The sequence below is a fragment of the Paramisgurnus dabryanus genome, chromosome 23, assembly GCF_030506205.2.
Source record: "Paramisgurnus dabryanus chromosome 23, PD_genome_1.1, whole genome shotgun sequence".
NCBI lineage: Eukaryota > Metazoa > Chordata > Actinopteri > Cypriniformes > Cobitidae > Paramisgurnus > Paramisgurnus dabryanus.
Window position 1 is genome coordinate 864,095 of NC_133359.1, and position 72,089 is coordinate 936,183.

A 72,089-nucleotide genomic window follows, 5' to 3' on the forward strand; every position below is an offset into this window, starting at 1 on the left:
AGCTTTGTTCCTGAAGCACTGAATCCTGCAGTATGTTTAAGTTAAAAGTGGATGGTGACTTAAAGAACTCCTAAAAGACAAATGACATCACGTCATTCCTAAAATTCATTTAGTCTGCAGTGAAATCTTGAAAAGTTATGTGATTTCTCTGTTTGTGAGGAACAGAAGTTATTTATTACCACACATCATGACTTTTATATCTAATCTGTGATTTTGTGTATTCAGAGATGACTTGTGAAGATTTGGCATCATTGGTTGTCTTACTGATAAAGTTTTAATATTCTAAATTGAGCTATAAAATGATGGTGCATAACAATCGTTCATGATCTGGATTAATATTCATGACTTATGAAACATTAAAGGGTTTTAAATGACATGAGATGTTTCCTCATTACATGCATGTTTATTTATGTTAAATGAGTTCTTTAGACTGTGATGTTATTTGCTTCGGTCTTTAGTGCCTGCAGGTGTAATTGTGTGATGCTAATGCAAGACGTCTTGTGTTGCGGTCAATGTTATTTCCTCTTTAGCAGCTGCCTGCCAGAAGATTCACTGGTTACCAGGATCACTGAATCACTATCTGACACACTTGTAGTAAACAGTTTTGTAGTTAGTGAATAAAGAATCATCATTTAATGACTGTGTGGACTTCTGACATGATGAATTTATCACAACCAACATCTAACACACAGCTATGGATTAACATTACTGGTTTAAAAAGTCATCTCAGAGTCATCAGATGTGTGGACCAGGAATGTGCATCATAAGAGTTAAAGCATCAACGATGAAATCACCTTACTGACTTATGGTACAGTACACACAGGTAACTAGTTTAATGGCATCATTTTCACCTAGCGCACTCAATGAAGTGCACAAGCAAGATTTTGTTTTCCACTTTATGAAATAATCTGGCATAAGCTTTCCTTCTCTCTCTCTCTCTCTCTGCTGGTATCTGCTGTGAGCTCCTCCTCTTGTGATGAAGCTCTGCTGTTCTTCAAGATTCACTCATTCTGCTTGATTTCATGATGGAGAGCTCTTATATTCTGCTCTTCTGGATCGGTTCTCTGCTGCCAGGTTAGTTTGTGTCACTTTTATCTCTTAAGTGTGTGTGTGACTTTATGAAAGTGTGTTTGTCAGGTGTGTGCTGCTCATTTATTGTGTGTATATTTGACACTAATACACAGATGTGATGCATATGGTCAGACACCTTCATCAAACAGACAGTCAGACTAAATGATCCAGAAGATGATTTTATTTCTGTCTGGTACATTTGCTCCTGGTTCACAGCTGTGGTTGATAAAGTTACTCAAGATTCACAGAAGGGAATCCAGGTGAAGTTTAATGAGGTGGATGTTGTGACTGAATCACACTGGAGCAGGTTACAGAGTACAGCGTAATGAATCTAAATGTCTTGGGTTTGAATGAACTATCTTAAATAAATGTATGCTTCTGGAGAATCTGTGTGGGATTTATGAGCACTGCCTTCATATAGATCTCACCTGAAAGTTCATTTAATTTTTGACATTGCAATAAATATATGAAATTACTGCTCTCAAACACTTATATGTATTTTCATAGTTAGTAGATATTGACAGACAGTTAGGATTGATTCAGATTCAGATACAGATGTGTCCTCACAGTAATGCATTACAGATGTGATGTTGTGTGTCATTAATTTGCCTTCATGTGAGGGGTGATGGAGTTTCTTTCTAATATATGTAGGCAACACGATAACAGTTTAACTTTCTCCTGCTGTTCTCGTCTGGACCTGAATGTATAGATGAAGACAATACAGATATTTGCATTTCATTATGGATTTCTTTGATTTGTATATTGTATAATGTGCTTTTGTAAATCATTAATATGAATCACAAACCTTGAGTATTATTTCTTGGATTTTGGTCACAGTCCTGACGTTCAGCGTGTGATTTGTTGATGTGTTGTGTTTGCATTTATCATCCAGTAGAAGGCGTAGATTCATTACACAGCTTGAGTGACAGGAGATCATAAATGTCTTCCTTTCAATGAAATGAAATGAAATGTTTTCAAATGGAAAATGCATTCTTGTCTTCATCGCGAATGCTTTCCATTAATGATTTGATGCCTGTGCTAAAGTTTTTGGGTTATTTGTGAGTGTTTCTCTGGATAAAGGACACAGTTCTTGTTTGATGAATAAAATCACAACGCTTTTAAAGAAGAGTAAGATTAGATTTTGTTGTAATGTGCGGCAGCTGTAAAATCTGAATGTGGAGGATGATGTTGAGTTGGATATTTTTGTGTTACCGTGACAACACTTGGAGCGGGTTGTGATTGGCCGATTGAACAGGAAGTATCTACTGGTTTATCCAGATTTCATGAGTAAAGACAGATTTTAACCTACTTTCAGTTTAATCAAAACCACTGAAGGTTTTCTGTTTTTAACTGCAGTCTGGTGTGAGGTCTAGAGTTCACTTTCTCTTTACTTTCATGTCTGGATTAAAAAATATTGCAGGTATTTTATACAAATATCTCAGAAGGAAAGTTTTTGTAAAGTTGTTTAGTTCATTCCTGTCTGCTGTCATCATTGAGCTCTGAGCCAGAATCGATCCATTCGTTTTAGATCAATTTTGTGTTTACGGTGTGTTTGAATCATTGCCATACAGTTGTTTGTGGTCTGAACAGTAAATCCAATGTTTACTATGATGATCCAAAGCACATCCATGTGTGGTTTTGAAATCCAGTTTGAATCAGATTTTTGGAGTCTCTTGGTTTGAACACTCAGATCAGATTTCTAATCGTTTTATTTCATTTGTTGCTTTATGTAAAGTGTTTCAAATAAGCCACTTATAGTCAACATGTCAGTCAGGATAAATGGGTAATAGTAAATGTTTTCTGGGGCATGTAGGGTTAGGGTTAATGTAAAGGTTTTCTTTATTTTACAATTGTATTGGTGAGAACCGTTATTTGCTAATGTATAACATCACATTCTGGCTAATAAGCATAAAGACACAAGGAAAAATCTGATCAGGAAAAGTAAACAAAGTTTCCAGATGTACAAGACAAAATAAATTTCTCCAAAACAAATTCACATCAAACATCAGACTGCATATGAGAAATAATGTCTTCATTATTTGCGTTTATAGATGTGATCAGATTGTAGTCTGACTTTATTTCTATGAGAAACTTAAAGGAAATGATGATGGGCTTGAGTTGTTTTTCTTATTTCCTGTCAGAGGAAACGTTTCCTGAGGAAATTAAACTTGAAAGGTGATGTGACACAGTTTCTGTGATCCTATATTACTTCCTCTCATCCAAGTGACCTTTCCTGATAAATATTTTAATGAAATCCAGAAGCTGCTGCCGTTGAGATTGAGAGGAAAGTGGAACAGGACACAGAATTGCCTTTGATATTTTCTTATTATCATGAATGTTTTCTTCAGTTCTCTTATCGTCTGAGATGAATTGTGACTTCGGTAGACCTCATACTGATGAAAGTCTTTTACATTTTCTAACATTTAAATCTTTTGTTAATGATCCATTCATGCAAACGCTGCTATTTCAATGTATTCGTGCCAAATGTGATTGTTAAAGGTTTCCATCAAAATGTCAAGTAAATCTTTTTGAAATTGGTGTGTTGAACTTGTGACAGTGTTTGGTTTTTATAACTGCAGACTAGTTCAGTTTGTTGTCATCTAGTTTACTACAAATACAACTCTGAATGTCTTTCAGATTAACTGTGTTCCTGTCAGATTTAAGATTCAGATTAATTCAGTTTTGTTTGTAATATGTCTGTCTATGGACTGTCTGAATAAATTGAATCAAATCTTTATGTTGTTTTGTTTTAGGGCCTCAGACGTGCTTTAATATCGACACACGACATGCACGAATCATCCAGGGTTCAAAGGAGGCTCAGTTTGGATACACGGTTCAACAGCATGAAGCCGGAGGCCAGAAATGGTGAGCTGATTTGATCTAAAACATCTTTTCTGTATTCTCAAATAAGTGAATGTGGACCTGAAAAAACCCTGAGATTATGTTATTGCTCAGATGTTGCTCTTGCATTCCTCATATAACGGTCATATCTCACAGATTTCTCAGCGAAGTTTCATTGAGGTTTGCTTAAAAAAATTTACTCATCACCATGTCATCTTTCCAGGGCTTAAAAATGAAAAAAATTATCAATCGTTTCACTCCGAGCAGAATCGATATTTTAACGTTTCCGTTTTTGCGTTCCTCATTGAACATTTACGTTCCGAAAACGGTTTACTTAGAAAAAATACCGGTTAATAACGTTATTTTAATTCAGGCTATACTTTAACAAATGAATGCATACAGACTAATTTTCACACAAAAATAATAACATAACACATGATATAACTAAACTTCAACATTTCATTAATTGTTAAAACCACAAAAGAAATACCTGCATTCATTTTAAGTATAAACAGGTGAAAAAAACGACCCGTTTTCAACCATGTCTTTTACTGGTTGAAACCGCAGCATACTCTGCTGGATGTTTACGTTAAATGTGCCTCTGTAAGTTACCTCAGTGATTCCCGGCTACTGTACTTCTCCCCCACATCCTTTAATATTGCAGACAGATTTGTTAAGACAGCTTGTCGTAAGAAAAATAATAACGAAAAGGAATTTCTTGGTGGCGACCCATCTAAAAAGTTATTGACAGTGGTTTAAGTCCCCTGGCTTTTTTGAGTTACAGTTTGCATCTTCATATTTCAAAGCAAGTTTTAACTTAAACATACCTCTGAACATTTGATGGGTAGCTTTGTGGTTATTTAAGACAAATGCTATCGGGCCGGAGACTCGATGACTGCTGCGCGGCCATTTCACTCACGCTATGTGTCTGTCAAAGTCACTCACGCTTGATGCGTCAAAGTTACATGTTGTACTGTTCAAATCATGATTGGTCACTGATAAGTACAATATTAAAGAAAACGATAAAATAACGTTATTAACCGGTTAATGGTAATTTTAAATAAACGTTTCTGTTCAGAACGATTAAAATTGATTTTGTTTTCGTTTTCGTTTTTGTTCCTGTTAAAATTTTGTTCGTTTCCGGTTTTCGTTTTCGTTCCTTGAACCGGTTCAGAGCCCTGCATCTTTCTTTGTTCAGTCGAGAAGAAATTATGTTTTTTGAGCAAAACATTCCAGGCTTGTTCTGATTTTAATGGACTTTAATGGACCCCAACACTTAACAGTTTTAATGCAGTTTCAACGGAGTTTCAAAGGACTCCCAAACGAGACATAAGGGTCTTATCTAGTGAAATGATTGTCATTTTTGACAAGAAAAATATGCACTTTTAAACCATAACTTCTCGTCTATCTCCGGTCTTGTGACGCTCCAGCACGACCTCACGTAATACATCATCACGTCAAGAGGTCACGGATGACATATGCGAAACTACGCCCCAGTGTTTACAAGTGTGTTGAAAGAGGAGCGTTCAGACTTGTTGTATGTGGAATGATTGTTATTAATGTCTTTGTGTCAGTTTAGTGTTTAAAATGGTCCGCATATGCGTGTTTCATATATGTAACACGTGACCTTTCTACGTCACTATGCAATTACGTGAGGTTGCGCTGGTGCGTCACAGGACCGGATAGACGAGAAGTTGTTGTTTAAAAGTGTATATTTTTGATTTTTCTTCTCAAAAATGGCAATTGTTTCGCTAGATAAGACCCTTATGCCTCGTTTGGGATCGTTTAGAGTCCCTTGAAACTCTGTTGAAACTGCATTAAAACTGTTACGTGTTGGGGTCCATTAAAGTCCATTAAAATCAGAAAAAGCCTGGAATGTTTTCCTTAGAAAAACATAATTTCTTCTCAACTGAACAAAGAAATACATCAACATTTTGGATGACATGGTGATGAGTAAATTATCTGGATTTTTTTTTTTAAGAAAATTGACTAATCCTTTAAGATGTTTGTCCTCTTGAAAAACATGAGTCACATGAGTTAAGAGCCGTGATATGAATGTGGCCAGTAAAGCTCAGATCATCAGTATTTATATTGTGATTTCATTGGAGAATTTCGTTTTAAGATGTTGAGATTTCTTTTACTTTAATAGAGATGTTTATCTAAATAAAACCTAAACCTACCCCAAACCCCAACCCTAACCATAACCAAACCTTAAAATCAGAGGGACATGATAAGTAAAAAAACAATGGTCTAGAAACAGCTAAACCTGGTTGTAAGCTTAAACTTAAAACTATAATCTTATTTCTGAAATCTGATTGGTTGATTGAAATGTTGTCCTAGGGTCAACATAATGTTGGCCTGAGGACATCAACCACTTGGCAAAATCAGGAGAGCCGACACTTAAGATATTAGTGAGCACTTTCTCTCAAGAGAAACATCTGAGAAGCATTTTCATTTCATTTTTATCACAGTGTAAGAGAAAAGTTTGAGATTTCATTTGTGATTTTTCAAATCATTGAGCAGGATAAAAAGCAGATCTTGAGTAGCTGTTTGAATATTTGTATATATCGTCAGTGTTTTTCCAGATGAAACGTAATCGCACAGACACACACACACATTCAGCCGTCTGCTGGCAGAGATAACGTCTCAGATTTGATCCCAACAGCACAAAGACATTTCGCTCTCCAACAATAAATCAAACATCAACTCCTGTTAGTTTTAGCAGAGATTTATGGGTAATAAAACATAAGATCTGTTTATTTCTCATCTGACGTGTACCTGCAGATCTCTCACACAGTTATGTATGGTGAAGAATGTTAAACGTTAACATCTGACGTTCAGTTGAGCAAACAATGCCCTGCCACTTTACTGTAACCCATGAAAATCTTTACTGTAAATCTAATAAACTAATCTTAACCGTTAGCCTGTCAGTGTTTACGGGCTTTTAAAACCCAGGCTATTGTTTTGGAGTCATAAAACTCCAGACACAAAAGAATAAACATCATTAACTTCACCACAAATCCGGACGTCAGCTTCCTGTTGTTTAATCCTGAGGTTTGATAAATAAGTCACGGTCACACAGAAATCTTTGATGTCCACAGGTAAATAAGTGGAAAGTATTTGTACTCGTCTGCGAGTGTTTGTTCTGGAATGTGTTTTGTGTTTTTGCTTGTAATTCCCAAACCCCCTTCTGTGCATCTCATCTCAGACACGAGGAATAAAGACGCACGCGTCCTTCTGGAATGAGATTTACTACTGTGCAGGAAGGAATTTTGTTTTGGTTTTTCTTTTCATTTGTTGAATGTTCCTTAAGTCCTGAGGAAGTTAGGATTCATCTGTGTACACTATACTCTTACAAAGTTGTGAAACACCACATTCTTAAAAAAGCTTTTTTAATCCGAAGATGTTTAAATGTTTAAAATTACTTTTGTAGACAAAAACATATTCATTCCTTTTAACTAAATTTTTATTTAAAAAAATATTTTTATAATGAATGACTTGAATAATGAAGAAAAATAAGAACTCAAAATAGATCTTTGAACTTTCGAATGGTGTACATATGAGATTTACAAAGCATCCATCCAAAGCCACACTGTAAAAAAATGTCTGTATAAATTACAGTATTACTGGGAATCACTGGCAACTAGCTGCCAGTAACTTACTGTAGATTTTACATTTATGTTATTTACGGGCAACAGTTTGTTCAAAGTTAAATGAACATGAAACATTTTTAGTCTTTATCTTCTACAGTAAGTTACTGGCAAGGCAACCAGCCAATTTTTTACAGTGTAGAAATGACAGCTGTTAACTTACTGTAGATATAAATTGATGTTATTTACTGGCAATAACAATTTTATCAAAGTTAAATGAACATTAAATATACAATAACAGCATCATGCAAAGCATTCTGGGAAACAAAATCTGAAGGAAAAAACAGAAATAGGTTGTTAAGGATTTCTGGTTCCCAGAATGCTTTGCATGAATATTTTATTTTATAGTTTTCTTCGGCAAAGAAAAAGACTTGTTTATGTTTAATGTTCATTTAACTTTGAATAAACTGTTGCCGGTAAATATCATCAAATTTAAATCTACAGTAAGTTACTGCCAAACAGCTGCATAACTACAGCAATGTTTTTACAGTGTATGTTTGGGAGGAATGTTTATTAATAGTTCATAAACTGTTTATTGTTGTTGTAGTTAATGGAGAGTTTTTTTAACTCTTGCCAGTAAGGCTCTTATTTGAACTTTATAATATAATTGAATAGATTTAGGGTTACAGCACTGAAAGTAAATACAGTAAGATTTGTTAGCCGATACTATAGAGAATGAACTTGATACTTGGCCTTACTTTTTTCTCTCAAATACTCAAAATCTTTATTCTTTTGTGCACGTGATGAAATCTGATCTGTTTAGAGAGCGGTGTAATATCTGGGAACACTAAAACACATTTCTCAAAATCCAATAATAGTTTGATTTCAAAACAAATTTGTACAAATTCAGTTTCTCAAATGTGCTTTTTGTTCAGACAGCTGATTGGATTTGAGTCTGAGACGTTTAGTTGCCAGCACAGAGCCACCGATACTCACAGAAGAGTTCACAGATGACTTTCAACTGAGGATTCTCATATATCTGTGCAGTTTTGTTTTGTTCATAAGTTAAATGTAAAAAGTACGTTAACCGTTTAAAGCAATGCATGATATTACTGTAGCTTCACTTGCTAGCAGATGTGTTTTAATGTGCTTACATAAATAAAAATAAAACCTGAAAACTATTTTAAACTGACAGGTTTATCTATCAGCAAAGCTGTTTACTCTGCCATACTTCTAACGCCTTGTTTGCCGCTCATATTAATCAAAACCAATATGACTGAAGATTCACTTTGTTCTGAATGCTCTGTCATGTTGTGTTAACATCAGCTTAGAGAAATGACGTTCTTCAAATAATTGTCTGAGGATAGACTAAACCTTCTCTACGGGTAACGGTGCAATCCAACAGTGAGGTGCATTGTGAGAACTGAACACAGAAAATAAATAAAAAACAACAAGTGTCCAAAACCCTTTAAAAGCCCACCTTAGCAGTCTGGTGACCCGCCAGGACCAGCAACCATCCTTAAACCGCTTCAAGCTGTTTTTCTTAAAAGGTTTTGTATGTCATGACTGTGAAGTGATTGGCAGATGCGTGAAGAGAGGAATGTCAACATTGATATGAATGAATTTCACAGGCCAATCTCTGGGATGTGGTTTGTGTTTGGATCTGATTGTGAAAATCTTAAATGTTCTTCAGAAGCTGGAAAAATCTTTATGCTGTTGGGCTCGTGATGTTTTTCTTCTATCAGGGAGTAAAGGAACTTCAATTGGAGTCTCGGAACGCTGCTGGAATGTTGAACTTGTTTGTGTTTTTTATCAAATAATTGTCTGGATTTATTTACCTTAAACAGTAATTGTAATGTTTTCCTTATCACTTAACTAATGTGTAAATGATACATTTGGCAGTTAAAGTAGTTTAATTAAACAAGCATAAGAAATAATCTGTGAATTATTTGAATATTTTCTTGATTTGTATTTCAGGCTCTTAGTTGGTGCTCCATTTGAGAACACCAGTAAACAGCAGACGGGTGATGTCTACAGATGTCCACTAGATAACAAACCTCTGACCAACTGCACACGACTGAATCTGGGTAAACATTACCGTATATTATCATTGGTCAGATTGCAGTACTGAAAAAGCCAATACTGTTTGTGCTGCGTCATCACTCCAATTACGGTATCATAATAAACGCTATATCATATTATCGGTCCAACTGCAGCATCAAACTTATTATTGCGTTATTTTGTCGCTCTGAATGTGGTATCAATCTGATTATTGCAGTATTTCATTGGCCTGCCATACAGTATTATGGCGCTTATTGCAATATTGTACTGACTGTTGTGCTTTGTCGTCAGCCTGTCTGCGGTTTCGATGCTGTGCTGCGTCATCACTCTCACTATTGCGTAATTTTGTTGGCATAGATGCCAACATAACAAACTCTTATTGCGGTATCATACTGGCTGCTGTGCTGCATCATCATACTGGTCACTGTATTATATTATTGGTCCAATTACTATATTAGATGGTGTTAATTTTTGCGATTGTATAATGTTTTTTGTTTTTGATTGTTTCAAAGGAGAGATTTCCATGAAGAATGTGTCTGAGCGTAAAGATGGAATGAGGTTAGGAATGACTCTTACATCCAATCCCAAAGACAACAGCTTTGTGGTAAGTGTGTTACTTTTAGTCAAAGCACATCATCATTATCTACTGTAATTTAGACAGACTATATACAGACGATATCCAAATTGAGCTAAATAGTATATTTATGGACGGTAATATTGTCATTTTATGTTGAAATTACAGATACAGTTAGGGCAGACCATAAATCAAGCTATTATCATTATAAATGAAGACATATTTTTGAGGGATTGGATTGTGATGTATTTCAGGTGTGTGGTCCGCTGTGGTCTCATGAATGTGGAAGTTCATATTACAGCACAGGTGTCTGCTCCAGAGTCAACAGCACATTTAACTTCACTTACAGCATCGCTCCAGCATTTCAAAGTAATGAAATATTACATTTATCTCACCAGACTGTGGTAAATCATACCAAACCTTCTGAATAAACTCTTTCTTATACAAAACCCTGCTATATCAACTGATATATAAATGAATACACAAACAGACATTGTCATTGGTATATATTTACATGTAATGTGATGTTGGTATTTACAGTTGTAATATTTTTCCGCAGGATGTGAAACTTACATGGACATAGTGATTGTGTTAGATGGATCAAACTCTATCTACCCCTGGTATGAGGTTCAAGATTTCCTCATAAATGTCCTACAGAAGTTCTGCATTGGTCAAGGACAGATCCAGGTGTGTCTGAAGATTCAGTATAAGCGACTTTAACTTTTCCCCCCAAGTGTTTTTAAAAAAAGTTGCCAGCCAGCGCCAGCCATTTTAATGATTCTCACAACAGTTTAATGCTTTCCAGAAAATGTTCTTCTTTAAATAAACATACAATATATCAATGAAAAAACAGACCTCTGCTTAAAAAAAAAAGAAATTCATCCAACCTTCATTTGTTCTCTTTTAAAATATCTTAAATATGGGTAGGTTTCTTCAAAAATACAAAATTTTGAGCAAAAGGCTGAGGTAACGGCATTTTTGTTAAAGATCAGATTTAAAGCGATGATCAAAGCATACACAGAGTTTAAACAGTTTTACCAGAGGGGTTTCTTCAGTGTTTTATAAGTTGGGTAAACTTAAAGCAGAAATATGGATTGCCAGAAAAGGGAAGCATTTTCTCTTAATTGACGAGTTAACTCATCAATGGCAGGGAAAGAGTTAAATCTCAATTATTAATCTCAATAAATATTGTATGAAAAATATGATACAGTTTATTTTTTATTTTATTACACGCCTTATTGGAATGCTTGATTCTGATTGTCCAGTTGCATCATTTGCAGGTTTGTTATTCCCAGTTATACCATGAGTCTGTTATATTCTGATGGTTGATAAATGTTCCACAGGTATGCATTATTTTTCGATAAACGCACACCTTATCTGTCATTTGTCTTAAAATAACCACTAGTGCAATGTTTGTGTTAACCGTGGTATAAGTGGAATAATTGACTCCTTTGAATGGTTTGAAAATAATGCACACTCGCGGTGTAACTCTGCTTTGCGTTGTGCCACATAACCCCCTTGGGGTGCACATTATTTTCTAATAATTCAACGACCGTTGTAAATTATCCTTACATAACAACTGCTTAAAACTAATAACTCACAGTAACCCGGATACTACAAATCATTTTGACATACAGTTTATTATTACACAAAGATTCATTATTATATTTACAAATGATTAAACTAAATCATGTGTTCCTGACATTTGAACGTCTTGTCAAAAAAGATGGTCTGCATTCCTTAAAAATGAGCTAATAAAATATTTAAAAACAATATGTAATGTTCCTTTCCTTAATAATGAGGTAAATATCCATGTAATACGCAGGATAATGTACAGTCAGCAGGTTGTTATTGTGAAATAAGATTTATTTCTGTGATACCTGCTGCCTATACATACAGTAAAGTTTAATGCATTTGTAAATAATTTACCAATAATGTTACAGTTAAAAGCAAGTCAAAGTTTTTCTATCTATTCTCAGGTGGGAATCGTTCAATACGGAGAGCGAGTCGTCCATGAGTTTCATCTGGGTGAATTACGTACGGTCGATGAAGTCGTAGCCGCTGCTAAAAACATCGAGCAGCGAGGTGGAGAAGAAACTCGTACGGCTCTCGGGATCAACGTGGCTCGGTACGGATCAGTTATAATAGATCTTCTTCTCTTAGTTTAACTCCTCATGTTTTATTTGAATTAAGTTTTAATGTAAAGCAATTTAGTCAGTAGTTGTTGTTCATAGATGTACTACATATTGTAAATAAATCTAAAAATATCAGAAACATTGGGTTGGCTGACGTGTTTAAAGGGCGGGACTTTAAAAAGATTGACATTATTGTGCTAATCCAAAATATCACTTTTAACGTTTGTTTAACCCACAAAAGAAGCATTACAGTATAGAGTTTGTGTGTTTAAAACAGAACTAAAGCATTTCAACACGGAGGTCGTCCAGATGCTAAGAAAGTCATCATTGTGATCACAGACGGTGAGTCGCACGACAGCCCAGACTTAAAGGACGCGGTGGAGAAAAGTGAGAAAGACAACATCACCCTGTATGGTATTGCCGTGAGTTCACTTCACTTCTTTCCAATCACACAATCTTCCAGATGTTCTCCACATCAGATTCTTGAGTTGTGTTTAGACGGGTTCACACCTGATGATAGTTTCTCAGGTCGCTGTCTCACGGTTTGGATATTTGAATGCGTTTCCAGGTTCTTGGCTACTATAATCGGAGAGGGATCAATCCTGAGGCGTTTCTGAAAGAAATCAAATTCATAGCCACAGATCCTGAGGAACATTTCTTTAGCGTGACAGATGAATCTGCTCTTAAAGATATCGTCGATGCTCTGGGAGAGAAAATCTTCAGTTTGGAGGGTATGATGTGAAATCATTCACGACACTTGACTTTGGTATAATATTTTCGAATCCATTAAAACTGATATGCTGCATTAATCTTTTTGTCAAGTTCAGGAATCTTTGATGGAGTCATTCACCATGAATAAAAGAGTATTGTTTGGCTTTGTGCAGGTATCATCCAGAATGAGACAGCTTATGGTTTGCAGATGTCTCAGGCTGGATTCTCCTCACATATCGTGGAGGTAAGTGAAGAACGGATAAATGTAAATATTGACCACATGGCTAATGTGTGGAGAATTATATTAAACACTCAGCGACGTGTGTGAAATGTTGTTATTTTGCTCTTTCTGCTCATGTTTTAAACTCTTCCATTAGCACAGAGCACAAACTACACCATCACAGTCAAAATAAAGATTTAAAGTATGGTTTGTTTACTGCCTGAGGGGATGTTCAATTGTGCTCGGCACAAACGTTAAATTCTTGCTTATGTGTAAAAGTTCAGAGTCTCTCTGGAGGGAAGAGAAAATAAAGCTCTCAGTCTGAGTGATGTTGTACAGGTGAGGAGTATGAAGATCTGGAGCAGCGTATCCCAAGAAAAATAACATTTTATTCATAACTTTCTCTGTTGTATCCCTGGAGAGACTTTGACAGTGGCAATCTGAGAGGAAAGATTTTATCTTGGAAAGTTTCGTTCTGGACTTCAGCAGGGGAACCTGCTCCAGAAAACACATATGGTTTTATTGATTCAAGCTTTTCCAATGACGGACCTGCACACACACACACACACGCACGCACGCACGCACGCACGCACGCACACACACACACACACACACACACACACACACACACATTCTGGTTTCCATGTTTTATGGGGACATTCCATAGACGTAATGCATTTTATACCATACAAACTGTATATTCTATTCCCCTTACCTGCCCCATTCCCTAACCCCAACCATCACAGAAACCTTTCTGCTACCTTAGATTTTCAATAAACATCATCTTGTTTGATTTATAAGCTTGTTTTCTCATGGGGACATCAAAATGTCCCCACAAGGTCACAAAAACACTGGTATTCATATCTTTGTGGGGACAATTGGTCCCCACAACGTGATAATTACCAGGTACACACACACACACACACACACACACACACACACACACACACACACACACACACACACACACACACACACACACACATCCTTATATGTGCACTTGTACATGTGACAGCTTTGTCATGGAGACTTTTGTCCTCTTTCTGTTTATGGCAGTAAATTATTTAAAGGAATGAGTAAGTTTTGTTTTATAGAGTTCACTGTAATTTTAAAAACAGATTAAAGTTAACCAGATGAAAACAGACATTTTAAAAACAGTTTATTAGTCTGAGCTTGACATTGTAAACTATTTTATATAACTTTAGTTTTGTAACGACTAAAGAGGTGCCAGATTTTTGAGATCATTAAGCCTGGATAGACTGCTGTACTGAAGTACTGAACTGAATCTGAATTAAACCTAAAGTGAACTCAAGAGCACCAAAGAACTGAACTGATCTGATCTGAAGTAAACTGAACTGAACCGAAGTGAAGTGAACTGAATTGAACAAAACTGAACTGAATCTGAACTAAACCTGAAGTGAACTCAAGTGAACCGAAGTGAAGTGAACTGATATATCATTGCAAGTGGTTTTCAGTGAAGACAGCTCAAACGTGCATTTTAGTTAAGTCATAGAATTAAACCTTATCTGTGAAACTGTTTGCTTTAGGAATAGCAATGTGTTTAAATGCAGGAAATGCATCAAGTCAGTTTAGTTTAAATGCACTGTATGTCGCTTCACCTGTGAATTATCTTATCAATAATGTATACTTCACTAATCTAATGTGGATTTATTTAAACCATACAGCTTTCTAGGGTTTATATAGTTTTTGATGACGATGAAAAGGATTATAATAAGGGACTAAAATATGATCCTGTGTACTTCTGAATACAAATGAGCTGATGATGTTCTGGAAAATGCTCCGTGTGGTGACACTAATATAGTTGCTTGCACTGCAGTTTTAAGTTAACTGCACACAGTTTAATATTTAATGTTTGTTCATGGCTTTGTCTTAGCAAGCACAACTCATAAAGTGAATGGAACAGTTTGCACAGAGACTTTATTGTGCTGTGGAAGTCATTCAAGAGTCCACGTCGACATCGCATGAGAAGGAAGATTTTGGCACACAGTGTTTCAGATGACGCCTGTGCTCGACTGAATGCAAGAATCAGAGTTTCTCCATCTCCAAATATCAATATTTCTTTGGAGCAGATGACAGGTTCGGTACGAGTCAGGGATTAATGTTGTGACTTGTTGAGGAGTTGTCTTCTCAGTCTGATGATAAACACTCTCATTAAATGACACTGAAGCAATCAGCCAAATGGTTACTATAGCAACCACATCCTTCTGATAACCATACAGGAAACCCTAGCACCCTAGCAACCACATGTTGACACCATGACAACCACTTGAAATCCCTGTGATGCACTTGTGGTGGTGTTTGTTAGTCTTGGACATTGAGTTGAGTTGTGATGTAAGCGCTGTAGTTTGGTGTTGTTGGTCAGCAGTTGTTTGAGGTTCAGATGTGGTGCAGAGTTTTGCCAGGAGCGCTGTGAGCTACAAACACTCTTTATACATCGCCTTTGATTAATTTATGGATAACTAACCATGCTACATTAAAACATGACCAACAATTAGTTGTGTGTAAACATCATTTGTCCATATTGGATGTAGTTAATGAATTGATTTTAAATACTTGAGTTGCGAGTGTTTTATTATCAATGTCTGCAGGATGGGATTCTGTTCGGTGCTGTCGGGGCGTATGACTGGAACGGAGCTGTTCTGAAAGAGACCCGTCATGGTAAAGTCATCCCACCCAAATCATCTTATCTGAAAGAGTTCCCAGAGGAACTGAAGAACCACGGCGCTTATCTGGGTAAGAAAATCACTCCACCGTCAGTAACAAATATAATTCTGTAGATCATGACATCATCTCCTTTTGTCCTTATTTTTATCTCAAAAACTGTCCGAACTGCCTTTTCTCAGCAGAATGAGAGATTTATTTCTGCTGTTATGTGATGTTTTTAAGGGTACATGGTGTCCTCTGTGGTTTCGGCTCAAGACGGGGAGCTGTACGTCGCCGGTGCTCCTCGATTCAATCACACAGGGAAAGTTGTGATCTTCACCCTGAACAACAGAGGAAACCTGACGATGCTTTACTCTCTACACGGACAACAGGTTAACACTTCTTTATCTCTCAGATCATCAGTATTAAAGGTTAGATTTGGATAGTGAAGATGCTCATATAGTGAAGATGGGATCTGAGTCTTGGGAAGATGCCCGACTGCCTGTCTGGATAGATATCTGATTATCTCTTTATCATTTCATAAAGATCTGTTAGAAAGATACTGTACACAGATGTCTCTTAAACATAAATAAGTTGACAGCTAACAGTGACTGTACTGAGGAATACTGATATGAATATCTGGATGTTTCTGGAGGAATTCAAACAGCTAATTTCCTGAAGTCCATTTAAACGAAACCATCAGGTTTTCTCTGAATGATTTCTCAGTCTGTCTGTCTGTCTGTATTTTGTGCTACTTTCTCTCACTGAGACAGACAGTGATGTTTTATTGTGAAGGGATTAGATTAATGCAGAACGTGTGTGCGTGTGTGTGTGCGTGCGTGCGTGTGTGTGTGTGTTTGGCTGCTGTGTAAAGGTCTAGACTCAGATGGCAGACGTCTCTAAAACCCATCTGCATCTCATCTTTATGCGTGTGTGACCCGCAATAAATGCACGCAGACATTTTTTTTATTTTTCCAGGTGAATGAATCGTGGTATTCACTTAACCATTGACCTGTTATGCACCAGACTGTGTGTGTGTGTTTGTGTGTGCGTGTGCATGTGTGTGATTCATTAATACAGGAATGTTATAAAGCGTTTCTCCTCTTCTCTAAAGTTTGTAAGCGTCCGAGTGAAATGTAAGTTCAGAAAGCTGAGGTAACGGAAGAAGTTTCCTCACTAAACTCTCTGATCCAATAACACAGAGTCTGCTGAAGTGTTTCTCTGGTTGGTGTGAAAGAGTTTCAGGCGTTTTGGCTGCATGTGACACAGCAATAAAAATGTCTTTCACATAAATCAAACATTCATTATTTCTGTGAATTCATCATTTGTGTTGTGTGTTGAGTAAATCTCATTGATATATCAGCTGGTGATGTGTTTTGTAGATCGGGTCGTATTATGGCAGTGAGTTGGCACCTGTTGATCTGAATGATGACGGTCTGACGGATCTTCTCCTGGTCAGCGCTCCCATGTACTTTAACAGAGGATGGGAGACGGGTCGTGTCTACATCTACACCATTAACTCAGAGGTCAGGACAGATCAGACTCATCTAAAACACTTTTCTCACGCTGTGTTCCTCTTGATCATTTTCTCTCATTTCAACAGGGACATTTTATCACAGCTGGCACTCTTGGTCCATCCGAACAGACTCAGGATTCTCGATTTGGTGCGGCCATGTCGACTCTACCGGACCTGAATGGAGACGGCTTCAGTGAGCTGGTGGTGGGCGCGCCGCTGGAGGAAAACCACAAGGGGGCGATCTATCTGTTCTATGGCAAACAAAACAACATCCATCCCATACACAAACAGGTTAAAGACGGCACTGTTGTTAAATAAACATTATATGTTAATAACAATATTTATATATAATATACATATATAACGATTCTGCGAAGAATTTGCGCATCTCAAATGAGCCTTTTATATACTATTGGTCCTTTATGCTGATTGGTCAATCAGTCCCTCCAGAAAAACGTGATTATGCGATCGCATGATTTAACGCATAATCAGCCAAAGTCTGCATATTTATGCAGAGGCAACATTTTTTCAAATACGCCGCACTTTCGCAGCATAAATTGTAGATTTCCATGTGCAAAATATTCATGGCTTGCATCATTTCATAATCTCCGCATTTTCATAATAAAATCACATATATCTTAGTAGAAATATGAAAAATGTTGCATTTACTTCAGACATGTCCCCTGTTGCCATGGGAATGTTATGAAGTGATGTGATTATGTGAAGTGAACATCATTGAAAAGCTGCAAACAGTTTTTGCAAGTTCTCGCAATTTCTTCGCATAAAATTGCATAAATATCCCACAAATTCCATCGCATTTTTTTAAGAAAATGTGCCGCTGGATCAAGGATTTTTGCCCGCAACAATCACAAAAAATTTGTGTTTTTCCAGAAGGACTGGTCAATTAACATTACATCATACTAAAACGCATGATATAGCTGTGATGTAAATTTACCTCATCACGAACTATTTACCTCAGTTTACATGCAATAATATATTTCATTTATAAATAGTTTTTGTAAATAAATATTTGTATTCTATATTGTATAACTCAGTTGTTTATGTATTTAGTCTTGTTAAAGTATTGTTTGTATGTGTCACAGAGAATATCTGCTAGTGATATCTCATCGGATCTGCAGTATTTTGGTCGTAGTGTTCATGGTGCGATGGATTTAAACAGCGATGGTCTCATTGATCTGTCTGTGGGCTCTTTAGGGGCCGCAGTTCTGCTTTGGTGAGTTTACAAATAATTCATAATTCACATAGAAAGTATTTACTAAAACATTTAATCATATTTTACAGAAATATACAACGGCCCGTTTAATTATAAGAAAATAATGCACACTCAGGGTGGTTATGGGGCACGATGCAAAAGCGTAGTGCCGTCACACCACGGGTGTGCATTATTTTCAAATAATTCAAAGGACTGGAGTCATTTATTCCAATTAAACCATGGTTACCAAAAATATTGCTATTAAATATTTCTAAAACATTTTAAAGGTCAGATGTGCAGTTATAGAAAATTAATCAACACCCATGGAACATTTCTCAACCAATCAGAATACAGCATTCAACAGACCCGTAGTATAACATAAATGAATGCAGGAGTTAACAATAAGCATTGACATTTTAATGTTGATATCTAAATCATACTAACACATTTCAACATTCAGAGGTGGTTTTCCAGGGAGGGTTTCTAGTCCCAGACTACAATGCATGTTTGAGTTGTCTTCATTTTAAAGCACCTTGCACTGACACATCTTGAGCAACATATGAACATCTTAAAATGAACACCAGTATTGTTTTTGGTAAGATATGTTTGTAAAAACTTCTTAAATGTCCTAATATAACTAAGGTTTTGTCCTGGATTAATCTTAACCTGGGAAACTGACCATTAAAATTCATTTGAATGCAAGTTAAATTAACTATGATCAGTAAATGTTATTTGAATATAAACTGATGAATGCTTTATATTATTTGAATGATTTATATGTTGTTGGTAAATATATTGTTGTAATTTTTAAGTACATTAAACTTATAAGCATTATAAAGTGTGAATAAGATCTCATGTAATTCTCATGTGTTTCTCGTTGTGTTTTTGATCAGGTCTCGTAGTGTTGTTCGTGTGGGGATCAGTGTGAACTTTGAACCATCAAAGGTTAACGTGTTTAATAAAGACTGTATCAGAGGCGGACGTGAGGTCTCCTGCATGCTGGCCACAGTTTGTCTCAACATCACGGCACGAACACCAATGTCACATCCAAAAACAGTCGGTAATATCAGGATGATGAAAGGCCATCTGTCTTTAATTCATCATCTTTAATAGTACCAAACCTGTTTAACTTCAGTAAAGAGAGTCAGTGTTTAGTGTATAAGTGCTTTCATTGATTTCTGTATGGTAATTATAATGCATGAGTATTTTTATGATGTTTAAATCCTCTGTGTGTGTGTGTTCAGCCCTGAGATCCAGCTGTGGGTTTGAGGAGAACAGATATTTCCCTCGAGCTGTGTTTGATGATACAGACCTGCAGTCCAGAGACATCACAACACAACCGGACACACAATACTGTCAACAAGTCTTCTTCCACGTACATGTGAGTTTATAAACTTTGATAAACAATGATTCATCAGGTTTCATTAGTTCACATTTCAACTAAAATACATGACAAAATATCAAAACAAGTGTCATTTATAAAAAAAGACAGAAGAACAAATACTTGTCAAGCTAATACCAAAAGACATTTGTTGGGTTTAAAATGATGAAACAAGGAGGTAAAATGTTATACAGTTGGTCATATATGTTTTTGAAAGTCACTGCAGATTTCATTGTGTATGTTATTGATATTGTGTAAATAATTAAATGTGTTTGTGTTTGTACAGGAGGTGACAGATTACACACAACCACTGATCTTTACTGTAAATGTTGAGCTGATAAACATACAAGAGGGTCCGGTGCTCGATGATGGCTGGCCCACCAGTCTGACATCACATGTGAGACACACAAACACAAAATCTTATTACTTATTGAACCCAGTCTCACAGAGTTGCGTATAAATAGCACAAAGTTTAAAAATCGTGCAATACATACTCCAAATTCCACATTGGCATGCATATGATAGGTGAGTCCTTCCCATTCACTTAAATGGCGCATCTTTTTTTGCCGTTTTATTTATTGGTTTCTCATTTTTTTACCATTTTCGCTTGAGTTTAGGGTTAGAACAACTTTTTGTTATATAAAAAAAGACATCCTGACCCAAACCCCAATTCAAACTCAAACTCTAAGCGACCATGGCTTAAATAAAGAAACCTGTATATTAAATAACCTTCTTAAACAAATCTGAAATAGACCCAAGCAAAAATGGTTTAAAAAACAGAAAAAAATTGAGAAACAAATACATAAAACGACAAAAAAATGTAAGTGAATGGGAAGGACTGGTGTATCAATGGAATTTGGCGTATGTATTGCACGATTTACACACTTTGTGCTATTTATACTCATCTACACGTATTCTTCCATAGACCACTGACTCTCTCTCTCTCTAGCTTCCATTCTGGAATGGTTGTGATGATGATGATCGCTGTCTTCCAAATCTCATCCTACAAAGCAGCTCTGATTTATTAGATCATAGGTTTGTCCTCATATACACGCACATGCACGCTCACACACGCACGCACACACACGCACAAAACTCTCTTTCTTTCTGTGTGTCTCAGGCAGTTCTGTGGTCATGATGAGAGGTCTGGGTGGCCGCTGTGTCTCCATCAGACGATGAGAGAGATGAATGAGAGATTGATAGAAGCCAGCAGGAGGAGAGTTCTGGTGGAGGCACATTTAGAAAACAGAGGAGAGAACGCATACAACACACTTCTACATGTCACACATTCATCAAACCTCATCTTCTCCAGTCTGGTGGTGAAGGTCTGAATCTCTCATCCATAACACAAATATAGACGAATTCAAACACTAAAGAGGAACTCTATTATTAGTATTTGGGAGTCAAAGTGAGATTGTGTTTGTCTTTCAGGCATCTTCAGATATTGACATCGAGTGTCAGAAGTTTGACAGTCTAAACACTTATCGTATCTGTAACATCAGTGCTCCCTTCATGAGGTCAAACGCTCAGGTGAGACTCAAACTCATCAACAGAGAACCTTTACAAAAATATAAATAGAAAGTAATATTAGCTAGTGGTGCGTTTTGGAAACAACGTCATTTGGAAAAAATGTCAGATGTTAAAAGTTAAGTCGGAGCTGAAAACAGAGCGTTGGGATTGTGACGTATCAGACAGACCTTGACCCAAGTCAACGAGTGGAAAATCACGGATGAAGTGAAATCCCATAATTCTCTTCATGTGCAGAGTTTTGTTTATGGCATTGAGAAGGAGATGAATATAAACGTCTCTGTTCATTCTTCACATACCAACCGTCTCATCTCATCTCATCTGTCCTTCACCTTATTGAGTTTCTCTCTGTGTCTGTGCTTGTTTTTAGACTCTTCTTTCCTGCTGTCAATGAGAGATAAACAATCTGTTTTATTTAGAGAAAATATACTAAATATTTTGTGTGTGTAATTGACGTGATTGTTTTGTCTTTCAGGTGTATTTTCGTCTTGAGTTTGAGTTCAGCAGGACGCTTTTCTTGAATTATATTCAGATCACATTAAGGGTCTCCAGGTGAGATCATCACTTCACTTCTCAACTGTATTATTGTTGATGAATATTTCACTCATCCTGTATATTGATCTGGATCATGCTGAAGATCTGTTTAATGTGTTTGTGTGTGTGTGGTTATAGTGAAGGTGATGAGATCTCTCCAGAGGACAACATCAATGACATCTATCATACCCTAAAATATGAAGCAGATATTCTCTTCACACGGTACCTCAAGAATATTACATCTTTCACTTATAGACACAATGCAAAAAATGTGTCTTTTGTTCAGTACAAATATCTAAACTTTTTTATATCAAGATGTATTTTCTAAGCAAAATTATCTCTAAGAAAATAAATCTTTAAGTTTTTCAACAAAAAACTTAACATTTAAGTGAATTTCTGCTTAAAACAAGCAAAATAATTAAATAAATATTTTAAGTTATTTTCTTAAACACTTAATTCAACAAGAATTCAAGATTTTTTTTACCTTTGCTTGTTTTAATTTGCTTAAATCTTATGTTTGTTTGTTTTTTGTCTAGAAACTAGATTTACTTTCTTAGGTAATTTTGCTCATCAAGAAAATGCATCTTGATTAAGAATTTTTAGATATTTGTACTAAAAACAAGACAAAAATATTAAAAAAGTCATTTTTTGCAGTGCAGTGCATATTGATATTTAAAATGACTGCTTTAATGCAGTGGCATCCGGTGACTTCATTTTCAAGGGAGCACGATACGAACCTCATCACAACATGTATGTAGTCCATCATGTGGGTGGCTCGTCATGTCAAAATATGTGGTTGGCGAAAGTGTGGCGTATTTGAAAAAATGTGGCCCCTGCATAAATATCCGGACTTTGGCTGATTATGCGTTAAATCATGCAATCGCATAATCACGTTTTTCTGGAGGGACCACAGTTTAGTGTTAAGTTGGTGTCTTGCAAAGATTTTGTGAACTTGAGCGTCTCTTTTATCATAAACCCTTTCCGTGCGTGTGCAGCAGAAATGTATTTTAACATGACGCATGATGCACATGGTTCATGATGATGCAACAAACACATTTTGATTTCGCCCTCCTCAGAAGAGAAGTCACCAGTTGTCGCCACTGCTGTATATTAGATTGAAAGAAGATTGATGTTTTTTCTCATTAGAGATTCCAGTCCATCCCGTTTTGAGATTAAACCCGGTCTTGCTGAGAGTTTTCCGATCGGAATGGGTCCAGGTTTCAATCTGTCCTATCAGGTGTGCAAGACTTGATAAATATTCTTCAGAGTTTAATATTTCATACACCGTCTTTCAATAAAGTAAAGATTTTCTTTGGCTACTTAAAACACATTTATTTTAGAAATGATCTCCGTCCAAACTCCTGAGTTTTTCTTTTGCAGATTCAGAATCTTGGTTTGTTTCCCATATCTGATCTTCTCCTCACACTTAATGTCTTTGCTGTGATGAGAAATCCTGAATCTCTCCTGCACATCTCAGATCTAGACATTGATCAGGTGGATTAAAACTTCATTATTATCTAATCTATATACAGCTTTTATTTCAATCATTTATTTCTGTAGTTTTAATCATGGTACTGGTATAAGAATAGTTTGTGGTATTCCTTTAATTACCTTGAAAATACTACAGTACACAAACCAGATACTGCAGTATGATTTTACAGTACCATGGTATCACTAGAGTAAAGTAATGGTGTTTTAGTAAGAGATATTAGTGATGTGTGATGTGAGTTTTCTCTTCTCAGATGTTTGGATCTCATTGTAATGTTCCACGTGTTATCACTGCTGGCTCTTCTTCTCATGAGGATCACTCGCTCAAACCACACATGGTAAACGTTGGGTTTTACTCTTCACTCTCTGATGGATTAATTACATCCATGTGTTGGGAAAGTCAATAACAGAATGTACCGGTGCTTCTGAAAATACCTCAGACCTGCTGCTTTAGTGTTTGCTTTAAGATTACACAAGCAATGATTGAGGTCGAAGATGAAACTTCATCTCTGGAATGGAAATAAAAAAGATGTTTGTTTTTCATTTTTAGCTCTGGAGTGACGATTACAGTTTCCTTTCTGGCATCTTCTGTTTCCAAATGTGATGTGATGAGGTTTGGTGTGTTTGTGTTCGCAGAACTCATCGTCCTTCATCACTGATGAATTATTTGCTCAGTGCAGAATTAATCTGTATCCTCAGAGAGATGTGACCGTCACTGCGGCCGGATTCCTCAATATTCATACCATCTCAGATGTGAGTTTCTCTTTCAGGACACTTCTCAGATTTGACTCGACGCTCTTATGTCCAGTGTTGGGTTGAGAGTGTTGGAGATAGTTAACCTGGTTAGAGCTGACCCGATTAACTGTTCTTGGAAACACACTTTATAAGCATCTTAAACAGGTGTGCTATAGATTTTTTTTAGATTTGTCATGATTGTTTTGGTTCTTCAGATGAAGTTTAAAAAGCTGGAGTTGATAATAACAGCAGCGGTGGAGCTGAGCTCGTCCAGTCCGATGTTTCTTCATGAGGAACGACCTGTGAGACATGTGAGTATCTTCAGATCATCAGTGAAGTCAGCTGACGCTCAGTCCTGTACATTATGTGTATTATAATAAAAAGGCAAAATGATTTTCATCAATGATTAGACAAACGTTATAATAGCTTCTGAAAATCAATGTAACGCTGCCCTCTTCTGACTGACAAACAGAATCATGAAACCTTTCAACATGTCTTCAAATATAACCCAACATTAAAACTAAAATCATCATCTTTGGTATAAGTATGCAATAAGCTACGAGACGCTGCGCAACTCTTTTAGTTGTGACTTATATATGGTACAGCACAGCCTCGGGTCCCTTATCGCTTTTATAAAATAATTATTACACAATACAAATATTAAAGCAAGAAAATATCAACACACTGCAAAATATATATATATAGTTATTATTAGTATTTTGTCTTGTTTTTAGTACAAATATCTAATATTTCATAAATCAAGATGCATTTTCTTGATGAGCAAAATGACCTAAGAAAAATAAGTAAAAAAAAAATCTGCCTATGCAGTAAGAATTTTTTTCTTGAATTAAGTGTTTTTGAATTATATATATATATATATAAGATATGAGATATATAGGTCAAAATCACTAAACTGTAATATTTTTTTGCTAAAAAATGTAATACATTTTTTAGATCATTTTGCGTTAAAATATGTAAATAAGAAAGTCATTTTTATGCAGTGCACAACTTTAAACCACTGGAGGTTTTCCTTCTAAAATATAATCCCTAGCCAGCTGTTTCACATGTTTACACTGATAATGGTGCTGTGCATTGTTGGTTATCATAAATAAACCACAGCTATTGACCAATCAGAATCAAGGACTGAAACTAACATTTTCAAAACAAAACTAATAAGATTTAAACCAAACTGAAACCTAAACGTTGAACTTGTTGTGTATTTTTTGTTGTATGTTTGTATATCTGATCTTTATTTGTGTGAGTTTGTGTATCAGATCTCATTAGTATTTGATTTTAGCCTTTGGATTTGTGATTCTGTAGATAATTCTGGAGATCAGAAAGGAAGAAGAGTTCAGAATTCCCATCTGGGTGATCATTGGAAGCTCTCTGGGTGGACTGCAGCTCCTCGCCCTGCTGATTCTGGCACTCTGGAAGGTCGGGAACATTTTCCAGGGATAAAATTATGAAAAACATTCAGTGTCATCAAATTAAATACTTTATTTATTATAAAATAGCCACTATATGCAGAACCACATATTTCTAAGTGTTAAATTCTGTGTTGATTAGGTCATTTAATTAAATAGCCAACAGTTTAGCTGATTTTAGAAAGATTTCATTTTTTTAGTTAGTAGAACCAAGTATGCAAATGAAAGAAAATGTACACAATAAACACATAAAAATCATTTGTTTAAGGTCAGATTTAATAGGACCCATCTAACATTAAACTCAAACACTTTTTCTCCACAGCTTGGATTTTTCCACCGGCAGAAGAGAAAGAGAGACGAACAGGTGACCAATGAGAAGAGTGCAGAGGATTGATAATGTCATAGCAACCGCATCATGACCTCCTCTATAGCCAATCACTCAGGGACTCTCTAGAGACCAGCGGCAATCAACCAATCAGCTGCTCTCATGCACTGCCACGCCCTCCTGCACTCTGACAAGGAACCAATCAGATCGCTTTCCTTTGGCTAAGCTGCTGTGCTAATTTGAATAAATGTGAAAATGCTTTCATACAAGGCTTAAACTAAAGCTAGTCTAAGAGAAATGAACAAATCAAATAAAAATAAAGTTATCGACAACAAAAAATAAAAATCTCCTCAGTGAGAAGAGCTGACAAACAATTAAATCCACCTCAGACAGATCATTTTTATAATGAGGATGAAAATGTTTGTGTATTATTTTACAAACCTCAGATTGTGACCGAAATCCTCACAGTATTGCAGTGTTTGATTTGCAACAGCACAAATTCAGCCTAATGCATTTGCACATTGTAAACTTGAAGTTTGTAAATAGTTTAGCCATACAATGTTAAAAATAATTAAATATTTAATCCTCAGATTATTCATTTCATGCACCTTAATGCAGGTTTCACATTTAGGATCTGTTCAAGACTTAAAGATATGCTTTTGTGTCAGGCATCAATATTTATACAGTATACACGCTACCTGTAAACGGTGTCTGGATGAGAAAACATATATTTGTTTTCATCTTTTGAAACTGATGTACTTAGAAATCAAAGGTGCTTAAAAGAAGTTGAAATAACAAATACCATTGACATTTTTCTAACTGGTTTCAAATATTGTCTGTATGTATAAAAGCGCACATTTTAAAGATGAAATGATCCTGCTTTATTTTATACAAATGTACACATTTTCATGAGTCAATCTGAGGACATGAATACTATAAATATATTCATAAATAAATATAAATATTGTTTTAAATGAAGTTGATCAGACTGCAGGATTTGACTGTCCGTGTTTCACAGTAATAATATCACAATTCACTTTAGACACAGTGACAACTTTACAGTCACTTACTTTAATTCTTGATGTGAAAGATTTTATTGTATAGAGATTACAGAAAACGTAATGTTTTCTTTGTGTGTGTGTGTCTGAGGAGAAGATCGTACAATTGCACTTGTAAAGGAAATTTAAATATTTATATAAACCTGCATATGAGATCTGAATAAAAGCACTGTGTGAACTACTTGAAAAGTGTTTTATTATAACTGATATAAAGATCTGTGTGTGGATTTAATTCTGCTCAATAACAATAGTTGTGAGAATCATAAACCCATAAGAGAAAGCTCAATTGTTAAACCACAATGAGCAAAACATTTGCTTTTGATTTCAAAACCTAAGGAACAATTTAAGAGAGACTTCATACTGCACAGCTTCTAATAATAACCCATCATAACAAATCAGATCTGTATCTATTGTAAATATGCTTTACCAGGCAAAGCCCAACCAACAAAAGACAAAATATCCAGCACACATTTGAATAGTTTAAATATTGCATTTTGTCTCATTATATGTGCCTGAATCCATTCAAATGAGCCCGGCGTAAAAGCATCAGTATTCAATTTTTACTCTCTACATAAGTTTTCATATTTCCATTCGTGTTATTGTATAAGTGTGATGACCTTATAAATCTTCAAAAATGTAGAAAACTGTAAAACTACAGTGTGTTTATGTGGTGAACTTCTGTAAAAAATGTTGTGAAGCTATACGGACCCAAATTATAAATGCACCCAATATTCATAATGAGCTGACCTCAAAGCAACATCTGTAGCATTGTGCTGTGTGATGAAACTGCACATTTTAGAGTAGCCTTTTATTGTGGCCAGCCTAAGGCCCACCTGTGCAATAATCATGCAGTCTGATCATCATCTTGATATGCAACACCTGTGATGTGGAAAGATTATCTCAGCAAAGGAGAAGTGCTCGCTAAAGCTAGGAACACACCTGAAGTCTTATCAGATTTTCAAAATGTAAGAGATGATTTAACACTTTTGTTCCTATTGTGTGGAGTGCCAGTATGTGGTCATGACAGCAGACCATCACATTAACTTCACAAACAACACAAGTCTCGACTGTAAACACAGGAAATCTAGCGGAGATCTGATACGATAATTGATTCAACCATCGGGACATTACCTAGGATTGGCATAATGGGGAAAATCAGCCCAAATTCAGCCAGATTATCTTTTGGTGTGTACAGGGGTTAACACAGATTTGTGAACAATATTTAAAATAAATTTGTGTACAAGAGATCAGCTTGTACTGAATGGGGGCAAAAACAAAAGTGTTTATAGATTTGTTCAGTGTACTTATAAAAGATAACAAAGGCTAATGCTAAACAAAGAAGCATGCAGAACCACATAAACATTTTAATTATTGTGTTTAATCTTCATTGATTTGGTTTGAGAATAAAAACACTGACACAAAACATTCACCGATAACCAAAGTAAATCACAAAGGGTTAAAAGTCTCAGCATTGAGTTTCCACCACATGTAAACATGCATTCAAATGCACACAGACAGCTAATGCAGGAAGACATGCTGGCTCTAACACACACACACACACACACACACACACACACAAACACACACATACACACGCACAAACACACGCGCACACACACACACACACACATACAATACAGTTTAAGGCCCCGTGAGTTCCAGCATGTTGTGTTTGTTGAGGTCAATATTACAGACCTACAGCTTTACAGTGGTTTCATGTTATAACAAAAATATAAAGCACTAAAAATAATAATAATAACAATAATTAAAACAATAATAAACCTCTGGGTTACAGGCACATTTTAGTATTCAAATAAAACGTCTGGCACGGAAGAGTTTTAGGAGCTATTGAGTCCTCATAAAATAGAAATAGACTTTTACTTTTAAATAAACCTTTTATAAAAACATGTTAAGAAAAAGTTGACAAAAGAGCAGCAGCTTATTAGAAAAAGAGCCGTTCTCTATTAAACATTCACACTCAGTAAAACGTTCGTCGAGTTGAGAAAAGAAAAGAGTTTTAACCAATGTCCATCATCAGTACCAACATCCTTTCTGATCTATTATAAAAAAAACTAAAAAGTGTCAATATCTGCAAAGTTGTCTGTTCCTATGATATAAAAAGACGCAGCGTGTACGTTAAAGAACATTATGAATGTGCAGATCTGTGCTGAGTCTGTAAACAATAAAGGTCCTAAACCTAAACGGCCTGTCAGGAGTCATTCAGAAGATCTCAGCACCATTTACAGAAAACTACAGAGTTCAGTGATATTCCACAAACTCCTCCAGGCTTTTAGGGATCTGATCTCGATACAAAATCTGATGTTGTTGTACGGCACGAGCCGCCAGACATTTCAGACTCATCTTCATCTGAGTCTTCAGCAGAATTTCCGAAACGCCGGTCGTGCTCTTATCCAGCGGAGTCTTCTTCTGTTTGTTCGTCATGTCGGTGTGAGCTCCTGCTTCCACGAGGCTGATGATGATGGAGTGCAGTGTGAGGAAGTCGCTGATAGGCCGGTTGTATTGTACTATGAGATGTAGCGGGCTGTTGCCTTCGCGGTCGACAGCGTTCACCTGTGCGCCGCAGTCTATGAGCAGCTTGGTCACTTGTGCGTTCGGGAAGCTGCACACGTCGTTGGTGTGGAAGTCGTCTACGGGCGTGCCGGAGCTGGCCGCAAGGTGCAAAAGCGACAAGCCATCTCTGGAGCGCGGGTCCAGTCGGATCAAGTCGTAGATCTGTTTGTTAATGCGAGCGCTTTCGTCTTCGCTGCGCTGCGTTTTCGTGGCGATGCACACCAGGTAGAGGAAGGTAAAGATGTTGGACTCGTAGCTCTCAGAGGCGGCAGCGGACTCGGCATCAGTGGCGGCGTGCATCCGAGCGATACTGCGGCGGATTTCCAGGACGCTGGCGCGCAGTACCTGCTCCACGTCCACCGCTCGGACTGGCTCCTTTAAATGCACCATCTGAGAGAAGACTTGCGCGAATCTCAAGAGGTCTTTGTGCGTGCTGCGGTTTCCCTGCTGACGCAGATGAAGGGCATGCAACCACAGCCTGATGCACTGCTCGAACTCCATGTTGTCGGCGTAGACCGCGCCGCGGTATATTATGGGATGCGAAACGTCGATGTTGTCCGCACCCAGAATCCTTTCCCGAATCATCAGGCCCTCCATGTGCAGCGCGTCCCGGTCGTGCCTAATGACCTCCAGGTCCTGAAGCGTCCGGCACTCTGGCCTCCCCCCGTACGCTTCCGCCGCCGGTGGCAACTCTTTGGCGACGGCTCTCTCGGGATCCCGGTGGCGTTCCAGCATGGCCAGGTAGAGGTAGTGGTAGGTCTTAAGAATGTCGTAATTCTCCCGGTCATTGGCGAAAGACGCCCCAAGCAGTTCTAAAGCCTCTATTCGGCTGGGTACGTCACAGTCTGTATGGGAGAGCAACAGCTCCACGACGTCCGCCTTGCAGCTCTCCGCCGCAACCTTCAGAGGCGTCATGCCGTGACCGTTTACCACCATCGCCGCCTTACACCTAACCAGCTCCCTCACGATGTCCAGATGCCCGGCCTCTGCGGCAAAGTGCAGTGCGGTGGCCCCGCAGTGAGCTTTGGCGTTGGGATCCGCGCCGCGTTCCAGCAGGAAGTAAACGACGTCGGCGTGGCCCTTGTAGGAGGCTATCATCAAGCAGGTGTTGTCATACTTATTGGCGATGCTAAAGTCTGCGTCGTGCTCAACAAGGTACCGTACGATGTCCAGTCGGCCGTCGAAGCACGCTGCCCTAAGCGGGGTGGAGTTTGTGAGCGTGGTGTGATTTACGTTGGCACCGTGCGAGACGAGCAGGCGCACCACCTCAAAATGTCCCGCGCCAGCTGCGCACCACAGGGCAGTGGCTCCATCAATGATATACCTACAAGAGACAGAGGCGAGACTATCGTGAAATAATCTCTGACTGTGCGTTTACACCAGACGCAAATGAACTGAAAAATGTATATTTCACACGTAGTTGGATTGTTGAACATTTGAGTTGTGTCATTTGCACGTGAAATTCGCATCATTCGCGTGTAAAATAAGTATAATTCGCCCGGGTCAAACACTCCAATAAAAAACGCTTCATTCGCTTCTGGTGTGAACACACCCCAACACTTCACATTTAAATGCTATGACAGTATATAAAGTATATACACAGTGTAAACAATTCTGATTTACTTTCCCAACAAAAGACATTAATCATTTGTGACAGACGCATCAAAATAAACTGAGTTTAAACTGGTTTAATTTCGAAGGGTTGTTATAAGGGGTGGTCTATAAAACCCAAATATAAAGAAACAGAGCCATCTCGCCCATAACTCACCCGTCAAACCTGACAGTTCCCGTCTGTTCTGTGTCCACTTTATAATGATCCAACAGAAGCCGGACCACCTTCTCGTGTCCATTCCGAGCAGCTATAATGAGAGGTGTTGATCTCTGACCGGCGACCTGGGTCACATCCTCGAGCAGAAACCGGGTCTGAACCGTCGAGTGGTTCAGCAGAAGGGCAGCCAGGGTCAAGACTCTTCCTTCACTCGCTGCTTTGTGCACATACCGGGCCAGGGACTCCAACCGGGCCAGAGCCGGTACCTCCGCCATCTGGGTAAGATACTCCCACTGATCTCAGAGCAGCTCAAACTGCCTCCCATTAAAAAAAACACCCAGCTCAGCTGAACAGCTTACATATGAAGTGTAACGAGACTTCGTCTAATAGTCATTGTAGCGAATTTATAATAAAAAATGGATAAATGTGAATAAAACACGAGAATCAATACGATTTCACTCGAAACTACTCCCACTACACTGGATATCTATGATTTGTTGCTTGTTATAATACGATTAACGTTACGTTTGTTGAACTATGCAACATGTAGTCGTTATATTGAGTCGAATCTGTTCAATTAAATGTTAATTCCGTATGAGTTTCACATTGAATACAGTAAGAAACGATTTTACTCGCCAGTTAAATTCACTTTAATGCTCTGTTCGCTGTTTGTCTCTGTAGATGTTCATCTGCTCTGCTCATTTAAACGCGATAAGCATTTCGCTAAAAAATTAAAAATAAGGCTCGATTTTGCGCTTAATCGGTTTGTTTCTTTTCCCCTCTGCCAGTGCGACACTAGGAAGTGACGTCACCGATAACATGTAGCGCGTCGTACGGAAGTTAGCCGGTTTCTTAAATGTACATTTTCCTCAACAGTTCACAAAATTAAAATATATATATATATTTCTGTAATTATTTAATTATGACACTAAAGAAGACTAATAACAAAAAAAGTGTCAAATTTGCGAATCTGTATAATCTGTATTGTGACCTGATGAATGTTACATAAATCGCTTCATTACCTCTGTTTTAATAGTTGCCTTCCTTCCCTAATTTATACTTTTATTGTATTTATGTCATCCATGATTGTTTGGAACTGACTCTTGCAAATAAAAAACGTAAGTCATCTGGTGCCTATTATATAATAAAAGTCCTCTAGTATTTCTTGAACCAATATAGCTCGAGGAGGACCTCTGCTGGTGAAAGTGAGGTAAAGTGCCATTGCCAAAAATGTTTCACAACCAATCAATTAACGTACAATGAATGAATGGATGGATGCATATATTTATGAATCTAGTAAAATACAAGACAACAATCTGTTCCAGTGCACATTCCTTGTAACTTATCAGTTACAATTACTAAGAAAAAATGTGCAATTAATTGACAGTTACTTATAAAAATGTTGAAATGTTGTTACAAAATAGATTACATCAGAATATAGCCTACTTATAATCCTATTAATTTGTTGCTTTAAATATAGATTAAATTGATATCTTTCCCATATTGCATTGACTGCCCTTAAATATGAGACATCAATGTTTAAAGAGTTTAGAACAGAATGGGACACTTTGCTTATTCCATAACTGTTTTTTTCCTATTTGGGTTTATGGGTTGTGCTATTGTTACAAGCTGAAAAAACTTATTTTGTCATATTTGAAACCTTTTATCTTAAGAGTGTGTTTACTACCGGTATAAAGCTTTGAAGAGCAAGGATGTTTTCTAATATAACTCTGATGGTTTTTGTCTGAAATAAGATAATCTTGTACATTGAGGATTACTGTGGGGTGAGTGAATCATGGGGTAATTTTCATTATACACTGGAGTATCGCATTAAATTTCTTTACATAAATTATGCTGCTATTTCTTAATATACTATAAATAAAAGAGGAAAGCTCTTATACATTTTATTTATACATTAATGTGAAATTCTCAGTGATCAGACCTCCAGTATTCTGCTTCATAATGCATTGAGTCCAGATTCAGAAAGAATGTCTTTTGTTTAATCGCTGCTTTGTTTTACTTAGACACTTTTTCAGTGTGACATTTATCATTGTGAGACTCTTGAGTACAGCCAAAGGCCAAAGAGAATTCAGAAGCATTGTGAGATTTATGAGCTGAGCAGATGGATGCTGTTGAGAAGATGAATGACTTATCCTGTTGAGAATGAATAACACCGGCAACAATATCTGGCAGACATTTTCACTGAGGTTGAACTTCTGAATGAACCGAGTCTGCAGTTTTTGGCTGAATTGATTGTTTCTCTACGAACAGCATTCTGTATGATTGATAACATGGAAGAGATGTTCTGAAACTATAATATAATGAAGCTGTTCTCAGGTCAGAGAATGATGATTTTGCTATCAGGCAGTTTTTATTTTCATTTATTATGCTGTTCATTTAAGGTCAGAGTCAAGTACTATACAGCAGGAACAATGATATTAAATGTCTCTTGAATTGTTTTTGATATTCTTTGATTTAAGCTCATTGAGAGACACTTGAAGATATTCTTGTATTTGCTGTATCTGAATGTTTGTGACAGTGGTAAATATACATCTAACAGTCAGATCTTCATCTTCTTGTAGCCATGACAGTGAGGTCTCTGGCAGAGGTTTTCTGTCAAATTAAATCCGTCTGATCCTCCTGTAGAGTTTTTACTGTCTGTCACAATCTGAGTCATCTGTCTGTGTTAAAGAAGAAATATCCAGGTGTTAAACTTGAGCTGTGGGCCGTTTGCACACTACATTCACAGTCCACAGTCTGCCATTATAAAGAAATCAGGATCCTTCAGGATTTAATACGTATGGACCTGCATCACTGTGTGTGTTTTAAAATGACTCCCATTGCAATAACACAGGATGACATACAATCAGACTAGTGATCATTAATCTCTTTTTACAGCTTATTTTCAGATATTTAAGTCTTCCACTTTCCCCCACAAAACCTATAAAAATGTTTATGGTTATATTATTTTCACAGATACATTGATGCATGTCAGTGATGCAGTGGATAACTGTGAGGATGATACAATCAACATGTTCCTAAACTGTGATGCAGAAACACAATGGGAGGATCAATCCGTCTCTGACCACAACTACACTGTTAACCCAGAAATTGTCTTTACTCAAACAATCAAGCACTGTAAAAAATCCAATTAATGAAATGTTGGAAGGGCAAAAATATATAAGTTGAACCAATTTTCTTGTTTGGGCTTAGTTGAGTAGACATATTATTTTAAGTCTAGATAAATCTGTGTTTAAAACATTAAGTGAATGGTTATTTCCAAATTCAGTCAACATTCAGAATGGCTATGTTGACTGAACTAATTAAGACAAATCTGGTCAATATGTGGACTTATGACAGCTATGTTTCCTGACAACAAAATGCTCATAATATTACTGTTATTTGGTAACAAAATGTAATTTTAAGAGTTGTTCAGGCGTGAATGTATGTGCTTTAAGTTTAAATATGCGGTCGGTTAATATAGATAGCGTCTATTTAAAAATGTGCTCTGACACTTTCGGACGGAGAAGAGCTCCAGATGAGCTCCAGAAAATCACAGACACTTAAGCGCTCACACCCCGCCCAGCGCAGCCTCGCCTCGGCAAGCCCATCAGAAATCGACTGCTGGCTCTGATATCTCTGTGGCGTTTAAACATGCGATTTAATTCATTTTAATTTCTTATACTTAATAATAAAAGGTTTACCGGTATGTTTTAAATCATATTTTAGGATTGCACTTAAATGATATCGCTGTTGAATGATATTTCATATCTTTCACATTTGTTATAACTGGGCTGCGTACTGCCTGCGAATTTGAACTTCAGAGCTGAAGGTGCGAGTGGAGAAATAGTCCCAATATCATAACAATCTTAAAACTTCTAAATATACCCGTGTGTGTACCCGTGTGCGTGCGTGTGTGCGCGCGCGCGTGCTCGCGCGTGTACATGTATGTATGTATGTATGCGCGTGCGTCTGTGTATTTTGAATTTAAAATGTTTTAACTCGGAAGGATCTGGATCACAGGTCATTTCATCTGAGATCAATCCGCACGCAACAGCTGGAATCACTTACTGATTCACACAAGGAAGGACACAAGTCAGCCGTTTCCTGAAGTTCACGTCAGGTAAGTGTTTGTAATTAAATGTTAATTTTAGAATATATTAATTGGCAAAGACGCAAATACTCGACGTTTTTGTAATTATATCTTTGTAAAGATACATTAGAAGTGTGTTATGTTATGTGACCGAAGTAAAGTGGAGCTATTTTAGTTAAGATAAAAAGCCTGGATAACGTTATAGGGTTGGTTTACCGGACAGAGTTTAGAACTCGGTCTGTATTATAATTGGGACATTTTTACAAACAAACCTTATATAATACAATACTGGCGTGCATTTTGAGATAAAACAATAGCACTCATATGTTAAGAGATGTCAGTAAGTTATTTTAGTCAGTGAAAAGCCCTGTCCGAGAAAACCGCCCATAGTGTTTAATGTGTGATGTCTGAGGGAAATTTGGCCTAACATTAACGTTATTTAGGGAATAAAGTCTTTCACCGTCAAACTTTATTATATTAAACATGTTATTTATGTATGTGTGTGTGTGTTTATATTCCTCTGTTTATCAAACCAGATCGGAGATGATGTGAGAGGCAGACCCGAGACATAGCGAGACAGTCTCCGCTTGGACTGGCTGAGGAAAGTCTCCTAAATGGCCCTGGAGATGTTCTGACTGACTTTGGAGGCTTTTTGGACTGTTTTATGCCCTCTATTTAAAGAAGACTTAATTCTGTATGTTCAGTCTGTATGATAAGTGAATAAGTGAATAAAAAGCTTTTGTTTTTATGTGACTGAAGTTAATTATTTTGTTTACAACACCAGCGTAAATTATTTGATAAATAATTTAAAAATGTTATTAAAAAAATCCCAAATAATAAATATTAATTGAAGTAACACATAAAACATTGAGTGAATACTTAAATTTTAATTGACAGAGTCTTTGCTGTAAGTTTTTAAAGATTCAACTGATTAAAACATTTTAAGTTGAATGAACTATAAAGCTAATTGAGCCAACATACTTTTTTATATTTGAGCCAAATTTGGGCCAACTAAAAAACATCAATCCAGGTAACACTTTGGTGACAGAAATTGAGTGAACGTAAAATTTCTGTGGAACTAGTTACTAAAAAATAATTCATTGAGCCAACAATTTATTTTTTACAGTGAGGAAAAATCATTAATATTTTCTGTTTTGAAGCCAAAGCTTAAAAAGTTTAGTTGATTTAACTGTTAACCTTACAAAATCTATTAAACTAAAACATTCAAGTAAAATGAACTTAAAATTATTAGTTCATGTTTTGAGGAATACCCATAATCCTTTGCGCCTGACTATTTAGATTATTTTTTGCTTTTTCACAAATTAAAAACTGATAAAAAAGTTCTCTATTCAAATATTTGTTAATAAAATGTCATATAGGTTCAAGCTCTTATATTATTGATGTTGTTTTGTTGTAAATTATAATTTTGTGAAGTCACCGTTCAGGTGATCAGTGTTTCCGTACATGAACCCTGTTCAAAACATTTTATTGTATTTCTCTCCACTGTACTTACAATGTATGTTTTTTGTGTGTTTCTGTGGAGAATCACGTTTATTCAATGATTGACTTAAAGTCAGTCATTAATTTTTGTTATAATACCATTTATAACATCAAAAGTAATATAAAGTGATAAAAACTAAAGTTATATGCAACAGGTTTCCTCACACATTTCTAGTAATGTCATCTAATCTGGGTTAAGAGTGCATTGGAAGAAATTAAAACATTAAGTACATTAAACTTAAAATTAATTGTTATTTCAACCAGGCAAAATCAACTTTTTTAGGGCAACGAGTTTCCATAAATTTTTTAGGTTCAATCAACCTGTACGGGCTTACAGTGTACACTTTAAAATTACAACTCAACCTGAAGCAACCTACATCTGATATGGGAAAACAATGGTGTGGTTTCCCTGACAGGGCTTATCCTGGTCCCAGGCTAAAATGCATATTTGAGCTACAATAATTTAAAAACACCTTGTACTGACATACCTCAACATATATGAGTGCCATTGTTTTGTCACAAGATTAAAATGTCCTAATATAATTAAGGCCTAGTCCTGTAAACCCTGTCAGAGAAACTGCTCCAATGTGTTGAGCTTGCACAAATGTACATAACTCTGCTGAGAAACAAACATCTTTATCAGCTTTACACTAGGCATGGGCCGGTTACCGGTTTCAAGGTATACCGAGGTTTTAAACAGTGAAGGGTTCAAAACCACTAAAATGTTTTGTGATACAGTCTCCAAAGTTGTGTTTATACAAATTCATTAAATCATTAAGTCATGTGATTGATTTGATGTTTATATTTAATAAACATTACAAAAATATTGTATATATTTTTTTAAAAGCATATTATAATTTAAAGGCTTTATTTTTACCTGGCATTTTAGTGTTGCAATGACAATACTGCAACACAATAAAACCGTGATATTTTGCAAAAGGTTATCATACCGCCAGAATCTTATACCGGCCCATGCCTATTTTATTGATATTGCATGCATTGCATTCAGTTGCCGAGCACTTTACCAGTTCATACACCAACAGCTTCCAGATATACGCTTGGGATCAGCTCTGGATGACTCTGAAAAAGCTGTGTCTTAATTTATTACAAAAGTTAGCTGTTTCATAGTCCATAGTTATTTTTATAAACCTTCATATCAATGCATTCAGTGACTCAAAAGTGATGTAATGTACACTTTTTACAATCCTGGTGCTCGAGACTCAAGCAGAATTCAAAAGCTTGTTATCAAAGAGTGTTCACCTTATTCCGCCACGCCCCTTTTTAATTCTTCACTCTTCCGCATTTTGTCAACCGACTTCCGCTAACATGCCACGGCGCATTTGGTAGCTAGTTTAGTAGTTAGAAGATTGTTTGTAGTTCACTATAACTTTAGCGAAATGACCAATAACGCTACTGCTGTAAATGTTTTAAATTAGGAGCACGGTTAAAACTTCATACAACGCTCAGATAGTCTTATATTGTCCCATAAATCGTCACGTGGTTAGATGATATGAGGCGGCCGCGTCAAGTGACCTATGGGACATATTTAATTACCTTGTCCTGTCAGAAGGAATTGATGGAGCAGCATTGAAAATTATTAAAGTACTGATGCCTACCAATATTTACATAGTGGGTCGTGTACTGTTACACAGTGAGGATGATTTCGTATTTTTTAAAGCAAATGTGCACCCCAGTCCAATAACTCACCAATTAATTTGTAATATACCAGGATAGAATTCATTTGCAAACTTGCCAAGATTTATTCCTTCAAATCAGGAGACTATAGGAATCTACAGAGCTCACATATGGTTTAAGAAACTCATGACAGGTAACATCTGATCACATTGTAAAGGTCTAATATAACCGCATGACAGTTAACATCTGATCACATTGTAAAGATTTAATATAACCGCATGACAGTTAACATCTGATCACATTGTAAAGGTTTAATATAACTGCATGACAGCCAGGTAACATCTGTTCTCCTGAGCCTTTTGCTTTTTGAAAGTAAGTGGGTGCAACAGAAACAATCCCTGTGCCCAGTATATCCAGATAAGGAGAATGAACGCTGAACGATTGGTTTATAGAAGAGGAACAGAGCTACACTTTAACTTTGCCTGTTTATTGAAAGGAAAACATTTCAGCTGACTCCTGGTACTAAGTTGGGAAAGTGAAATGTAATGTAATGAAATGCATTGGATATAAACATACTGTAATTTGTATCTGACAGACGTGATCAAACAGCAGCTGTTTTCCAATTTGTATCTTAAGTCTTTTGCAAACATTTGTCTTTTCCAGATAAGAGCGGGGAGTTGAACTTCTTCATGTTTCTCAGCATGATGCACAAACAGATCCAACAGGAGAACCCACGGGCCGAGATCCTGGAGGCCATGAAGACGATGAGAAGCCAGGTTTCATCCTGGTGTCAGAGCTTAAGGTCAAACTGATGATACCTGGAGAACGACTTACAAATCAAGAAGGTAAATCTACTCCAGCATTCTGTAGGTCTGTTTTTTCTCATTTACCTGTACATTATAAATCAATTGTGTGTCATGAAACAGTAAAGATTGTGTGTACGTGTCTCCTCACAGTGCATGAACTTCTGAATAAAGCTGGCATGACATCAGACGTGTGGATCGACTATGAGGAGTTTGTAAACATCATTGCTGTTCCCGCCGGTCAATGCTGATCAAACTACGAGTCCAGAACTTCCTGGGGTGCGTCCCTCATAATTCAGTGCGTTCCTTTATATCCTGCAAACATTCCAGTCAGACTTCTCTAAAACAACACAAAATGACATAACCATGATCATATTTCACTGATAAACACCTGGCAAATTGCTTTAATAATTTACTAACCGTGGGATTGCTTAAAAACTAACCGCACGTGTCTTTTATAGTTAGTTAGTGGTTCAACTTTACAGATACTCGTTCAAATAAAGTTTGACTGATACAGACATCAGGTTATTGCTTTGAATTACCTTGTGTTATTTGTGCCCTTAAAAGAATAAGGTGCTTGGATGTGTGTCAGAGGCAAAGAAATCTTGATTCAACACAACTTGCTGTTTCAAAAACAATAAATGTCTAAATATAACTAGCAAAGTACGCTACAGTCAAAACATGTTGAAATGATTTAAAGAACCACAAGCAAAATCTCTCATACGCTGTTTGTGGACCAAATCATCTTCAGCTCATAAAGACAGTTGTAAATTCTCATATGGTCATGTTATTGTTTGCATGGGTTTGTGTGTCTACATTCAGACAATAAAGAAGATACTCTGGACCTTCAGTGGAGTGAGCTTGATTTGGTTTTAAACCTCCGACCCGCTGTCTAATGTTAATACGATGGAATAACAGTAAAGGTAATTGTGTTTATGAAGAAAGCAAACATCGCTGTGATAAGACAAAACTTTTATTATGCCCTTCAAATGGACAACACAGTAACACTGTTTACATTCATTTCCTCTCAGACCATCACCTTTACATTTACACACCTTTATTACACGGCAAATGAACAATACATTTTAATCATTTCAGAATTTCCAAGCAATAAATTCATTTACAGGGTGTTCATCAATGAAATGATAGATTTCTTTTTAAACAATACAACAATACTCTTTGTCATATATGTAAATAAAAATGAGGTCAGATGCCAATAATTACTAGAATTTAAGTCATTTACATGTATAATTATTGTGTTTTTAAATGAAAAAAAAAATGATTATAAGTGATCAAATTTGATATATTTACAGTTAGTGCTTACTATCATATGTCCACAAAATGAATGTATGGACATTATAGGGAGCCGATTTAATTCATTAACTCTTTAAAAATACAAAAACTGCAATGCTATTTTAATGTTATTTTGCACCGAATAAAACAGCAACGTGGACAGAAGCATAAAATAACACAATGCGGATAAACGGTGACTGTATTCAAACGCGTATTTTGGCACAGGATAAACTGAAACATCACTTAATATAATAATATTATTATTTCATGTTTGTTAGTGTTGCACAACATCTTTATAAAACAAAGAGTTTCCCTTTCTCTTCAGTAGGTCGAGTCTCCAGCGTTTTATTTACGCATCTATCTGTTAATTGCGCACTCTGTGGACGGTAACGCGTCGCATTGCCCGTTAACCACGGAGAGTCTGAACTGCTCGGTTTCCATCACATTGAGTGGAATCCCTACACCGCTGTCGTCGTGATCGTTCGCGTTACCGGAGAACGGACGGACCCGACAGCTGTTGGCGATGGCAGGAGATGAAATGCGCCAGAAGAAATCCTTTAGCATCTTTCTGAACTCTCTGCGCATCAGACAGTACAGCACCGGGTTCAAGCAGCTGTTCGTGGTCGCCAAACAGATGGTCACCGAGAACACGTACGTATGAAGCATGTAGTAGATCCTATCCCATTCAACCACGTTCAACTTTACCAGGACACCCCAGAGGGTGATGGCGTGGTTCGGCATCCAGCATATGAAGAACGACAGCACCACTATGGTGACGGATTTGGTGACTCTGGATTGGCGTTTGGGGAGATTGTTGTTCATGCTCCTCTCCCGAATGAGACGCAGCAGGAGTAAATAACACACGGTGATGATCAGCATGGGTATCACGAACGCCACCACGATCTTCTGCACGTGATAGAGCGCTAGCCAGTATTGGCCACGAGGAAACCTCAGCAGACACAGTTTGACGCCGTCGACCTTGCGCACCGTGGAGAAGATGGTAGTGGGCGCCGTGGCGATGGTGGCCAGGACCCACAGGAGCGCGCTCACAAGCTTCACCGAGCACGTTCTGTTGCGCGTTCGATCCTTGAGCGCGGATGCGACGGACCAGTAACGCGTAACGCTCATGGCGGTCAGAAAGAAAGCGCTCGCGTACACGTTCATCACGGTGACGGTGAGGACGATCTTGCACATGGCGTGTCCAAATGGCCAGTTGAAGTCCAGCGCGTGTTCCACGGCCCAGAAAGGTAAAACGAGTACGAACTGGAAGTCCGTGACGGCCAGATTCAGGATGAAGAAATTAATCGTAGACTTCTTCCTTCCCTGTCTCACTTTCATCAGGAAAAACACCAGCAGGTTCCCCACCAGACCCATCGCGCACACCACCGAGTACACTGTGGCCATCATGATGCGCAGCTCAGGCGAACCGTCCCCGGCCACGTCGATGTCCTCCGAGTAGCTAAAGCGGTTCAGCTCGGATCCATTAAGGAAAGCGCTCTGGTTGTGGTCCTCCGTTATCCTCTCGAGCCACAGCTCGGTGTCGGGCGCGCGGAGCTGCACCGATCTGTGGAGCCCCTGCATTCTTTTACGCGCTCGCAGTGGATACGCTAAGAATTCACTGAAAGCTCCACGGACGGAAACGCGTCTCGTCCCCACACAACATCGCCTCGATCATTTTTCTCGGTTGCACTCGGTGTCTGTGGCACTGGTGCGCTCCGACAGGCTTTATAAAGCATGTGACACCTCCCAAATAAAGGAGGAGTCGCTCTTCTGTCTCTGTGCACACCGGCATAAAGATTTGGGCACCTCCAGTTTTAGGCTACAAAATCGTATGTGTTTGTTGCCTAGAAACACACATTTTTATTTAAACACATTTTAGTATTTGGTTCTGTTTATGAAAACTTTATATCTTTACTGTAGGAACCAAATAATGGAAACATCCATTCGTCCTTTCTCTGAACCTCCATCCTCTACAATGTCCCGTGAGGCTAATGGTACACCACAACATCAGGGTAGGTACACACTAGAACGACCATGGCCAGTTCAGCGTAATGGAAACAAATGAATTAAAGAATTATATACATACACAAATGAAAGAATATAGATATTATGTATAAAATCAAGTGTTGGTTTTGGAGAGATCAGAGAGACACTAAGATTTCCATCTTTCTCCAAATGCTTCAAAACAATTAAGATCAAGATTCAGATCACCTGTCTGTGAAGCAGTCAGAGACTTTGACCTTTGAAGATGTGATAACAGACAGTTCAGTGTCTAATTATTAATCTCTGGAAAACATGGAGATTACAGCAGAGAAGTTTTAAAAATGTGTCTTATAATGATGAGATTTAGAGCATCAAAGTTGCTTGATTTTACTCAGTCAATATTAAAGATATCAAGGTTATATTTTCACAGAATTATGTAGGATGATTTTTTTTCTAGAAAACTGTAATCAAAAATGATTTCAGCTGGGTTTTCACAGACTGGGTTACAAATCTGTTTATTTTCTTTGTTTGATTAAGTCTGAATAGTTTTATAGTATAGAGTCACTCCAAAGACACATACTAACATTTCTGAATGACATTACATTAGATAACAAAAATATGAGCATGAAAAAGGATAGCAAAACATTTCAAAAAGACAACCAATACTAATATAAATTGTAAATGAAGACCGTAAGTATTTAAACATTCTGGTTCTCAAACTTTCTAGTTAAGCAGTAACCTACACCTGGGTAAAGTGTGAGATCGATGTTGATTCAGAGCACCACAGGTTTACACACTGGGGGCAGAGCTTCATTATGAGCAGCATGTGATGCAACTGGATGCACAGTTGTTGTGTCTCAAATAGTCCCATATACCCTTAAATGGTGCACTATTTGAGGGAACATCCATATTTAGAGGTATCTGAAATCATAGTGGACATTATTGAGTGCCAACATTCAAGCCCACAATGCATTGCAATAATGGACATTTCCCAAACGGAAGTGAGCATCCATATGCCTTAATCCCTTCAAAGGGCACTGCCCCTAATAGCTCCATTGATCATTATGTAACTAACAACCTGAACTCTCTCGGGACATCAAAAGAATCTGAAAGCATTTTCCTCTCAAAGCGTATGATGACACATCTAAAAAAGACCAAATGAAATGTTCAAACACACTGAAATCATCTCCATATGAATGCAGGGAATCTTATTTAAATAAACACTTCATTATTCTTATTCAGGAGCACATGTTCAAATAAACTTCAAACCTTTAAGCTTTTAAAAAAACGATTAGATTTGATGCAGATCTATAAAAGATGCCGAAGTGTGCAAATAATCTTTAAAGTTAAATAAAGTTTGGCCAGGGCGGGTTCTAGATATTTGGAGGTCCTAGGCAAAATATATGTTGGAGGCCTCTCGTACCCCTTTAATTTTCAGAATAATGTGAGAGTGTTATAAAGTGTTTTTCTATCCTGTAAGAAATCATTTAAGCACTATAGTTATCTTGTTTTCCCCCATTACTTTTCTTTTTATCAAGTTAACAAATTGATTAAATTTATGTTGAAATATAATTAGAAATGATGCAAAACCACAACTGTTAAACAGTTTAAGCAGGTCAAAATTGTTGTTGTTGTTGTGAATGCAATCATTAACTTAAAACCAACAGTTTTGGGGATAAGAAAGGATAACAGTTTAAAAGCAAAAAGACAACATTATTGCAAAAACACTAAAACTACAGATGAACACCTCCTAGACATTATTTCAGTAAATGAGCATCAGTATCTTTTTTGTTATTATTTATGCTGCGTATGAACAGGATTTTCCCTCTTACTGAACCAATATATGCTACAGTATTTTTCAATAAATGTGCATCATGTTTTCATGATTTGAAAACTAAGAAAAGTGAAGAGGACTTACAAGGTTTACTTTCGGTACTTTAAAAACTCTTGTTTTTTTTTTTCTTTAAAACACACTTTTTTAAACTTGATTATTTTGAAAGTATGTTCCCCACGTGATGCTATCTTGCACACGCATTTGAAGTGTCTAAACAAAGTCAGCAGCGCTCAGTTTTGATCTGTGCATTTACATTACAATCATTTGCATGCATGTTTCGCTAAGCAGGAAACAAAGAACATGATAGCCGCTTAAACCGGTTTCAGTGTTTGCGTAGTTACTGCACTTAGCTTTTGGAGGGCAGTATAGAGACCGCCGGCCCTGAGTTTGGCCATGTGGTCTTTACTACAGTCATCACATCTTGTGCTGTTACCACAAAGGCAACCTTTTTCTAATGTGTAAATGATGTTGTTATATAACTGACAGACGGGTTATACCTGCATGATGGCTGCTATGGAGAGAAATGTTTCATTGCTACCAGAAAGACTGAATACAGAAGATGATTTAAATTATGAAGTATTTTTCTCTGGTTTTCTGTGAGCATTTCAAAGGCGTTGAGCATACAAAGTCCTTCAAGTGAAGTTACTTCATGATTGACCACAAGACTTTCACATTTAACCACAACAAACTTTTAGCTGTGAGACTTTTATCATGAACTAGTAAATAATGTTTATAACAGAGAGAAAATCTCTGACAGGTGCCCTCATGTCATGCGGATGCTGAAACTGTTGCCATGGCAACTGATGCAGATCACTTCATGTCATCCTGAACAAAAGAGTCTAATTTCATCGCTCATGAATATGATGTGAAAAGTCAATCCTAAAGATCAGATTTAAAAATTGCAATTGAGTGAATCAAGCTGAAGTCATCAAACTGAAGTCTTTGTCAGGAGCATCAGAGTCCTCATCGACTGGATGATTTTCAGCTCTTAATTTCTGTTCTCTCAGTAAATTGACGTCCATTCTTTTGTTCCTCAGTTTAATTACTTGGACTAAATGCTGCATTGCTGTATTCAGGTGAAGCGTTGTGACATCACATCCTATAATCTCCAGTGTTATGTCAGCAGGATAGTTACAAATGTAAGTTACTTCTTTTCTTCTTTTTCTTCTGCTTGGACACACTCCTCCATTGACTGAAAACAGGTCATTGGAAAAAGTCCACAGATTGTGTGATTGTATGTTTTGGATCAGATATCGTCAGAAGAGTCAATTGTTAACATACAGGAAAGCCCGGGATACACTGCAGGGTTTTTGCCATCCTATAAGATCATCACCTCATCACACTGTGTGACATGGAGCGTTTAAACATGCATGGTGACAACACTTACTGAATCGTATGTTGCGACGGCTGCGAGAGATGTTAATGCAGCATCATCAGCATGCACTACTGGTAAACAAATACTGCTACACAGATAAACACACTGTGCATTGATCATGCTGAATTTCTGACACTGTCAAAAAACTATTATAGGCTATTAAAGGACCATCGATTAAGAGTCACGATCACAGAAATCATCACGATTGTTTCATGATGGTAATCTTTCGTCTTGGGCAGCCAAAAATCACGCAGTGTATCCCGGGCTTAAAGGAATAAACATAAATGCAGATTGCAAAGCTCAAATCATGGTCATGTTTTTCTGAGGAGAAGCAGAAGACCTCCACATCTCATAAGTTTGTCATAATCTTATTGGTGTCCTGTAGATAAAACCGTTTCTTTCAGCATGTAGAATTGAGTCTTTGTTGTGGTAGGCATTGCTACTATCAAAATAAACATTGATATTCAAATCATAGCTCATAAACATCTACGTCTGGCGGTTCATTAAAGCTTCTGTCATTCAGTGTGTCTGTTTGAGTTACCTACCAAACACCCACATTATTAAATAAACACAAGCTAATTTCACATTAAGTAGTTTTATCTTTTACCTGCAGGCGCTTCAAATCTCAGCAGTTAAGATCCCTTCAGGTTACAGTGAGTTGAATGACAGGCGTGAAATGAGCTCGTGGGTTTTTCTTTCTGTGTGTTTGCTGGTCTTTGGTTTTGCTATCTGTCTGCTTTTGAAAAAAACTGTTCAAAAAGATTCTTGAGACTAAATTAGACTATTAGTTATACTAGTTCTGTTATTAAACACATGAAGGGTCTGTGGCACAGCACTTAAGTTATAAGATACCACAGGGCTGTTCAATGCTTTATTCTGATTGGTTGAGAAATTTTCAACAGGTGATTATTTTTCTGTAAAACTCACACCTAACCTTTTAAAAGTCTTAAAATAAACACCAGAGCAACGTCTGGGGTAACTGAGGAATAATTGACTTTGATTTACAGTATTTGAAAAGAATGCACACCCGTGGTGTAACTTTACTTGGTGTTGTGCCACATTACCACCTTGGGTGTGCATTGTTTTCAAATAATTATACGACCTGTAGTCAATATAGAGCTCAATGTTAGCTTTTCATGAGCACACAAACATCATTTCCATTGCAGATTCGTGTAATGATCTCAGATGATTATGGTCGGTGTGACCTTTAACTGCAAACAGACAATCAGATTATTTCTGTAAAGTCTTTCATTTAATTTATGGTGGATGTCAGTGAAGGTCGAGTACTTAAATGTGTTCCTGTTGAAAGAGCTCTGATGAAAAGAATTACATTTTAAGATTGGTCATTTTTACAAGAGAGTTGATCCCAACACTTCAAATGTGCATCATGTACTCAAACAAAATGAGCTGCTATCCACGTTATAGAGAAAACTAAATAGTTTATGGGATTGTAAAAGTATGAGTTAGGTGGTGGACCCATATCTTAGATCATTTGGTCTTGGAGGACTTTGAAAAAGAGTTTCCTACTGCTTAAATGTTTTCTTTAGATTTCTTTTAGCACAGTCTGAGACATTAAGAAGAAAAATATTAATCGAGATGAATTTTTCTTCATTGATTTTTTTTCATACGTGTTGATTGAGACTAAAATAGGATTTTGAGATTCAAACAAGTTGTGTTATTTGTTTATTTATTTAATTTACTTTACTTTAAGTACTCTACTCATTACTTTACTTTGCTTTTACTTTCCATTTTTCTTTCCATTTTTACTTTCCTTTACTTTCCTTTCCTTTTTTTAGGTTTTACTTTACTTTACTCTTTAGTTTTTACTTTACTTTACTTTACTTTACTTTACTTTACTTTACTTTACTTTACTTTACTTTACTTTACTTTACTTTACTTTACTTTTTTCTTTACTTTTTACTTTACTTTTTTGCTTTACTTTACATTTATTCTTTACTTTTTACTTTACTTTTTACTTTACTTTTTACTTTACTTTTTACTTTACTCTTTACTTTACTTTACTTTACTTTACTTTACTTTACTTTACTTTACTTTACTTTACTTTACTTTACTTTACTTTACTTTACTTTTTTCTTTACTTTACTTTTTTCTTTTGTTTTTACTTTACTTTACTTTACTTTACTTTACTTTTTACTTTACTTTACTTTTTTTTTACTTTTTACTTTACTTTACTTTTTTCTTTTGTTTTTACTTTACTTTACTTTACTTTACTTTACTTTACTTTACTTTACTTTTTTTCTTTACTTTTTACTTTACTTTACTTTTTTCTTTCGTTTTTACTTTACTTTACATTTATTCTTTACTTTTTACTTTACTTTTTACTTTACTTTTTACTTTACTCTTTACTTTTTACTTTACTTTACTTTACTTTACTTTACTTTACTTTACTTTACTTTACTTTACTTTACTTTTTTCTTTACTTTTTTCTTTACTTTTTACTTTACTTTACTTTTTTCTTTTGTTTTTACTTTACTTTACTTTACTTTACTTTTTACTTTACTTTACTTTACTTTTTTTTACTTTTTACGTTACTTTACTTTTTACTTTTTTCTTTTGTTTTTACTTTACTTTACTTTACTTTTTTTCTTTACTTTTTACTTTACTTTACTTTTTTCTTTCGTTTTTACTTTACTTTACTTTACTTTAGTTTAGTTTACTTTACTTTACGTAAGGGATAATCCACGGCTAGCCATGCATTAAAGGGTTTTAATGCATGACGTAGAGGCGAAGAACCACCCGACGCGTAGCATTATGCATTAAAACCCTTTAATGCATGGCTAGCCGTGGATTATCCCGCTTATACCTTGGTTATTTGCCAAGTTAAAGCTGTAATTAATGTTTACAGTGTAATTTTTAAACAGACGGGTAAAAATGACGGTCATTTTCTTAAGTTAAGGCTCGGACTCCATCCGCTTTAAATAAAGTAGTGCTGAAATAAAACCTGCGCACTTTAAAGAGAGACGCACTTATGTCTAGCTCGCTCTCTCTGCAAGTGTAACTGTGTTACTATGGTTACCAATGTTTATAGTAGCAGATTAATTTCTAACTGTAATCAAACTGACTGGAACTACCTGTGCATTAAACGGTTTTAATGCACACCTTCCAGCCAATCAGAATCGAGTATTTAAACAGACCATAATTTATTTTACTTTACTTTACTTTACTTTACTTTACTTTTTTTCTTTACTTTTCACTTTACTTTACTTTTTTCTTTATTCTTTACTTTATTTTAGTACCTTATATAAAAAATGGTCACTGTCAATGGATTAAACGATCTTTTGTATATGCGCAGAAACAGAGTAGATGAGTTTCATCTGAATTTCTCTCAATTGCCTTATTTACAAGAAATCTAAAAAAAGATTTAAGTGACAGAAGAAAACAAAATGTAATTTATAAAGCAGAAATATTTTTATATTTAGTCTAATTTGACTTTATGCTTTTGTTTTGTTTTGGTTCTGAGTAAATATGAAAGTCATGCTTCAAACCTCAGCTGAGACCAGATATTAAAACAAATCAAACCTAAAACAAATTAAACAAATGCATCAAAAGAGAGTTTATTTTCAGTCTCTTTCATTCTCTATCTCTCTCTATCTCTCATGCATCACTCAGTTGACATCAGTCATTTCATTCACATCAATATCTCTTGTTACAGGTCACAGATTTCCCGTGGAAAACAAATTAATTCCCTAATATGACAACGATCTGTGGCAATAGTGCTGCGTGTGTCTCCTGTTTACATTTGCTTAGCTCAGACAAATATGTTTTTAATAGAATTGAAGTGTCGAATTTGATCAGAGCAGAAGTGGCTTCACGCTGACCTTACAGGAGATGTCAGAGGTTATTTGTACTGTCTGGTCTTATGTTTCTAAACTTAAACTATAGATTTGATTTGTTGAGTGAAAATTGAATTAGAATTAAAACTAAATGAAAAGTGTTTTGTGTTGGAGTTAGTCTCGTGAAGCGCTGTCACGCGTTGAGCGTGTGTGTGTGTGTGTGTGTGTGTGTGCCGAGGCGTTTCAGGAGATGTAGAGATTGTGTATTTGTTGACAAACACAGTTCATCATCCTGGATTGAGTTCAGCTGGTAAACGCTTCAGAGAAACTCATCATTCACCAGCTCATCTCAGTCTGGATTCACACATCTTCTTCTTGTGTGTAACTGTGTATAAAAATAACTTTAAATTTGACCTTCAGGATATATCTTGAAATACATTCATTTTAAAAAAATAGTTTTTTAAGTTCACACATGACAATCTATTATGATAGCGGTGGGGTTTACACAGATAATGTTTTCTTTATATTTTTAAGTATTAAAGAGTGGACATGTTTCTGTATCAGCTCTGATTCATTCAGTATTATAAGACATGTCATGTAGATCAGATCTTCTGCTCTCTGAATAGAAAAAGTCTTTGCTTTATAAGATAACTGAAGATAATCTTTGATTTAGATAAAGACTGAAGCCGTGTTTAAATGAAGACACTGTTAGAGTATAAAATAAGATGAGAGTGAGCCATGGTCGTCTAAATTTAAATGCTTATGAAAAGAAAGAAGAATATTTTGGGATATTCATATCATAAAAGCATAAGAAGTTCATCATCCTCTCTAATTTTTATTTTAATTTTTTTTGAAGTTACAAAAAAAATTTCTTAAGAAAAAAACAGTAGATTTAATCAAAAGAGCTATAGAGATGTTATTGGTGGCAACTTATCACAAGTAAAAACTTAAAATAGTAAGTTGAATTAACTTGCAAAACCAAAATGAATAAACTAATAAATAGTTTTAATTTGTGATGTCAGTCATAAAGAAAACCATTTCAGTGTAATGCACTGATGTTTGATTCAAAATAAGATGAGGGATGTTTTATCTGTTCAGCTTGATTTCCTGATGGTTTACCAAACATGGCTTAAGTCTCAGATTTAAATTCACATTTGAGTGGATTCAATGAAAAACAGCTTGCACTTACATATCTTTAAATTTATCAGTGGCATTTTTCAACAACATGCACACCAGTTTTGTTAAAACTATTTAAATGACCTAATATAACACACATGATCTGATCTGATCCCTGTTCAGGAAACTGACTCAAATGTATTTTTGGGGCACTGTAGTGGGGTCCTGATTGGTAGAGATGAGTTTTTAAGGATAGCGTCTAGACGGCTAAATAAAATAATCTGTTTGATTTTATACCCAGTAGTTCATCTGTCTGAGAGAATCAGAAGCTCCGCAGATTCTTTGAGGAAAGATTTCTTTCATGATGTGAGCACAGGTTCAGAGCTCTTAACTGTGTTTATTTTTTATTTGTTACAATGTTTTGATAATATACAGCAATATATATAGGCTGTGATTTTTTTCTGTGGGTGTGAGCTCGGCACAACGTCACGCAGGGCAGACGCTACAGTAGCCGCCAACGCTTTGGAAATCAGAGGTGTAAAGTACTTGAGTAAATGTACTTCGTTACTGTACTTAAGTATTTTTTGGGCTACTTTGTACTTGTACTGAGTATCAAAAATATAGGCAACTTTTACTTTCTACTCAATTACATTTTTGATCGGGTATTTGTACTCTTTACTCCACTACATTTGAAATGACACTTAACGTTACTCGCTACATTGTTTATTCGTCAAATAAAAACGAGACGAAAGTGTCAGAGGGTGATGATGGATAGAATCTGTGGTCGCGAGGTTACACGCACACACATTTGGCGCTGCGCAGAGCAATCGTATGAAATCAAAGTACTGCGAGAGCGAATCAAATGCATATGGAGAAGTCTGGTCTCGCGGTACTTTGATGTCAAACGCTGAATGGCTTGCGTTGAGCCACCGTAGCGGGACATCTGCGTGCTGCGTATGTCATAAACTGTAGAGAAAAGTTCGCGTCTGGTCTGAGAGAAGAGATAAAGAGCAAACATATGGATGCATATCACATTTGCTTCAATCAAGGGACCCTTTGTTAAACATGTGATGCTACAATCAAAACAAAAGTGATGCGCGATTGCAGGAGAGTCATCCCGCAACTCAAAGGCAAGCACAAATGTTTTATATACTCTGATGCAGGGACGTGCACAGGGGGGTTGCTTAGGTTGCCCGGGCAACTGCCCATATGCCCTTCTCGACTCAAGTTGCCCTTCCGAGGTGGAAAAAAATAAATTTTACTTTTACTTCGTTTACACTATTCAGCGTTCCTTCGTTACTGTATTTTAATTAATTACGAAATTTGTATTTTATTTTTAAATTGCTATCTTGTGTTTCTGGCGCATTCGCGAATTAATGACTCGTTTGAGACGATTCTTTACAAAGTGTTGCAAATAAATGAGTCTTTTGAGTCGATTCTTTACAAAGCGAATGGGCCAAGCGTTTTAAATTGGTTCGCGAATCAGTTTGAATGAATTGTTCAGATCGCTGCAAAAACGGAATCGTCCGAAGCTGTTTTACTCGTATGTAGAAACACGCAGAATATAACCAGTGTTGGGCGACGTGGAAATGAATTTACCAATCTTTTAACTAAAAAGCAAAACTTCACACATGTACCCGCCATTACATACACGCGACCTGTTCGTCCATCGTCAGACACAGTTAAACGCGTGCAACCTCCAGAAGCATTGTAGCACAGATTGAAGAAAATCCATCGATGATTGACATCTGATTCGCTGTATACTGTATGATGTAAGTGATTCTCACAAAACACACGTGACGTGACATGACAACGTAAGAAAACATGAGTTTTGTCTAAATGATTTTTATGTAAGTGTAAACTGTCAATGTCCTCAGACCATCTTAGGAGATTTCTAACTTTATACATATGCAAAACTGTTGTCAGTTTACTTGTCTGATATTTCAGCTATAAGCTACATCAACATTGAGACTAGAGTTAATTTGTTAATTTGAAATGCTTGTCTATTCTGTGTTTGTATTCTTTTTTCTGTACTGTTTGTGTATGTTGCAGTTTTACACATACTGTAGAAATGCCCTTCATAAGCATTCTTCTGTTTGTTGTGGAGTCAAGAAATGTCTAAACATTAAAAGATGAACATGAGACAAAAGTACAGAATCTGTCACATTATTATTTTTTAATGGTCACTGAGCTGTGTCACTGAGCTGTGTCCTGATTGTTTACACATGAAAAGCATAAAATGTGTAGGATCAGTTTGATTCACGTATGTGCATTTGTGTACAACATACATAAGTCAGCATTTAATGCTGTTGTTCTTTGTTGTTAAAGCATGTATGTGTTGAAACATAAACAAAGGTTAATAAAATGTGACATTCTAAACTTCTGACATACTGATATTTATCTTACCAATTTCTGGTCTCCACAGCAAACAGAAAAATCTTGTCTTTATAGTTCTGATACTTATGGAGGGCACTGTATTGTGTGTGTGTGTGTGTGTGTGTGTGTGTGTGTGTGTGTGTGTGTGTGCGTGCGTGCGTGCGTGCGTGCGTGCGTGCGTGCGTGCGTGCGTGCGTGCGTGTGTGTGTTTGCGCGTGTATATCTAGATTTCTTTTTTTCATGAGTAACTAGTAACTCGCTACTTGTGTATTATTTTCATTGCATACTTTTTACTTCTACTTGAGTAATTATTTATTTAGTTATTTGTACTTTTACTTGAGTAAAGTTTTTGGCTACTCTTTCCACCTCTGTTAAAATCTTCATGAATCTAGGCTGAGTTTGCCACGTTTAAGCCTAAATAATCAGACAGATAGCAGCTAGCTATCATAGCTTGCAGACAAGCAGCCTATACAATTTTTTTGGTAGGCATTAGGCAAACATGTTTGCTGATTTTAATAAAGACCATGTTATTCTCAGTCCTTCATATAGGCCGTGAGTTTAAAAAAAAATATTGGGGGGGGGGTGCCCTTTATTTAGGTCAGAGCAACTGCCCCTAAAAATTCCTGTGCACGTCCCTGCTCTGATGCTACTTTATCAGCTAACATGAGCTGGTAAGTTTCATAACTTGATATAACTTACTATATAAGCCAAAATAAACCAGCGATGTCCTGTACTGATTGCCTGAGTAACTTAAGTACATTATAAGATTGATAATAAGTTAATTTCACTGTCCTCACATTTAATCAAGTATGCTGTAATGTATTTACTGTAAGAGGGATGCATGACGGAAGAAATGTAGTGCACTTGTGAGAGAGTCGTGTTACGTACTACATGTGTTTACAATTAATCTTTCAAATGAACAACTTCACGTTTTTAATATGCATTATCATATTTCTGTTAGTGTAATTTTAGTTTACTGGAATTTTTTAAATATAAAAATTATATTTTTTTTAGGATAGGCCTATATAAGAATATTTGGTAACACTTTACAATAAGGTTCATTAGTTAACAGTAGTTAATGTATTAACCAACTTGAACAAACCATGAGCAATACATTTGTTACATTATTTATTCATCTTTGTTAATGTTAGTTAATAAAAATGTAAGCTTTAATTGTTTGTTCATGTTAGTTCAGAGTGCATTAACTAATGTTAACAAGATTTTAATAAAGTATTAGTAATTGTTGAAATTAACATTAACAAAGATGAATAAATGCTGTATAAGTGCAGTTCATTATTAGTTCATGTTAACTAATGTAGCTAACTAATGTTAACTAATGAACCTTATTGTAAAGTGTTACCATATATTTATATCACAAAGTTAGGCTATATATTTTTCAGCATGGCACATTCAAGTACACAATGACACTAGACAAAAATTAAATGGGTTTAAATTTAATTTAATGTAGATTTCTAGACTAAAATCTCATGGTATTTAGTTGAATAAAATTAGACTAAAACTAAATCAATTCAGATGACAAAAATATGACTAAAACTAAATTAAATTTTAGTCAAAAGAAGACTATGACTATGTTTAATCTGTGTTTGTTCTGCCTTGTCAAAAATTTGAGGTGTTTGATTTCTTTTCTATATTAGGAAATAAAACCTCATAAATAAACTTTCTTAGTTTTTACTGCCCAGACCTACAATGTCTCTTTGTGTTGAGGACTAGTGCATCTTTGAGCCAACATTCAGTACGAGTAAAAATACTTGAGTACTTTTAAATTGGGTTACTTTAATACTTTTACTCAAGTCATATTTAAATTGGTGACTTGTAACTTGTAGTGGAGTAATTTTTACAGTAAGGAATTTGTACTTTTACTCAAGTATGGCTTTCAGCTACTCTTTACACCTCTGTTGGAAATAGGGGGGAAATGGTGCGGTCGTGCTGTCTGTGCAATTTTAGATGCATGTAATGCGATCTTATTCAACTTATTGTAATGAACAGTAATGAACTCTAAAAATGTAAAAAATTTAAAGTTTCAGATTTTTTTTACACATAATGTATGTTATGCCAGAGTCCAGAGTCAAGGTCTGTTAGACAATTTTACTCTGTCAGTCTAAATCTGATTTTCGACAGGAATACAATCACATTTAGTAAGTGTGAATAGCAAAAACACATTAAAAATAAGATGTTTTTAAATCCATTTTAAGATACACTCATATGTGGTTAGAAATCTTATTCAAATCACATTTCTGGAAATTTGTTTTAGTTGTGGCATAACTTTTTACTTATTTCATATTGTTGCACCACGTAAAGCGTAAACACGTCATATGTGTGAGTGGAGACGGCGGCAGGGAATAAAAGCGTGTATGCCAGCCTCCTGTTTTTCTGCCACTGCTTCATCCAGAACCACTACACATTGTCATATTGTTAGAAAACATTAAGTGTTTGAATTCATGCGGCACAGCACAGACAGAGAGTTTTATGACATCAAAGTACAGTGAGAGCGATTCGAAAGCTCTGCATGAGCCTGCACATTTATTTCAAACGCCTCCATGCAACATCATTACTATAAAAAAACAATATTAAACAAAACAGAAATTGGACCTGAACAGTGATACACTCAACCTGATTTTACCAAGACAGAGAAGTCCTCAAGGCAACATATTTGTAAATAAAACCTAAACCCAAACCCCAATAATAACCAAACCCTATATCAGAGGGAAATGATAAGTAATAAACAAAAGTTAATTAGCTAATCCTTGTTGTAAGCTTATACTGTAAACATATTTCTGAAATCTGATTTGGTTGATTGAAATATTGTCCCAGGGTCAACATAATGTTACCTTGAGGACATCAACCGCTTGACAAAATCTTAAAACTGACAGTGTGAACAAAGTCTTAATAGATTTCAACCATAGCTGTGTTTGAATCCCACATCTGTCCGTCCATCCATCCGTCTGTCTGATATATGCGTGTGATGCAGGACGATCTCTCATCTATGGTGTAAATGTCATGACAGTGTAGAATGAGGTGCAGTGTTTCTATGATAAACTTTAAGTTTGACCTCTGCTTGTATTATCACCGTTCAGATGAATCTCATTCAGTTCAGAGCAACACCAACAAAAGATCATGAAACAATTATCTGTCTGACAATCATCAATAATAAAACATTTGCTGTCTTCCAAAGCCACAACAGGTTTGATCAATTTCTATGAGATTTTTCATTTAATTGAAAAGGTTTCGTGTCTTCTTGCCAAATGAATTCTCTTCCGTTTGGCTTCCTGTTTATGAGCGACTCACGCTGCCATTCACCATTCATAATGCTCAATGTTTTAATCTGATATGGAGCGTTTGAAGATCTCACTGTAGATTTTTCTGTGTTATTTTAGTAAAGCTCAGACTGAAGTCTGCTTAATGGATTTCCACTAACCAGATGAAGACAATTATTGTGTGTGTGTTTCTGTGTGTGTGTGCGTGATCTTAATTTATATTTATGTATTTCTAAATGCAGGTTAGGGAGGAGCCTAAACATTCATGCCTGTCAATCATCATTAAGAGCGTAGTGTATATAAGGCAGTCTTCATACCTCTGTGCCCAGCTGCTATTTTCCCTGCATCCCTCCTCCTCCCCATCTCCATCCTCTCTGTGCAGTTCTGCTGCAGGGGTGGGTGGGTTGGGTTGAACTTGGGTCTCCAGTCCTGGACTCAGGTTCCCTCTCTCTGTCCCTTCGAGGACAGCAAGCTTAGTTCATTTAGCATTTATTATTAAAACTGAATGAGTAGGTGAATAGTGAACTGTCACACACAATATTTCTATTCTCATAGTTCGATGCACAATACAGAAGACAACACGTCTCTCCACATACAGTAAAAATATATGTCAAAATATGCAAGAAATGGCCAAAAACTATATGTGCTGAAATATATTTGGAAATACAAAAATGTATTTTTAACCAATATATTTTTTGGGCCACTTTGACATATTTTTGAATGCATTCATATTCATGTCCCATTCAAAGAAAAACGTTGTATGTTCAAACCTGTAAACATAATAGGACGGTTTCCCGGACAGGGATTAGACTAGTCCTAGACTAAAATAAATGTAAAAGCTGTCCAAACTGAAAACAACTTTCACTGACATATCTTAAAATACATCAGTGCCCTTTGTTTAGCCTCAAAATGCATGCCAGTAATGTTTTTAGTAAGGCATGTTTGTTAAAACTAGTTATATTTCATAATTAAACTAAGATAGTCCTGTCTTAAAATAATCCCCAGGAAACCGCCCTTAAGTCAAACAGAAGCTAATAAACATTAGCAGACACCGTTGGGTTTCACATGTAAATTGCATGAGTTCAGATTAGATTTAAGAGGATTACACACAACCACACACATCAGCTGATGTTAAGAAGAAAATAATCCCACACAAGTCAAAATTCATGTTTCTAACACACATTTCTTTAATCTCTGAACCGCTTTAAACCTTCAGTGTGTACTGAAATAATAATAAGGGTTTGGATTATTAGCTGTAATACTTTATATAAGTGCAGTTTGAATGAAAACCATCAGTATGATTCAGTTTTACATAAAGTTTACATGAGACCCCGTTACAGTAAACTGGTTAAGATTCTCTAATGAAGATATTATTATTATTGATACAAATATAAGACTTGATGTTTTTGTGTATTGTGCTCAGCATTATAAATAAAAGTCAAATCATATCAGCACGTGTCAATGTTTGCATCTTATGGTTTGGTCAGTTGGGAAGCAGGGCTTATGAAGTGAATTGTTTAATGTGGTTTCATTAAAATTATATATTTTTCAACATTTTCCTGACAGTTGAACTGTTTTCTAAATTCTTTATAGAAGCATAAGAATCAAATATCAGGTTAAAACATGAAATCTTGTTTCACTGGGACTGCATGAGAAACTTGTTATAAATCAAATCATTTCAGGACACATCACACCAGAATTACAGTCAGGGGCGTCAGTTTGTGTTGAAAAGTGGTGGGGACAAAAGATCAGATGAAAAAACATTACAGCAGGACAGAAAAATTTTTGAAATCAAACATTTTTCATTATTTCTGTCTTGTTTTCAGTAAAAATATAAAAAAATTCTTAAATTAAGTTGCTTTTCTTGATGTGCATAATGGCCTAAGAAAATAAGTCTAGTTTTTAGACCAAAAATACCAAATGTAAGTGATTTTGTGCATAAAACAAGCAAAAAAATCTGCCAATGGGGTAAGCAAAAAATCTAGAAATTTTTTCTTAAACACTAAATTCAAGAAAAAATTTCTTCTTGCTTGTTTTATGCGCAAAATCACTTACATTTTATAATTTTGGTCTAAAAACTCAATTTTTGCTCATCAAGAAAAAGCATCTTAATTTAAGAATTTTTTTATATTTTTACCGAAAACAAGACAAAAATACCAATAATTTTTTTCTGGAAAATCTGACTGTCTTACTTAGATTTTTTTGTCTTGTTTTCAGTGGAAATATCAAAAAATTCTTAAATCAAGATGTATTTTCGTGATGATTCAAAATGACGTAAGAAAATAAGTCTAGTTATTAGACAAAAACAAAATTTAGTGTTTAAGAAAAATTTTCACGATTTTTTGCTTACCCCATTGGCAGATTTTTTTGCTTGTTTAATGCACAAAATCACTTAAATTTGATATTTTTGGTCTAAAAACTAGACTTATTTTCTTGGGTCGTTTTTGTGATTTTTTTCGTGAAAATCATTTTTTTGCAGTGTAAGTCGCACATGTATTGCTTGATTTTTCAGAACATTTTAACCAAATGTTTTCAAAAAGTAGTGGGGACAAAATCAGCCATTTCAAAAAGTGGTGGGGACATGTCCCCAGCGTCCCCAGTGTAAATGACACCTATGATTACAGTACATCTGCTGAAGGATTTAAATAAGTTTTCATGTGGAGAAATGAAGCTGAAGTGTCTTTAAAGTTTCATCTCTTTTGTAATCTTTCTTTCTTCTTTTTTGTCTCATTAAATCTCAGACTTTTCCCCCTGCGGCACAAAAGCTTCACGGCTTTCCACAGATGGATGCTTCCAGTTTTCTCCGGATTTCATTTCCCCATGCAGGAAGATGTTTATATTGTTCACTTTTCATCTGTAATGTCAGTGACTTCATAAGATCTGTGAACCTTTTCTTAAGGTTAAGTAGGTCATTAAACATTTCTAAACAATTCATGTTTTACATAATGTAGGCTATTATATTTAAAGCTGTCCTATTGCCCACATGCATGTGAATTCAACAGACAAATACCTGGGCTGCTAAACTTTTATTAACTTTTCTGACATCCCTTTAATATCATTTATTGAATTATATTTGGCTATGGCTACATTATTTATTTACAAACATCATCATGAATAAATTTGAGCACTTTTTCTTTCTGGTGCCATTATTCAGTTAAAGTAAAACAGTATGGATGTTTATATTGTTAAGAAGTATTTGTCTGTTGAATTGAACAATTTCAGCATATGTCAGACTATTTCACATAGCAGATGGTAATAAATGTGATTCTGCATTTTATAGTCCTGATACTGTCTTCATTTTTAAACATTTCTGTCATATATATATATATATATATATATATATATATATATATATATATATATATATATATATATATATATATATATATATATATATATATATATATATATATATATATATATATATTATTGAAATAAAAATATACAAATTGTAGGTTTCAGAAACTGTTTGGACTGTGATCATCGTAAATAACACTGAGATTTAGAGCTGGTTTGTTCAAATGTTTGTGTGTTGGATTTCTGCTGAAACGATCAATAAATTGCTGTAGAATTGCTTGGAAATCCAATGCAATTTAAAAAGTTTTTGTGAAGATGAAAAGAGAAAGTCCCTGAGTTTGTTTTGTGTGATGAAGGGCAGAATGAGGTGAAGGTAACATACAGTACAATATTTCATTTCTCTCTATAGAAGATGAGACAGCAACAACTTCTTCTTGTGTTTAACCTCTCACAACACATCTTCTTCATTTAACATCATGTTTTAAAGCTTTGTTTGTGTCTCGGGTCAGACTGAAATTCAAGTTCTCTGAAGGGATTTTTCATGTAGTCGAGGACTGCATTTAAATGTTGTCACAGGTTTCTGAATATATTCTGTGAGTTTCTCCTGAATGAATCTTATTTAATGAAATATGTCTGGGATGTGCAGATGTATTCCAGCTTTGATCCCAGTATTCTCAGATTTTCTACCTTGGTCTTTGATGTTTTCTCTGTCAGATTCATGGGCTCTTTTCTGCCGTTAAGCGTTTTAAATGTGATGATGCCGCAGCGTTTGGAAAGCGATGCAGACGCAGACGTGTCGCTGGTAATGACCTGAAATACTAGGGCATCTTCAAAAGCAGCAGTGTCTGAGTAAACCTCGGCTTAACCGTGAAAACCTAATGCCAGGCTCGCTTGGATGTTTTTGTAATTATGTTGAAACTCCTTACTACCGTAAACATTTAGCATTTTATCTTTACAATGTTTGCTTTCATCCTCAGTTGTATGTTTGTTTGTCGAAGGACACGGCAAATAGACCTTTAATGACCATTTGCATTATTATTTATTTTTGCTAAAAACTGCAAACGCTCTTGGCATTGTGATGATTTGTAAATATTGTTTTGGCTCAAAGATAACTGGAGCAAAGATTAGAGTAGTTTGGCAGGAGTATAGAGAGACTCATAAATGATATACGAGAGCTTCTTGAACACATTTGATCTGCTTGGCCTCTGTTAAACTTCAGCGTCTACTGATGGGATTTGTGAACTCTTTGCATGTCTCACATTTTATCAGAGCAGAACTGTGGGGACATGGAGCTCTTTTATAAAACACCTCTTATATCATTCTTGATAAAAAGGCAGTAAAACATTCGTTCTAGTTATGATTTCAAAGAATCACAGAACCCATGAGAGAGATGGATGGACACTAAAGACTTACGGGGTCAGTTTTTCATCCTTTATTCATAGTTTAATGACATTTTAGAATAATAGTAAACTAATATAGCACAAATAGAATTATGGCAATTATGTTAAAAGTCCTGTTATATTTTAACATCTTCAAAGTAGCCATTACTTTGATCAATAATGCAGTATTTTCCCTTCAGGTAAGAGTTAAAGGGATAGTTCAACCAAAAATCTGTTATGATTTGTCTCACTCTCATGTTGTTATAAACCCAGCTCAGTCACACAAAATTACATACCTATAGTCAAGTGATTTTTTTATTCTTTTTCATGATACTGTCATGAATTTCCGTGTGATCGTATCACGAATTTCTGTTTATGGGTCATTATCACGTATTTGTCACTCAACTGTTTTTGTCCTAATTTCTTACCATTTTCGCTTTCGTTTACGGTTAGATTTACATAAAATGACATCCTTGTCCAAACCCAACTCTAACCCTAACGCCAGGCAACAATGGTTTAAAATTTAGAAAATATATATCTGAAAAAAATAGTATAAAGCAATACTTAAAGTGACATCCTAATGCAAACACCAAATCTAACCCTAAACCGAAGCGACAATGGTTTGAAAATATGAAAAAAGCAGCTGAGTAACCAATACGTGACATTGACAGATACATGTAAACAGAAATTTGTGATACGATCACAAAAAACACGGAAATTTCGTGACAGTATCACGGAAAAAAAATAAAACAATTACATGACTACAGGTACATCATTTTGTGAGCCTGGGTAGCAGCCACCTGTATAAATATCTTTATTCTGATGAACACAAAGGAAGATATTTAGAGGAATGGTTTTAACCAAAACGCTTGCGAGCTCCATTCACTTGGAAGTAAAATAATGCGATGTAAGTGAATTGGGCTTATGATGCTCATTTGTTCAAGATTTTCAACATCATTTATAAGCAGATGATATTTTTTCATATATAATGACAGATCTGTTCTTTCTCTTCAGACAGTCAGTGGTGACTCGTGAGAAGTCTGTGTTGAATGTTGAGCTGGTCTGTGGCTTCTCGGGTGAAGTTGATCTGACAAATTAAATAGATTTGATGGATGAAGTTTCTTCAGGAGGAACCATCAGCACTGAATGAGACTCCTAACATGCTCTAATACTTCACGCTGAAGATGGGCATTTCATTTTGTGGTGTCCATCAGCTGTCTGTGGTCATTATAAGATCTGACAGGACTCAGACACCACAGTCCAGTCGGTTTGTAAATACTTGACTATACAAAGCTCAGGATTTGTTGATTTTATCATTAGTTATTGTTTTCAGTGATCTGTTGTTGAGATCTCTGTATGTTGTTGCAATAGTAACTATTAAATCTTGTGTGTGTTCACTGTACTGTGTGAAATTCTGTAGATGTCATTTGTGGAGAAAAGCTGACAGTGATCGTATAACTGTAGAGTCAATGACGTTTATTCATTTGTGAAATAAGAGCAGCAGAATCCTGCAGGATTATACACACACAACTAAACCTGAGAGTGTCTATATCATGTGTTTGCGTCTGCATGTGTGTGTGTCTCTTTTGGGTTTTGTGTATAAATCTCATGAATATTAATGAAGCGACATAATGTTGACATAATTGGTTGAAAATCAAAATAAGTGTTTATGATGTGTATGTGTGTTTAATTCAGCTGATGATGGGCTTCTGCTGGTTTTATAGAGCTCATGTAGATCAGAAACTGTGTATATCAATCATGTTAAACTGAACAGCTGGAGTCTTGATTGAATATTTGACTCTGTGTGCATGCATGCATGCGTGTGTGAATTATAATAAACATCATGGATGGTCTCTGTCCCCGACACACTCATGCTAAGAGCTTCTCATCATCAAGTGTGCATGCATACACAACCATTAAGCAGCACTTCTGTTTGTTTATTTATTTATTTAAAAAAGCAATAGATAGAGAGAAAATAGAGGAAAAGAGAGAGAGATTTTTTCTTGATGATAATTACAGTAATGGTTTGTTACTCAAATACTCCCTGACACTCCCACACTTCTCAACATCTCTTTATAATTTGTGTTTGTGTGAATATTAATATGACAGATGAAGTCCACATCTAAGAACTTTTTCAAATCTTAAATCTTCTGTTATTGATGTTTTCAGTCTTGTTGTAGAAATGCTGTATTGTGTGCATCATAAATGTTTGATATTTATTCAGTATGTGGTAGAAATGTCCAGGCGATCAGCAGTGGCATTACGGAAAGTGAATAACAATGTTAAAGTGTTGATAATAATTGATTTATACTTTACTCAAATAATGAAATCATTTCGGTTTGATGTCCTTTTTGTTAGTCAAGGTCACTAATTGAGATTAGGGTTTGCAGTGCTATGGAAATAATTCAGCATGTGGTCACAACTTTTGTTAAATGATATATCATTGTGTTTAGTGTCACAATAGTACGAGATCAACAATGTTCAATTGCTGAAGCAACTACTGTACGTCATGTTAAGGTTGATTTTATATTTATAAAGTTATTGCCCTTAGCTGTGCAGATTAAATGTATAGTTAAAAGTTTTTTGATAGTAACTTTATTAGTTTTATATAATGAATATTTTGAGAACACAACACAAAAATACATTGTGACAATCTGGTGGATTGTCTGTGGTTGCACATTTTTTCTCATGAATATCAAAAACCAAACAAACCAACAAAAAGTTGTGTCAGGATTTCTGCTGAAAGCTTGTCGTTGCCTGTTTTATTTGGGCCTTCAGGAAATATGGATGTGCACACATCTCATCTCAGTCAAACTCCATTTCAATCAAAAAACTTCCAGAAAGTCAAGTTGCTGATATACACATATGTACATGTATTTATAACCCATATAGTGTTGTTGTGTACTGGACTGTTAGAAACAGATAGATCGAGATTGAGATGTTGTTATTGTCAGAATAAAACAGAAAAACTCAAGAGGAGGTCATCAAAACATTATAATTAAATATTAGTTTAAAAAACGTCTACTTTTGTACTTGTAAATGTTAAGAGGAGGAGTAAATTTGACAACAGTATTTATTTTAAATGAACTTTTATTTATTGTGACATGTTTTCAGATGCATTAGTGTTCTTCTGCAGGTTTCATCAGGGTTATTCATCTTCTCAGTCAGGTGTTGTGTTAATAGCATTGAAGATGCTCAGGTTTGTGTGGACCCTGAAGGCTGGAAACATCAATACAAGGTACCGCAGAAGCTGTCAGTACAGTTTACAGTCAACACAAGTATAATGAGAGAGAGAGAGAGAGAGAGAGAGAGAGAGAGAGAGAGAGAGAGAGAGAGAGAGAGAGAGAGAGGTGACGTTTAGCACTACAAATGGCTCCCCTATGATTATGAGCCAGTCAAACACTTTTAGCATCATTTGAGTACTGCACACATACACATTTCTACATTTTAATGTCACCTTAAAACAGATTTGAACACAGAATTCACTGATTTGTGACTGTAAATGGTAAAGACTCTTTAGCCAATCAGAAGGTCAGGTTAGTTGTGTATGATGTTCATTTCATTTCAGTTTTGATGCTTTACAACATCTCATTCACACTTGATGTTGACTGGGGCTTATGTGTCTTTATCAAAGCTGCTGCAGATTTTTGTGTGTTTTACTGTCCTGCTTAAACCTTGAATTGAATCTGAAAGAGAATTCATAAAGAGACTGAAAGACGAGAGGTTTTCTGGTCTCAGAACAGAATAATGATGATGGTCTCTTGAGAGGATCTATTAAAGCATTGTTCCTCCAGGATTGGATTAGATAGGGAGCAGGTCATCTCACATGTGATTTATTGAGCTTCCATCGTCTTCTCTGTTTGAATTTCACCAAGAATAATTGAAGCACACTTTTGAAAACGTCTATAATACTCACAAAGTTTTCAGAGATAAACAACATTTAAGCTCAGTAATGTTCTTAAAGTTAAGACTGAAGTTAACAGAGAGTAAAAACAAATATTTACACTGAATAATCGAGCAAATATGCTGCTATTAAATCCAGTTGTTTGAAAGCTACAACAAAGTTTAATCAAAGGCAAGGTGAAAAAACCATCATGTTGTTCTTAACCTGTATGATTTATGTTTCAGGACTGAGAAGAAGTCAAACATATCTTTTGTTATTTTATTTGTGTTTTTAAATTAATGATTGTCTGAAGACTTTAATCTTTTGAGATTATAATCTTCTTGTGTTGATACAGTAATATCTCATTGTCTCATAGATTTATTTTTAGGTCTTCTGTTGAAAGCCTTGTGTTATATTTTAAAGTAAACACGCACACATCGTAGGTTATGAATCATTTGGAGATTTGGTTTGTCAAGTGTTTTCTATGTGGAGGAATCATGAAGTGTTTAAATTCAGTGTCTGTCTTTTGAGATCTTCATCTGCATGCTCGTGACAGCACAGATGTTTCCTTCATTAACCCAAAATTAAAGAACTATTGCATAGCGTGTAGGTTACGTTTTGAGAATGCAGGCTGCTTGAAACGTTACCTACACAATAGTTTTTAATAATAAAATCTTTTGATACTTTTGGAGCTTTGGTGTTGCCGACTTCGCATTCTAATGCTATTACATTTTTTTTTTTTTTTATCGAGCACCCAGCTTGGTGCGTGCTTTTGCCTGTTTTATGACAGAAAGAACTAAAATGGTGCTTAATGAGGTGTAGGAAGAAAACAAATCTAACCAGATATCAGAGTTAGTTGATAAATCTACAGGTCTTTTTCTACAGTTAGTGATAAATCTACAGTAGTGTTGTAGAATTGAAAGTGTTTGGTGTTGGACTGTGTGAGAAACATCTTCAGTCCATCAGAGAGATCATGAGAGGAGCAGGTGCTCAATGAGTTTGGAGATCCACACCATCTGTCTCATCAAACCTGTGTGTGTCTGCCAATCTACTGCTCTGGGTGTGTGTGCGTCTGTGTGTGTGCGTCTGTGTGTGTGTGCGCTGTGTGTGCCTGTGTGCGTGCTTGTGTGTGTGCGTGCAATTTGATTTGAACTCAAGTTGTGTTTGTATTCAAATTTTTTTTTATTCCACTGAGAGTTTCAGGAGCAGATGAGTGCTGAATAAATGAGACACATTTGTCATTCATTGCAGTTTAATAAAGACAAGTTTTGTATGCAGCTTACGCTATAATAACACTTTTGTTGGTGTAATTTTTTTGCTTTACTGCCAGAAAAACAAATACAATCCACATTTATATTGCATTGGTTTAATTTAGCAGGTGCTGGGAAGCCACTGAAGATATTACTGACTTTACCAGACATTGATTTCTGACTGTAAACTGAGAGCCAAGACATATTTGAAATGTCATTTCTCAGAAGAGATATTGAAACCTAAGCAAACATTTCCATTTACTTTCACTTCTAATCATCATTTGGGGGAAATAATTGAGAAGGTGATGAGCATCACATAAACATGAGTAAAGATGGGTGCCATAGTAACGCTGTATGACTGACAGCTCATCTTTGCAATCTGTTTTAAATGTCTGTGACTCATGTAAGGATTAAGGTTTTTTTCAACCCAGTGTTGGATTAAAAAGAATAAAACCCAGCCGTTGGGTTAAATGTTTATATTTGACCCATAGATTAAGTAAAGTTTCCCTGCAGTACAAACTCCCTATAGACTGAAGATATTGCTATAAAGAGCACTATGACTTCAAGCATGAGGGATTATGGTGGCCATGGTAACGTGTTTTGACATTTACATTCATTTATTTGGCCGTTGCTGCCATCCAAAGGGTTTTGAAGTGCATTCAAGTTCTGTACATTAAATGAGTTTATGTGTTTTAATCAGTCGTTTATTGACAGACTGCAGTATTGAGTCATCAGTGTTCTTCATCTAAACACACGCACACATATGCAAATAAACACACACACTTCATATTTGATGTAGAGAATGTCAAAAGCACCAGTTGTGTTTTCCTGGGGTGATATGAAATGATATTCTCACAGATATACACTCACAACCCTTCACTTCTTCACAACCCTTCACTTCTACACAACACTTCACTTCTACACAACCCTTCACATCTACACAACACTTCACTTCTACACAACCCTTCACATCTACACAACACTTCACTTCTACACAACCCTTCACATCTACACAACACTTCACTTCTACACAACCCTTCACATCTACACAACACTTCACTTCTACACAACACTTCACTTCTACACAACACTTCACTTCTACACAACACTTCACTTCTTCACAACCCTTCACTTCTACACAACCCTTCACTTCTACACAACCCTTCACTTCTACACAACCCTTCACTTCTACACAACACTTCACTTCTACACAACCCTTTACGTCCCACTTACAGAGCATGAGAGCGTTCTGGATAAAGATGTCAAATCTCGTCTCATATGTTCTCATTCCTGACAGTGTTTTCATCCTCTGTTCCTCATCCAGAGGAGGTGAAAAGCTCAATAAGGGATGACAACCATTTAACATTTTGTGTGTAACTCTCTTGACTGAACTTTATCACTTTATTTTTACCTAAAACAAGACTAGAAGATTTTCATTTGTTAAAAATATATTTAACAGCCAAAAGTAGTGTCTTGTTAAGCCTAACATCATCTCCATAAACAGGTAGATGACAAATATGATGGAGAGATACGATTTGAATTCTCTCTCTAATGAACCTCAATATCTTTATGTTCACATTATTACCCAAAGTGAAAACAATAACGCAATATTTCATAGGGAGGCAATCATACAAGAGGTGCTTATACCAAGATACAAGTTTTTATACCTGTTGAGAGAGAAAGAGAGAGTTAGTGTTGTTGTGTGTGTGTGTTTTTTAATAAAAGATACAAGTGATAGAAAAGATAAATGTGTTAAGACGTAAATGGTGAAAAAAGATTTCATGATGTAGGTTAAGAACAAAGCAGAAACTCAGAATATACCATGTTTTACAGTAATTTACTCAGAGTTTATCAGACATGTTTTCTTCTGCATTAGCTTTTTTGATCAGACTATTAATGGATTCAGCCAAAGCAGCACTTCTGGCAACCTGATCTCACAAATTTCCATGGCATAGTCACAGATTTTTTGCTAATTTTTCCGTGGCATTCTTATGGATTGGTTACTCAACTGTTTTTCCTATTTTCTTACCATTTTCGCTTCGGTTTAGGGTTAGATTTACATAAAATGACATCCTTACTCTAACCCCAACGCCAGGTGACAATTTTTTAAAGTTTAGAAATTATAAAAGAATACATCAGAAAAAATAATATAAACCAATAGTTAAAGTGACACACTAACGCAAACACCAAATCTAACCCTAAACTGGAGGACAATGGTTTGAAAATAGGAAAAAGTAGTCGAGTAACCAATCCATGAGAATGCCACGAAAAGGAAAGTCTGTGGCAGGGCCACGCAAAAATGCAGAGATCCGTGAGAATGCCACAGAAAAATGAGCAAAAAATTCTGTGACTATCCCATGGAACTTTGTGAGATTTCTGAATATCCTGATGCCAGGAATAAACAGATTTGAAGATATTTGCTGAATGTATAAAACATGCCAAAAACATTTGGTTATAGAGCTGTTTCTCTGTGATTGGATAAGATGAACAAACTCACTCATCAATCACTGAATTTCTTTTGAATAATAAAAACTCATTTCAATCAGCTTTGTAAAAAACAAAAACGTACCTTACCGATTAATTCATTATCGATTCCAACTCCAAAATCAGTTTTCTGCACTCTGTAATACTGAAGACAAATGAGTTTATTAAATAAAAGTTAGTCAATTTTAATTGATTTTGCATGAACTTTCTCTTTGCCAATTTTCCGTTGTAATTAACAATCAGGACAAACGCATACCTTGAATTAAACTCTTAGATCAATGAGTTTCCCTTGAGCTGTGATAGTAGCGATGATTAATGTCTTCAATCCCACTAAAGCATTCAGATTAAGAGAACCAGATTCAGTTCTTACACTCCTAAACCCACACAGATCCATCAGAAAGATCAAAGGCAAACTCAGAATTAAACCCTTAAGAGTCAATCTGAATTAAAACTCATTTAAGATCACAAGTCCTGTAAAAAACACATCATCGCTGTCTCTTACTGAATAAAACAAGATGAGATAGGTTGAGTTTTAATCTGCTCGCTGTACACCGCTCTCAGTCTCTCTAAAGATCCCTGTATGAAAGGATCTTACAATGACATCTTATGCAGTTTGGTTTCTTCAGTAAATGAATAATCTTTAAGGGATGTTTACATGCATCTTTCTCTTGAATTCTTCACAAGCATAAAGTTAGTTGGTCTTTTAGTGATTAATAAAACAGTCTTGATTTTAAGCTGTCAAGAGTTATAAAACATGAGTGTAAAGTGAATCACAGCAGGAAACATCACAGGGCATCCGTCGCTCAAATGGCTTTTAAAACATCACTTCAGTGAGGCAGAAATGTCCCAGTGATTTCTTCATGTCATTGTCAATGATGCTGAGGAAACACAAGCCATGAATCTCAATGCAAGTGGGTGCAAAATAAAAAACAATGATGACACAAATGTGGAGCAGACATACTGCCTTTATTTAATTCATAAAGCCAAGACATCGACAATCAACAGCATTAAATCTGTAAACTATATGAAAGGATGGGTTGCCAGGACATTGCTCTTTGGTTGTTATGTGCTTAAGAGCCTCTCATCTGTCATTCTGGTCTCTGGATACATCTCCTGTCCTCTTCTGTAATGTAAGTAGTGATGGTTAAGAGTTTACATCACTAACATGAATGATGCTTGTATTAAATGGCACAAAAATGATTTAGCAGTTATGATTTATCTGGAACAGTAAAAGAAACAGCAGGAATCTGTGGGTTGAGCATTTATTCGGGGGTGCTGAAGGACGTATTGAGACCTGCAGAGTTAAAATAGCTTTAAGGGGATTATCCTTCAGCTTTTCTTTAGTTTGGATTTTTGATGTAAGTCAGGAGTGTTGATCCAAGGTTATTCTGTGCACAAGGACAAACTTCAATCTGAAGCCCTATCATCAAACACAGCGGGAGGACAGAGACGATATGAGCACAGATCACATACAAGAGGATCTAAGGGGACCACTGGAGGTAAAGGACTATTTAACTAAATCATCATTTACATTTCATAAATTCCCTGAGTCATTTTATTCTGTTTACCATGATATTAACCATCAAGAGCTTTAAATAAAAGCTCAAAATGAAAACTCATCCATACAGTACAAGCATCTCGGCCTTAGTGTGGATTAAAAATAGAATAAATGACACAATGTCTGCAAAACAGCCTGTCTTTGAAACAGATTAATCCTGTTTACAGCTGTCACACATTCATTGACCAATATGAAAAACTCAGAAAAGTGTTTTTACATCTATAAATTCTCTTCACAGCATTTTAAAAACTGTTATGTAAGGGATAATATACAGGCAGACAGATAAAGCAGAGGGGTTTATATCCACTGAAGGATTTTATTATCTCGCTCTGGGCCACATAATAAAATATATGGACACAAAATATCAATTTGATATATGTTAGAAATGCAAACTTCCTTCAAGGAGAAATTGTTGCTTTAAATGTTCCATAAAATGTAAAACTGTATTTATGTATGCATAGAGGAATCAGTACATGGTTATGATATATCATGAGACTCAAACACGATTGTTTCCTCCTTCTTATGTAAACCTTGGGCATGCAAAAGACCGCTGGAAAACAGACCAATCTCAACATAACACCGACTGTGACGTTATAGTCAAAATGTACGCCGCCAACATTAAATTAAGTACAATGATGTTACAATGCTAAACAAAGTTGTGACTGCTGAGTTAGCGCTAGTACATGCTATATGCTAGTTAATGCTATATGCTAGTTAGCGCTATATGCTAGCGTTTAGGCTGAAGTTCTACTATTGATGTTACAGTTATGTTTTGCAGGTCCATACTGAAACAACACAAACTTACCACTCATAAACGTCCATTAACAATCTCCAAACAATTGATTATCCCTCAAAATCTGATCCAGACTCAAACATAAGATCTGTTTACACACACAGAGAGCTACTGAATGAGAAACAGCCAATCAGAGCAGAGCTCAACATTATTATTCATGACCCTTTCAAATAAGGTATAGTTGACCATTTCATTCAGTAAATGGACATATTAAAGCATCTCTGGATCATTTTTACACTTAATAAAGCCACACACGTTATATGTAGATCGCAGAGAACAATTTAACAGATTATAACAATGCATTCTTTGGCTTTAAGCCAAGACACGCTCAAGTTTAAAGTTCAAACAAGATGCATTTGTAAAAAAAAATCTTATAGATGCTATTAATTATGCATATTTGCAGTGAATTTACCAATTTAATTGCCAACAATTACATTTACCTTTAACATATATAAATAATACAGCTTAGGATAAATCTTGTGAATTATTTTTGAAATGCATCTTCTAATGACTAAAAACTATGCAGAAGCTCTTTTACAAAGTAAATGCATAATGCAAAAGTACTTACATAAGACCTTCAATAACATGACAAAGCAAATACATCATAACATTACCATTATAAAACTAGTCCATGTTCAGCACATTCTCACTGCAGTATGCTTCAAAAACAAGCATTCATCCATATTAAACAAACTCCTACTGAGTTTAAAGCACGTTGAGTCTGCTCGGCTATGCAGAAAAATCCATTTGATTTAAATTCATGTAATACAAACAGCCAGAAACCCCACAATAGTGACTCAAAAGCCTCAAACTCATTGTGTTTAAAAGCTGCTGAACTTAGAAGCCCTCACAAGAGAGAAACTTTAATTAGATGAACAGAAAGTTAACAGGATTGAATTGAATTGTTGGAGAAGAGAAGTGATATGAAATTTAATGAGAGATCAAACTACTGCACAAATAT

At 36.0% G+C, this 72,089-nt stretch overlaps 3 protein-coding genes and 1 long non-coding RNA gene across 5 annotated transcripts; 2 read left to right on the forward strand and 2 right to left on the reverse strand.

Moving 5' to 3' along the window:
- The first annotated feature begins 947 nt into the window (after positions 1-947).
- itga11b (integrin, alpha 11b) lies at positions 948-27,249 on the forward strand. Its single transcript, XM_065277325.1, has 30 exons — positions 948-1,074; positions 3,825-3,936; positions 9,480-9,589; positions 10,076-10,167; positions 10,392-10,506; positions 10,697-10,824; positions 12,117-12,265; positions 12,550-12,694; positions 12,841-13,003; positions 13,157-13,227; positions 15,813-15,957; positions 16,111-16,259; positions 17,250-17,393; positions 17,471-17,674; positions 18,487-18,617; positions 19,490-19,656; positions 19,841-19,977; positions 20,264-20,374; positions 20,927-21,012; positions 21,098-21,302; positions 21,409-21,507; positions 21,980-22,056; positions 22,177-22,260; positions 23,185-23,275; positions 23,419-23,532; positions 23,781-23,864; positions 24,163-24,279; positions 24,477-24,572; positions 25,582-25,695; positions 26,008-27,249. Exons 1-30 carry the CDS (start codon positions 1,023-1,025, stop codon positions 26,077-26,079), a joined length of 3,564 nt encoding a protein of 1,187 aa, XP_065133397.1. The 5' UTR covers positions 948-1,022; the 3' UTR covers positions 26,080-27,249.
- Positions 27,250-28,109: 860 nt separating this feature from the next.
- fem1b (fem-1 homolog b) lies at positions 28,110-32,208 on the reverse strand. Its single transcript, XM_065277326.2, has 2 exons — positions 31,408-32,208; positions 28,110-30,963 (listed from the first exon to the last, which is right to left on the reverse strand). The coding sequence occupies exons 1-2, from the start codon at positions 31,680-31,682 to the stop codon at positions 29,328-29,330; spliced, it is 1,911 nt and encodes a 636-aa protein (XP_065133398.1). The 5' UTR covers positions 31,683-32,208; the 3' UTR covers positions 28,110-29,327.
- LOC135768161 (uncharacterized) lies at positions 31,551-40,271 on the forward strand. 2 transcript variants are annotated; one of them, XR_010542090.1, is made up of 3 exons: positions 31,551-31,686; positions 39,336-39,480; positions 39,592-40,271. It is a non-coding gene; the product is annotated as an uncharacterized lncRNA (long non-coding RNA). The 2 variants fall into 2 exon arrangements; XR_010542089.1 differs by having other exon boundaries at positions 31,565-31,686; positions 39,299-39,480.
- Positions 40,272-40,424: 153 nt separating this feature from the next.
- On the reverse strand, positions 40,425-42,517 carry rxfp3.3b (relaxin family peptide receptor 3.3b). The gene has a single exon (XM_065277265.2). It carries the CDS (start codon positions 42,310-42,312, stop codon positions 41,089-41,091), a length of 1,224 nt encoding a protein of 407 aa, XP_065133337.1. The 5' UTR covers positions 42,313-42,517; the 3' UTR covers positions 40,425-41,088.
- Between the last annotated feature and the right edge of the window lie 29,572 nt (positions 42,518-72,089).

Bases quoted from the DNA above. Each gene is read 5' to 3' on its own strand.
- itga11b (XM_065277325.1), top strand. From the start codon at position 1,023: ATGATGGAGAGCTCTTATATTCTGCTCTTCTGGATCGGTTCTCTGCTG. The intron at 13,228-15,812 runs GTAAGTGAAGAA...CAATGTCTGCAG, and splicing joins TCTCCTCACATATCGTGGAG to GATGGGATTCTGTTCGGTGC. The intron at 23,276-23,418 runs GTGTGCAAGACT...TTTCTTTTGCAG, and splicing joins GTTTCAATCTGTCCTATCAG to ATTCAGAATCTTGGTTTGTT.
- rxfp3.3b (XM_065277265.2), bottom strand. From the start codon at position 42,312: ATGCAGGGGCTCCACAGATCGGTGCAGCTCCGCGCGCCCGACACCGAG.
- fem1b (XM_065277326.2), bottom strand. From the start codon at position 31,682: ATGGCGGAGGTACCGGCTCTGGCCCGGTTGGAGTCCCTGGCCCGGTAT. The intron at 30,964-31,407 runs GTGAGTTATGGG...TGTCTCTTGTAG, and splicing joins GGAACTGTCAGGTTTGACGG to GTATATCATTGATGGAGCCA.